This window comes from Nicotiana sylvestris, chromosome 12 (assembly GCF_000393655.2).
Source record: "Nicotiana sylvestris chromosome 12, ASM39365v2, whole genome shotgun sequence".
NCBI classification, from domain to species: domain Eukaryota; kingdom Viridiplantae; phylum Streptophyta; class Magnoliopsida; order Solanales; family Solanaceae; genus Nicotiana; species Nicotiana sylvestris.
The window spans coordinates 151,993,146-152,065,234 of record NC_091068.1 but is presented as its reverse complement, the minus strand read 5'-3'; the positions used below and the strand labels follow the sequence as shown (position 1 = coordinate 152,065,234).

The following is a 72,089-nucleotide window of genomic DNA, read 5'->3' as shown; positions in this document are numbered from 1 at the left end:
CTCCTTGTCACTGTCATTGATCACAATTACCCTTTCTTGAATCATTCTTTCTATTTCCCTTTTCAAAGAACGACAATCTTCAATGCTATGCCCTTGGACATTAGAGTGGTACATGCATCGTACAGTAGGATCAAAGCCTTTTGCATATGGGTCTGGAGTATAGCCGAGGAGCGGCTTAATCAAGCCAGAATGCTTTAACTTTTCAAACAAGCTTGTGTAGGACTCCCCAATTGGCGTGAAACTATTTCTTTGCCTTTGTTCCCCTCCCTGCCCTTGTTTTCTAGGGTCGTTGGGTGATCGAAAATGTTGTGAAGGCAATAATGCATTATGTGGTGCTGGTGCTCGCCATAGGGAGTGACCTGATGGTTGGACACATGACCGGACATTGTTCGGAGGATAATACTGAGGTGGATTATGTGGAGCTCGAGGACAGGTTTGGGTGTGATGGGCGGAAAAAAATGGCTCTGATGGTGGGTAGTAGGGTTGTGGAAGGCCATATGGCATGTGTGGGTAATTTGAGTGATGGGGTCTGGGCTGGTAGTGAGGGGGGGAACCTACGAATCTGGACCAAGTACCTGCCTCGACTGTTGCGACATCTTCTCTTTTTTTCTTTCCAAGCGCACCTGATGTGCCTCTTTGAATAGCCTGAGTTGTGGCCTCGATTTCCGAATAGCTCATTATCTTATTGGACCTGAGTCCCTCTTCAACCATACTGCCCATTTTTATTACTTCGTTGAAAGATTTACCAACTGACGTCACCAGGTGACCGAAGTAAGTTGGCTCCAAAGTTTGTAAGAAGTAGTCCACTATTTCACTTTCCCTCATTGGTGGATTGATTCTTGATGCTTGTTCTCTCCAACGGAATCCGAATTCCCTGAAGCTCTCTCCAGGATTTTTCTCAAGTTTCAATAGTTTGAGACGGTCAGGGACGATCTCAAGGTTATACTGGAAGTGACCTGCAAATGCTTGTACTAGATCGTCCCAGGTATACCACCTGCTAGGATCCTGCCTCGTGTACCATTCCAGTGCGGACCCACTTAAACTTTGACCAAAATAAGCTATCAGCAGCTCATCCTTTCCACCTGCCCCTCTCATCTTACTACAGAAACCTCGCAGATGTGCCATGGGATCACCATGTCCCTCATATAGATCGAACTTTGGCATCTTAAAACCTGCCGGCAATTGAACATCGGGGAATGGACACAGATCTTTGTAGGCCACACTGACTTGGTTTCCTAACCCATGGATATTCCTGAAGGATTGCTCCAGGCTTTTCACTTTACGAAGCACTTCGTCCTGCTCCGGACTCTTAGCCAGCCTCTCAGTTTCTACCGGGAGCTGAAGGTGAGGGTGTAAGTGTATGGCTCGGGTGCTTTGAAGGTGAGTTCAGGAGGATAGTATTGGTTGTCGTGAACCTGAAACACTGGTTCATCGGCTGATCTTTGCAGCGTGGCGGGTAGAGGTGCCATGAAAACAGGAACAATTAGTGGAGGAGGGTTTTGTTTGGGTGGTGGAGCTTGGGGATTATAGGAAGTTTCCCCCTGATAGTATTGGGAAATGAGGAAGCTTGTTGATGGACCAGTGGAAGGGTGTTCCGAAGTCCGAGCCGGTGAGAGGGTAGGAGTAGGGGGAAGTGTTGGTGATGTTTGTCCCCTAGCCCAGGCTAAGTGCATCCCAGCTATCTCTTGTCTCAGCCTGTCTACTTCCTCCTTCATCATTTGCATTTCCGTCTTTTCCTCCTCAATACTTTTGTCCGAACCAGACATACTATTCGGAATGGGCCCTTTAGATCTTGTATGGTAATGGTAATCTGCCAGAACGTTCTAACGAGCTAACTGTTTCGAAATCTCTGGTGTCACACCTCCTTTTTCCGGCACCCGCAGGGGCGCAGAGGGAGTTTTTTCCAATTAAAGGACAATCGAAACGGGATTTATTTATTTAATTCAGAGTCGCCACTTGGGAGATTTATGGTGTCCCAAGTCACCGGTTTAATCCTGAATCGAGGAAAAGAATGACTCTGTTAACAGTCTGCGAACCAGAAATCCAGATAAGGAATTCTGTTAACCTGGGAGAAGGTGTTAGGCATTCCCAAGTTCCGTGGTTCTAGCACGGTCGCTCAACTGTCATATTTGGCTTAAATATCTGATTTTTTGATACACTTATGAACTTATGTGCAAATTTTAACCCTTAGCCGCTTTTATTATTATTTATTTATTGTTATTATTTTACGGAGAATTGCAACATTGTGAAAACGTATTTCAGACCACGTCGCAATCAATGCACCCATGGTTATCGACACATTTCGACTCCGTTGAGATTTGGATTTGGGTTACATAAATGCACACCCATATTTAAGAAAATGATTTGTTAAAGACGCGCCTAGAACGACTAGCGTATTGTTGTTTTGGGAAAGGCCGTAAAATTTCTCTAGACGGCCAACTCCGATGTTCTAAGTATTTAATGCATACATTTGTGAGGGCCCCGCAATCTATACATTTTACTAGGCGAGGCTCATCTCATTTATTTTAAGTGGACAAATCCTAAAGCGACTACATTTTTCTATTAAAATTAGTCTCTAAAATAAAGAAAGAAAATCCTAATTAATTACGAGCTTAAAAATAATAACACATAACATACTAATTGCTAGATTAAGACAAATATTAATAGAAAGGAATTTTACTAAAAATAAATAAAAAAATTCGAAATTGTAAAAAATTTACGAAGTTCGACAATTAAAAATCAAAAGATCCTGATTATAGCTAACTTAAAGCTTACATTGTTATAAAAAAAACTATTGAAATTAGTTATTCAAAACCATTTAAAACTAGATTTAACCATAATTACTAAAGCTTATTAAAAAGTTTATTAAACGTAAACGTTGACTCATCTTGCTCAACTCGCACCTAATGGATTAATGCTCTTAGCCTTGCAACGTTGAATCACCCATTAAAACATCATTTCAGTTTTTTTTTCTTAAAAAATGAAAATATTTTGTAAAAAAAATATTTTTTTTTTATTTTTACAAATTTCTTTTTCAAGTTTTTTTTTTTCAATAAATGACGAAAAAAATAAAATAATAATAATAAAAAAACAAAAATATTTTGTAAGCCTGCAGATTCTACAAAATTATTGGCCTATTATGTTTGCCTAATATTTGCGGGCCTTTGTTATAAACAAAATTTAAAGATAGGAAAAAACTCAAATTGCTTCTATTTCAAAATTTGCAAATTCAAATCTAGAGTTTACTAATCTTCCCTCAAATTAAGTCGGTTTCCCGTATTGAGTATTTACTAACGATTTGAATGCGATTTTAAGCTAAAACAATTAACAAAATCGAAACTAATACTTATGGTGTTCATACTGACACCCATCCACTAGTCCCGCAGTTTAATACTTCACATAATAAATACTTCTACCATTTACATATATGAGGCACATAATGAATATTTAACTAAAATGCGAATATTCTATAATTAAAAAAAAACTTAAATCTTCCGGCCATTTCATTTCATCTTCAATACATATGTTGAATGATTCTGAGTAGTGTACTTGGTATTTGAATACAAAGAAAGGAAGAATAGGATCAACAGCAGTAGAAACAGCGCGGCCACAACAAACAATTAACAGTCAGAAAACCCAGTAGTAGACTTGAAAATCGAACAGAAATTCCAGCAACCACCCAATAAAGCAATAACAAAGGAGCAACAATTAACTCAAAAAACCAATTGAAAATCCCGGAAGCAAACAGTAGGCAGAAATCACACTCAGGAATATACGGAAAATAGTATTCAGATATTTTAGAAATCCTCTTCTTCAAGATTAAAAGTATGTTCTTATCTCCTCTTTAGTTCTGAATTTTTTTTTAACTCTCCCAAAAAATTCTCCCCTCTTTTAAGTGTCAAATGAGTCTTTTATATACCAAAGCAAGACCCAAATCTTCCACTATGTGCACTCTTTAACTTTTATAATTACCCACACTTTTACTTTAGTAAAAGTAGTCAATGTGGGCCCCCATGTGTTCCCTCTTTTTGAAAAGCAGTCAAAGTGGGCCCCATGTTCCCTCTTTTTGAAAAGAAGACATCATTACCCACCTTTTCCTTTTTGCTTTTATCATTATGTCTGGTCCCCACCATAATTAATTAATCTGTAATTGGTTAATTCCCATTTTACCCCTAAAACTACTGTTAGGCCCCGATTCAAAAATCTGTTCAACTTCAAAATTATCTAAGAACCTAAAATTAAATTACCAGCTATAACCAATCCTTAATCCGGTTCAATCAACAAATTCAAACTTAAACTATGAACAACAAATCAACAATCAGAATTATTTTGACTGAACGATATTTTCAACAACACATATATTTCACATTAAATCACCGGATTAAGAACGAACTTCAACCAAAAGATGAGCATGAATTTAATCTAAGCTACTCAAAAAAGACGAATGATTCAAGCGATTAAACTAACATATTTCTATATTCCAACTTAATTCTTTTAAACGAATAAAAATAAACCGAAGAAGAAATAATTGATTGAATTTCAACTTGAATCTAACCACATTAAAATTAAACTAACAATTTCTTTTACAAACTAAACTAAAATTAAACTAACAATTTCTTTTACATTAAACTTAAACTAACAATTTCAATTTGAATCAAACAATGTTAAAATTAAACTAATAATTTCTTTTATAAATTAAACTAAAATTAAGCTAACAATTTCTTTTACATACTAACAATTTCAATTTGAATCTAACAACATTAAAATTAAACTAACAATTTCTTTTACAAATTAAACTAAAATTAAGCTAACAAATTCTTTTACATACTAACAATTTCAACTTGAATTTAACAACATTAGACTTAAACTAACAATTTTCTTTTTGAATCTAACAACATTAAAATTAAACTAACGATTTTCTTTTGAATCCAACAACATTAAAATTAAACTAACAATTTCTTTTACCAATTAAAAGAAAATTAAGCTAACAAATTCTTTTACATACTAACAATTTCAACTTGAATTTAACAACATTAGAATTAAACTAACAATTTTCTTCTTGAATCTAACAACATTAAAATTAAACTAACAATTTCTTTTACAAAAATAAATAAAAGCACATGAAATAAACTGAAAAATTAATTAACCAAAATTCCATTTGAATCTGAAAATTAAATCAACAAAACATATGAACAAACTAAAAAATTAATTCAACGATGAACAAAACAAGAATCGAACATTTATCGATTTTAGATCCGAGAATATCAAAACAAAATACGGACAAAAAATAAAACTCAAAATCTACTAACCGGCTTGAAACGACGAACAACGACTAACCAACGACGAACTCGTATGGACTATTTTGACGACGCCAACCAAAACTCGAACAAACGACGACGAAGATGAATTTAAGAAGCAGCTGCAGCAGCGATGAAGCAGAAACAGAAGCAGCTGGGGTGTGTTTGGTTTGTTTGTACGAAGAAGATGAAAGCAGCCACAGCAGCGTGGCCTGCTTGGTTGACGACGAAGCAGCGATGACGGGGGGGGGGGGACTTCGAACCAGCTGCTCGACGGGCAGCAGCAGTAGAAGCTTCTGGTCACTGCTCGGGATGAAGAAAGGTCGATGATTGTTGAAGGGATGGATTTCCGGCGAAGAAGATGAAGCAGAAGGTAGAAGCAGCTGGGTCTTGAAATGCAGCAACATGAAGTGAGGAAGAAGAAGCAGCAACGTTGGTTAGAGCTCGACGAAGACGATGAAGCAAAGGCAACGATGGTGTTATGGTGGAACTGGGGGCAGCATGGTCGCAGCTGGGGACGACGCTAGGAGGAGGCTGGTACGCGCAGCCATGGGAGGGTCGTTACTTTGAGTAGAAGTGAAGAAGAAGAGAGGGGAGGGGGGCGGGTAGTTTTAGGTTTTTTAGGGTTTGGGTTTCTTTTGTTTTTCTTTTGTGTTTTTGTTTTGTAAAAATGAAAAATGAAAATGAAGAGGGGGAGTTGGGTTGTTGGTACTGGACTGGGTCGACCCGGTTTGGGATGGACCAGGTCGTAGGGAAGGTTGGGCCATTTTTTGGGCCTGTGGCTTGAAATTGAAGAAGTGGCCCAATCCGATTTTTCTTTGTATTTTTACCCTCTTTTCTTTCTTTATTTTTCTAAAACTAAATTATAAAAATACTTAAATTATTATTAAGAACTAAATTAAGTTATAAAAGCGCAAATTAACTCCCAATAACAATGAACACACAATTAGGTAATAATTGAGCATAAAATTGTACAATTGGACATTAAATGCTAAAAAATGCAAAAGATGCCTATTTTTTGTAATTTTTAATTTTTGTAAAACAAACTTAATTAATAACAATTGTATAATTAAATCCTACATGCAAAATGTGACATATTTTTGTATTTTTTATTAATTTAACAAATAAACATGCATAGACAAATACAAATAATTATCCAAAAATGTCACAAAATTCTCAAAATTGCACACCAAGGAAAATCATTTTATTTTGAATTTTTTGGGAGTAATTCTCATATAGGGCAAAAATCACGTGCTTACAGCTGCCCCTCTTTGCCCGAAGACACGAAGGGTTTTCGTGCAAAGATAAAGCGGAGCGATTTTTGCCCATCCGAGTACTCCGTGTGAAGCATTTTTTGAAAAAGATTTAACCGAACCTTTGCTTCAAAGGTTTCCTACATATCCTGGGCTAAACAGGAATCAGGTCAATGTAGTTCGGGAAGTTTTGGTAGCTGGAACTACCATGAGACCGCAAGGTTACTGCTGTTGCATGCTATTACCACTGCTTACCGATCTCCTTGTTACACCGTGCTTAAAAGAAAACAAGAAGCTAGGCTAGACTGCAACTTGTTCTTGTTGCCTTGCTTTTTTGTCGGCTTGTGTTTCCTCCGGTGCTTTTCTTCCGTGAATTTGGGGATGACACTGGCCCTTTGCTTTTCTGAATACCAGTTTTCATCCTTTCGTTTGGTCCGCTGGGGATATGGCTTTCTTCATTAAGCTTTTCGGCGGTTCCTCTGGGGGTGCGACCCTCTTTATCAGATTTGTTATGCTGGGCATGATTTAATGTTCACATGCCACTTCTTTCAAAATGCGTCTTTTCTTCCTTTTGACACATGCACTTGAGTTTGTGCTGGGACCTCTTGTTGCAACCTTCTGCTTCCCGGTGCTGGGGATTTTTATTGTTTCCTGCTGGGGATTCCTGTTGTAACCCTCTGTTTTACGGTGGGGTTACTGATTTTAAAATCTACAGTATAAGACTCAAAAGTATTCCTCTCGTTATACATGTGGCCGCCTGAGACATGAAATGTAAAGACTGAAAAGTATTCCTCTCGTTATACAGGTGGGTGCCTGAGTGAAAAATATGAAATGTATGCCCGCATTATACTGGTGGGCGCCTAGGACATGAAATGAAAAACTGAAAGGTATGCCCGCATTATACAGGTGGGCGCCTGAGACATGAAATGTAAAGACTGAAAAGTATTCCTCTCGTTATACAGGTGGGTGCCTGAGTGAAAAATATGAAATGTATGCCCGCATTATACTGGTGGGCGCCTAGACATGAAATGAAAAACTGAAAGGTATGCCCGCATTATACTGGTGGGCAACCGAGAACATGAAATGAAAAGACAGAAATGTATTCTCGCATTATACTGGTGGGCGCCTAGAACAGGAAATGAAAAACTGAAAGGTATGCCCACATTATACTGGTGGGTGACCGAGGACATGAAATGAAAAGACAGAAATGTATTCCCGCATTATACTGGTGGGCGCCTAGAACATGAAATGAAAAGACAGAAATGTATTCCCGCATTATACTGGTGGGCGCCTAGGACATGAAATGAAAAACTGAAAGGTATGCCCGCATTATACTGGTGGGCGACCGAGGACATGAAATGAAAAGACAGAAATGTATTCCCGCATTATACTGGTGGGCGCCTAGGACATGAAATGAAAAACTGAAATGTATGCCCGCATCATACTGGTGGGCGACCGAGGACATGAAATGAAAATACAGAAATGTATTCCCGCATTATACTGGTGGGCGCCTAGAACAGGAAATGAAAAACTGAAAGGTATGCCCGCATTATACTGGTGGGCGACCGAGGACATGAAATGAAAAGACAGAAATGTATTCCCGCATTATACTGGTGGGCGCCTAGAACAGGAAATGAAAAACTGAAAGGTATGCCCGCATTATACTGGTGGGCGACCGAGGACATGAAATGAAAAGACAGAAATATATTCCCGCATTATACTGGTGGGCGCCTAGAACAGGAAATGAAAAACTGAAAGATATGCCCGCATTATACTGGTGGGCGACCGAGGACATGAAATGAAAAGACAGAAATGTATTCCCACATTATACTGGTGGGCGCCTAGAACAGGAAATGAAAAACTGAATGGTATGCCCGCATTATACTGGTGGGCGACCGAGGACATGAAATGAAAAGACAGAAATGTATTCCCTTGTTATACAGGTGGGCGCCTAATGGTAAGTAATAACTTGAATTTGTTTCCTCGTGTCTCCGAGAAAATTTTCAACGGTGGCAGAAAATTTTCTGCCCCAGTTCTGGTGCTTTTCCTTGTGGCATGTTTTTCACCATTAATAAGACTTCCTTTTCCTGCTTCAAATCAAAAAAAATTTGTTAGTTTTAAAATATGGTGAGTGGTCGTGCCACTCCTGCTGGGGATGGTTCCTCCCTTATTCCTGTTTGGCATTCCCAAAACTTGTTGGGATGATGTTATTCACTGGGGATAACATTCTGCTGGGGATAGTTTTTCCATTTATCACTTCTCCGTTCTGTTTCTCGAAACTTGCTGGGGGTTATTTTGCTGAAAATGCATTTTCCTTTCCTCCCTTCCCGCTCTGCGTTGTCCGACTACCTCGGAACTTTGGTCGATAATCGGTCGGAGTTCTGCTGGGAATTCTCTTGGAACTTAGCCCACAATTTCTTCAACTTGTTGTTTTTCCGGTTCTTTCCCGTGCTTTCCTTGCCATTTTAGACCAATATTATTCGGCCTTGCAACCAACGTCTTTTGTCTTATTGCCTTGTCTCTGGCCTGTCCTCTTCTCATTTTGCATTATACCATTTTGGCAACTGGTAGTAAGCTTTGAAAGACCTTTCTAAAAAATAAATTTCTGGAGAAAGTCTTTTAAACAAAGAAATGAAAGGATAGAAAAAGAGAAAATCTTTCTGAACAAATGTTGGAGAAAAGAAAAGAAATGAACTTATCTGGGTGGTATAACCGATTCCAACGATCATGTCGTGCATTCCGGATTAATCAACCCAGTCTATTTGTGTCGATCAATCTTTCTGATGTCCTTACTTGCTAGGGATAAATAGGTGTCCCAATTCTTCGAAAATGCGGATTCCTTCCGCCAATCTATCTTGTCGCCTCATAGTGCCCTTTGAGGGGTTTTCACTGATAAGACTCTCTCAGTTCTCACAGCTCACGTCGCCTTATGGTGCCTGTGAAGGTTTTCACCGATAAGACTCTCTCATTTTGCTTCTCTCAGCCGGGGATTGGAGTATTGCCGGTAAGATTCTCTCTGCTGGGAATTCTTATGGCTATCAATTCTTTCAGCTCATGATTCTTATTCGGTCGGGGACCAACGTGTTATCCTCGACTTTAACTTGATTGTCTTGGCACCTCTCGGATACTGATCGGGAGGTCTTTTTTGGGATATCAGTATGGGTTTTATGTGGGACTTAAAAGAAAGGATATAAAAATTCAAAATAACTTTGATGGATGAAACATTACAACTCTTGGAATCAAAACCTTCTCTTTTTTTCAAAATTTTAAACATAACTTCTGCCCCAGTTTTTCTCGGGGAATTTTTGACTTTTGTTACATTACGACCGAGCCGTGAGGCACCTACGTATCCTCTTTGAGGAATCAGGCCGAACGTAGTTCATTTGGTTCCATTATTTTTTCTTTTGCGAACTTCCCTTTTTTTGTTATTATTTTCCTTCTTTTCTCTCTTTTTTCATTATTTTTCGTTTTTGTTAATGATTTCAAGAGAGGGGTATGAAAGAATAAGTAAGGCTCAAAGGGGTAAAGCAAGGGTAACAGTGTTTGGATAGAAGAAAGAATTGCCTCTGTCATTTCATTATCCGATAAACACCAAGTACAGACAAACAAATAAACAACAAAAGAGAATTACACGTAATATCTCTTGACTGCATCAGAATTAATAGCCATGTCGATGCATCTTCCTTCGACATCTGTCAGACATAAAGCGCCGTTGGATAATACTCTGGTCACGACATACGGCCCTTGCCAATTCGGGGTGAACTTGCCTTTTGCCTCAATCTGATGTGGGAGGATCCGTTTCAATACCGGCTGCCCTACTTCAAATTTCCTGGGGCGCACCTTCTTATTGTATGCTCTTGCCATTCTCTTCTGATATAATTGGCCATGGCATACTGCTGCCAATCTTTTATCATCAATTAAGCTCAACTGCTCTAGTCGGGCTTTGACCCATTCATCATCATTAATCCCGGCCTCAGCGACAATTCGAAGGGATGGAATTTCAACTTCTGCTGGTATTACTGCTTCAGTTCCGTATACCAACAAATAAGGAGTTGCACCTATTGAAGTACGAACAGTAGTGCGGTATCCCAACAATGCAAATGGTAGCTTTTCATGCCATTGTCTGGATCCTTCAACCATTTTCCTCAATATCTTCTTTATGTTTTTGTTGGCTGCCTCAACCGCTCCATTCGCCTTGGGCCGATACGGGGTGGAATTACGGTGTGTAATCTTAAACTGTTCACATACTTCTCTCATCAAGTTGCTGTTAAGATTAGCACCATTGTCCGTGATTATCACTTTCGGGATCCCAAATCTACAGATGATATGGGAATTGGACAAAATCCACCACTGCCTTCTTGGTTACTGACTTGAAAGTTTTGGCTTCAACCCACTTAGTGAAATAATCGATGGTTACCAGAATGAACCTGTGACCGTTCGAAGCTGCCGGCTCAATAGGCCCAATGACATCCATGCCCCATGCCACAAATGGCCATGGTGTTGACATTGTGTGCAATTCCGTTGGTGGAGAATGAATCAGATCTCCGTGGATTTGACACTGATGGCAGTTTCGCACGAAACTGATACAATCATGCTCCATAGTGAGCCAATAATATCTCGCTCGCAGAATCTTCTTTGCCAATACATATCCGCTCATATGGGGCCCACAACTCCAGCATGTACTTCTATCATCACTATCGTGGCTTGACCCGCATCAATACATCTCAGCAATCCCAGATCTGGGGTTCTTTTGTACAACATTCCTCCGCTGAGGAAAAATCCATTTGCCAGTCGTCGAATGGCTCTCTTTTGATCTCCGGTTGCCTGCTCCGGATATATCCCCATCCTGAGATATTCCTTGACATCATAAAACCATGGTTCGCCATCCATTTCTTCTTCTATCACGTTGCAGTAGGCATGCTGATCACGAACCTGAATATGCAATGGGTCAACATGGATTTTGTCTGGATGGTGCAACATCGATGCCAAAGGGGCTAAAGCATCGGCCACCTCATTGTGAACTCTCGGGATGTGTCTGAACTCCACTGATCGAAATTGCTTTCTCAGATCGTGCAAACATTGTCGATAAGGTATAAGCTTTAAATCACGTGTTTCCCATTCACCCTGAATCTGATGTACTAGGAGGTTCGAGTCTCCCAAGACCAAGACGTCCTGAACATCCATGTCTGCAGCCAATCGTAGGCCCAAAATGCATGCCTCATATTCAGCCATGTTGTTGGTACAATAGAAACGTAGCCGAGCTATAACAGGATAGTGATGTCCTGTTTCAGAAATAAGTACCGCTCCTATTCCAACTCCTTTCGCATTCGCAGCCCCATCAAAGTAAAGCTTCTATCCTGGTTCCTCAGTCAGTTCTAACTCCTCTATATGCATCACTTCTTCATCTGGAAAATACGTCCTTAAAGGCTCGTATTCTTCATCAATAGGATTCTCAGCCAAGTGATCAGCCAATGCTTGGGCTTTCATGGCCGTCCTCGTCACATAGACAATGTCGAACTCTGTGAGTAATATCTGCCATTTTGCCAATCTCCCTGTGGGCATAGGCTTCTGGAAAATATACTTCAATGGATCCAGGCGTGAAATAAGGTAAGTGGTGTACGACGACAGATAATGCTTGAACTTCTGTGCTACCCAAGTTAGGGCACAACATGTCTTCTCAAGCTGAGTGTACTTGACCTCATAGACTGTAAACTTCTTGCTGAGATAATAGATGGCTTGCTCTTTCCTTCCTGTGATGTCATGTTTCCCCAGTACGCACCCAAATGAATTCTCCAGTACCGTTAGATAGAGAATCAACGGTCTTCCTGGTTCAGGTGGAACCAACATAGGTGGGTTTGACAGATACCCCTTGATTTGGTCGAAGGCTTCCTGATATTCTGTCGTCCACTCTATTGCAGCATCTTTCCTCAGTAACCGAAAAATGGGTTCACAAGTCGCTGTGAGCTGAGCGATGAACCTGCTGATATAGTTCAACCTTCCCAACAGACTCATTACTTCTGTTTTATTCCTCGGGGGCGGCAATTCCTGGATGGATTTGATCTTTGACGGGTCCAACTCAATGCCTCGCCGACTGACGATGAATCCCAACAGCTTTCCAGATGGAACACCAAATACACATTTGGCTGGATTGAGCTTAATGTCGTACCTTCGAAGTCTTTGGAAAAACTTCCTAAGGTCTGCTACGTGGTCTTCCTGACGCTTGGATTTGATGATCACATCATCAACGTACACCTCAATCTCTTTGTGCATCATATCATGGAACACAATAGTCATTGCTCTCATGTACGTTGCCCCAGCATTCTTTAAACCGAATGGCATTACCCGATAGCAATAAGTCCCCCATAGCATAATGAAAGCTGTCTTCTCTACATCTTCTTCATCCATCAGAATCTGATGATATCCGGCATAGCAATCCACAAAAGATCCGATTTCTCGTCCGGCGTAATTATCGATCAAGATATGGATATTGGGTAATGGAAAGTTATCTTTTGGGCTGGCCCTGTTCAGATTGCGGTAGTCGACACATACCCTGATCTTCCCATCTTTCTTTGGTACTGGCACCACATTAGCTAACCAATCAGGATATCGAGTGACCCGAATAACCTTTGCTTGCAGCTGCTTGGTTACTTCTTCTTTAATCTTCACACTCATATTTGTCTTGAACTTCCTCAATTTCTGCTTGATGGGAGGGCATGCCGGGTCAGTGGGCAATTTGTGAACCACTAGATTGGTGCTTAAACCCGGCATGTCATCATATGACCACGCAAAAACATCTTTAAACTCTATGAGTGCTTTGATTAGATCTTCACTGATGCTAGGCTCAATGTGGATGCTGATTTTGGTTTCCCTGACATTGTCGACATTCCCCAAATTGACTGCTTCAGTGTCACTCAAATTTGGCTTAGGTTTCTCTTCGAACTGGCTCAACTCTCTATTTATCTCTTCGAAGGCATCATCCTCCTCGTATTCCGATTCATCATCGTAATCGATCTCTTGTGCGATTAATTCAGAATCAGATTAATTATTTAGACTGGGTTGAAGATCTGTTGTGCATGCCACATCGTTAGTACCAGTGCAAAGAGAACTGTATTTGAATAAAAGAAGAAGAAACAAAATTAAAACAAAATAGGAAAAGGAAACTTTCACTCTTTATTAAAATGCAGGATAACAAAGTTTCATACTTTTACTGAATAAAAATCAAAACTGGATTACAACTCTGGAATAATCCAGGAAACAAGAAAGAAAATCCAAAGCCTACTACCAAGACTCCCTCCGGGTAGGAAGAGGAGTAGCTGTCCAATTGTTGATCTTGGCCCTAGGCCCCACAAACTGTATATCCGCCCTACTGGAACCTTCTCCAGCTTCTACCATGTTGACATCGGCGAACAACCTTTCAAAGCCCTCATCTAAATCTCCATCTGGCCCAATCATTGGTCCGAGAACTTTCGGGACCGACAACTTTCTGGTACCTGCTCTAACAAAGGATCTGGACAGGCACGGGACTGGCTTGGGAAGAACCCAAACTTTCTTCTTCATCTTGTGGGCATGTCTGACATCTGCTGATGTGGGCTTGAATCCCAGCCCAAAGGTCTCTACATTCTTGGGTAAAGAGACAGGTTGGACAATACCTTGAAGTTCAGCCCCCAGACCTTTTCTGGCACGAACCCGTTACTCAGCATCTCTGACACTATCATGACGGTGGCAGAAGCTATTCTAGGGTGCTGAATGATTTCACCCTCGGGGATCTTGTTTGCCGACACTGCATCGAAAATCTGGTAGACCCAGGGACCTTTGTCATCATTGGTCTCTATGAAGGGTACAATGGCGCCTCCCATGGTGCACGCAATGTCCTCGCCGTGCAACATGACCTCTTGTCTATCCCACTCAAACTTGACCATCTGATGCAAGGTGGAGGCACTGCTTTGGCTGCATGGATCCACGGTCGTCCCAACAGAAGGTTATAAGATACCGCAGCATCTAATACCTGGAATTCCATGGTAAACTGGACTGGACCGATGGTCAACTCAAGTACAATATCCCCCACGGTGGCTGTTCCATTTCCATCAAATCCTCGGACGCAAATGCTATTCTTCTGGATTCTTCCGTGGTCGATCTTCAACTGGTTCAGGGTGGATAATGGACAAATATTGGCACTTGAGCCGTTATCCACCAATGCCCGAGTAACTGCCGAATCTTCACATTTGACAGTTAGGTAGAGAGCTTTATTATGCTCCGTGCCCTCCACTGGCAGATCATCATCTGAAAATGTTACCCTGTTCACCTCGAAAATTTTGTTGGCAATCGTTTCCAGGTGATTTACAGAAATCTCGTTGGGCACATGAGCTTCATTCAGTATCTTCATCAGGGCCCGACGATGTTCCTCCGAATGGATTAGTAATGATAGCAGCGAGATCTGGGCCGATGTTTTCTTCAACTGTTCGACCACGGAGTAATCCTGCACTTTCATCTTCTTTGAGAATTCCTCAGCTTCTTCTTCTGACACAGGTTTCTTTGTTGCAGCTGGGTTGGGTCTTCTCAACTCCGCCGGAGCAAAACACCGTCCTGATCGAGTCAGTCCCTGCGCCTCACAACTATCCTCCTCCACTTGTTGTCCCTTGTACATCACCACTGCCTTTTCATACTTCCAAGGCACGACCTTGCTATCAATCACTGACAATTGGACTACCGGCTTTATGATGACCGGTTCCCTACAGACCCTTTTCACAACAACCACGGGTGTAGATGATGCTCCCGTTATCACCAACTTTGCTGGTTCTGGTTTCCTTGTAGCGACAGATAGATTCTTCCCTAATATCACCACTAGTTTGACATCCTCCCCTTTTACTTGTACTCCTGCTTTCCCACCGGTCGATTCTTCTTTCAGAGTGGCACGGATCATCATCACTGTCTGTGAGGGCTTCTTTGGCTCCCCTCCTTCGTGCAGAAGCTCAATCATGTGGGCTTTGGGGTGCTTTGGCAATGGGTTCTGGTTAATGTTGGGTGCCTCCGGTGCCTGTACCTCGATCTTGTTGGTATCAATAAGATCTTGTATCACATGTTTCAGCCTCCAACATTTCTTAGTATCATGTCCGGGAGCTCCCGAACAATATTCACATCTTACCGAGTGATCCATATTTTGGGGTAAGGGATTTGGCAACCTAGGCTCAACGGGATTTAATAAACCCAGCTACCTCAATTTGTGGAATAAGGCAGTATAAGTTTCTCCCAACTCAGTAAAGGTTCTTTGCCTCTGCAGGCTTTCATTTCTAGAAGCCGGATTTCCCCTAAAACCCATCCCTGGGGGTTCCTGTAGGCTCTTGGCGGTGGATAGGTGTTTTGTGGTGGTGGGTAGGTATTATGTGGAGGTGGGTATGTATTGTGGTGAGCTGGAGCGCGCCATTGCGGGCGAGCCGGAGGTTGAGTATATGTCTGGGCTTGATGGACGGAAAAATGTTGTTCTTGCGGTGGGTAGTAGGGTTGTGGAGGGTAATTTGGAATGTGTGGGTAGTTTAGATGATGGGGTCTGGGTTGGTAATAAGGGGAATGACCTCTAGATCTGGACCAATTGCCGACTTCTGTTGTCGTGACCTCTTCTCTCCTTTTCTTTCTGAGCGCACCTTCTGTGCCGCTCTGAATGGCCTGAGTCGTCGCCTTAATTGCCGAGTAACTTAGGATCTTATTGGACTTAAGTCCCTCTTCTATCATGCTTCCCATTTTCACCACTTCATTGAAGGATTTGCCAACGGACGTAACCAAGTGACCGAAGTAAGTTGGCTCTAGAGTTTGTAGAAAGTAATCTACCATTTCCCCCTCTCTCATCGGAGGATCAACTCTGGCTGCCTGTTCCCTCCATCGGAAACCAAATTCCCGGAAGCTCTCCCCAGATTTCTTTTCGAGCTTTAACAATGTGAGACAGTCTGGGACTATCTCAAGGTTGTACTGGAAATATCCTGCGAAAGCCTGTGCCAAGTCATCCCAGGTGTACCACCTGCTCGGATCTTGTCTTGTGTACCACTCCAATGCCGACCCACTCAAACTCTGGCCAAAGTAAGCTATCAGTAGCTCATCTTTTCCCCCTGCTCCCCTCATTTTGCTGCAAAAACCCCGCAGATGTGCCATGGGATCGCCATGCCCTTCGTACAAATCGAACTTGGGCATCTTGAACCCTGCTGGTAATTGGACGTCAGGGAAAAGGCATAGATCCTTGTAGGCCATGCTGACCTGGTTGCCTAACCCGTGTATGTTCCTGAAGGACTGCTCCAGGCTTTTAAATTTCCGCATCACCTCATCCTGCTCTGGGCTCTTTGCCGACTTTTCAATCTCCGCCTGGACCTCAAAGTGGGGATTATATGTATGTGGCTCGGGTGCTTTGAATGTGAGTTCAGGAGGGTAATATTGTGTGTCGTGAGCCTGAAACATCGGCTTGCTAGATGATCTATGCAATGGGGCTGGGGGAGGTGCTACAAAGACGGGAACATTTGGTGGAGGAGGGTTTTGACTGGGTGGTGGGGCTTGGTGATCATAGGCCTCTCTTCCCTGATAGTAGTGATGGCTTGGGAAACTCGTTGAAGGGCCGGTGGAAAGGTATTCCGGCGTGTTTACTGGTTGGAGGGTAGGAGTAACGGGTAGTTCCTGCCCCTTATGGGCTCTAGCTAAGGCTATCTGCATTTCATTCATTTCTAGCCTCATTTTTTCCATTTTCTCCAAGGCTTCCTTCAGCATCTGATTGGCCGTCTTTTCTGACTCAACGCTGTTGTCTGACCCAGTCATGCTTTCTGGTATAGGACCTTTTGATCTTGTTTGATAATGGTACTGTGCTAGCACGTTCTAACAAACTAACTGGTATTTGATTGGAAAAACAACAAACTTGTCAGTGTTAGAGTCTTAACAGATATTGTAATTGCTCGTTGGGGGATGCAATGTTCTTAGGCAGTTAACCATTTCTAACATGCTTTTGCTCTGACCGCATGCATCATTCCGGCTTATTTTATGTATCTTTCGAGTGTTACCTCTCTTTTCTTCTTCTCTCTCTTTTTCCTTTATTAATTACGGGTCGAATCCTATAGAGATTGCCTACGTATCGTGACCCCGCACGAATCAGACCAAGCGTAGTTCATGCAGAAAGATTTTCAATTTTTCATTACTTAAAACAAACTATTACAAACTAAAATCCTTTTTGCAGAAAGAAAATAACAAATGCAAACTAAGGTCAGCTACAAGTTCCAATACTATGGAGACACTTTGATGCAAAATAATGGACAGACAAACCATAGGCTAAAAAAACAATATATAAAGAAATACAGACACAAACTACGCATACTCTAAAGCTTCAAATATGGGTGCCCGCGGGGCATCGTTCGGCCTCGCCACGGGCCTAGGTTCCAAGTCCCTTTTGAGTTGCTCTAATTCATTCATGGTCCGTTTCACATAGATCAACACTGCTGAGACAAAAGTAGCATGGGTCATGTCTTCACAAGCGCGACATCTTCTAAAAATGGCGCGGGCAATGGCTCTAATCCTGTCCCTTGCTTACTTCTTTTCTAGAATCAGGCGTTTTATCTGATCACTGCATGTTTTCAATGCTTGAGAATCCTGCATATGCAGATTTTTCAGTTGCCGCACTTCTACCTCCATTTGGGCAAACAAGTCGTAACAGTGTCCGCTTTCAATTTGGAAATCCTCAACCTGCTTAACTGCTTTACCCTCAAGTGTAGCCACCTTTCTCTTCATGTTGGCAAGAGCTTTCTCGTGGTCGCGTTTCAATTGATTCAAGTATCGGCGACACTTATCTGCTCTTGTACCCCACTGTGCTTTGAGTTTTGCCATGATGTTCTCAGATTTTTCTAAACCATCCCGCCATTCCCTGACTTCATTATTCAGCCCTTTTATCAACTGCTCATCTGATCGACTCCTTGGTTGTTTATCAGGAGCCATTCTCAATTTCTGGATTTGGGCCCTAAGTTCTTTATTTTCTTGGGCCAATCTATTCATTTCACCTCGATCCGCAGCAACTCGCACACTGTTATTGAATTTCAGACTTTGAACCTGTTGCTTCAACTCACCGATCTCCGCCTGATAACCCTTTTCCTTTGCTAACCAGTTCCATTGCTCCTGGGATGACTCAGCAAAATCTATGAGATGAGGTCTTTTAGCTGGTCTCCCGCAGAACGTGTCACCTCTGAACCAAGCGTGATACCCCGGGGAAACTTCTCCTTTAGCCGTATCCAACACGCAAGTATTTGCAGTCAAATGTTGACACTCACTCCAGATCTGGCGAACTTCTTTTTCGGGGAACCGACCGTCAGGACTGATTTCAACCACCTGGGTATTCAAGTCTTCATCTTTCGGAACTACTTGATACCTCCCAAGTTTCCTCAAAACCCGATACGGTGCATAGGGTTGGATGCTTTTGAGTCCCATCAACAGAAAGTGGGGCCCTGTTGCCGGCATGTATAGGATTTCCTCAACAAGCAACCATCTGAGCGTCCACTAGATTTGGTTGGCAGTGAGAGTTCGGAAGAATGACGTCCAAGCTGTGACTCCCTCAGGTAGACTAACCCCTTTGATTCTTGTGTAAAATTCTCCAATGCAAGTCTTCTCGGGCGAACTGTAACCCAAGAGCTGGGAGCGGTGGCATAAATGATCGGTCATCCACATTTGAAACAATAGGTTACATCCCTCGAAAAAGTTTCCCCCGGCTCGGCAAGCAGTGAGAGCCCGGAAGATGTCAGCCATAATCATAGGCGCCAAAGTGCTTTTATCTTGGGTGAGCAAGGTAGTGACGACCCTAGCTACTTTCAAATCAATGTTTCCGTCTTTCCTTGGGAATACTATAAGACCCAAAAAAGCTATCATAAAAGCTACCAGCCTGTGTTCATCCCACTTCTGTCGGTTATCTCTACTGCATAGTTTGGAGTCTGGCTTATTGAACCCGCCCACGTGGCCGTATCTAGCATATATGAGGCGGAGACTGCAGAAACCTTTTGCAAAATCTGGATGGTGAAATGTTCGGGGTATTTTTAGGGAATCCAAAAACCGGTGTACAGTGACGGCCCTGGGTGCAATCAAGTACTTGAACCTTAACGGAGCTTCATCATTTCCGATGTATCCCGCTATTTCTTCCAATGTTGGGGTGAGCTCAAAGTCCGAGAAATGGAATACATTATGTGCTGAATCCCAGCAAGTGACCAATGATCTGATAATATCACCCCGAGGCTGGATGTTTAGCAAATCCGGGAGATCATTCAGATACTTCTTTACTTTGTCTTGCCCTTCCTTGCCTAGGTCATTCCATCATAATTGCAAATCAAAAGGGATCTTGGTCATTATTAAAAAGGGTTCGTTTTGTATTGTGCTCATCCTGCACATTTATTAAGGTGATTATGCCAACGAAAAACTTTTATTTGACTCAAAATAAAACTATCTATATTCTTTTCCAATATTTGTTTTTTCAAAACGATGGGCTCGGTTTTCAAATGCGGCCTTTTAGCACTTCGAGAACGAAGCATTTAAGGCTGCGAGAGTCAACTGGTCAAAAATAAAAAATGATGACCAAAGATGGCCGTTTATGCAATGTCAGCCTTCCGACGTCCTGTTTAGGAACATTCGGCTATTTTTGCAAAAAACGGTATCATCCGACTTATTTATAACGAAAATTAAAATAGACTTTTTGGATATTTTTTACCAAAAGGGAGGTTGGACCGATGAGGGTTGCCTACGTATCTCACACCCAGTGAGAATCAAACCAGCGTAGTTCGGGCCGATAAACCAATTAATTTTGAAAACAAATATATTTTCCATTTTTTAGCAAAAGACACTATTTTTCCTTCCTGTTTTTTTTTTGAAAACAAAGCAAACTAAAATAAAGGATTCTTTCTTACACTGAATGCTTTTTATTTTTCTCTATTTTTTTTATTATGGGTAAAATAAAAAAAATTAAAAAGTAAAATATTTTTTAAAAAATTCGGCAGAGTTCTGATAGTACTTGGACACTCGGTTTTCTAAAAGAATCAATTAACTCCCTATTTGTTATTTCTCTCTTTTTCTCCTTTTTTTTTCGATTTTCCAACGTTCCCGAGATTAAAGCCGGTCAACATGCGGGTTCGGAACAAATAAATGCACAACACAAATAGGATGCATCAGGATGGTCTTTTCATTTCAGGTTGCTAGTCCTAGACGGACCCAACCCCTGTGTTGAGTCCCCTAAGTCAAATGCAACATGATGCAAATAATCGTTCCTACTAGGGATCCGGCATAAAGTTTTGTTATATTAAGTTTCAAACCTGGGTTTTTTGTTCTAGACCTGGCTTACCCGAGCGGACAACTCGAGTCGAGGAGGGGCAACTTTCCGGGAACCAAAAGGCCATCCGGCCTAGTAACTTGTCCGAGCCTCTTTTTATTTCAGGGTATGACACTAACAGAATAGGGAGTCTCAACCAGTAAGCACATCCCCAGAGGTGAGGAGAGAAGGGTTCGACACAGTTTATATATACAGTCAGATAATATCAAAGCGGTAACAAGACATCATTTTGCACATTAAGCATGTATCATATGAAAATATCAGATAATAAAGCAACATTATAACAGTTTATCACAGGCTCGAATTTCTAACCCTGAACCAGTGGTTCTGGGTATTTACCCAGCGGAGTCGCCAGAGCTGTCACACCTCCTTTTTCCGGCACCCGCAGGGGCGCAGAGAGAGTTTTTTCCAATTATAGGACAATCAAAACGGGATTTATTTATTTAATTCAGAGTCGCCACTTGGGAGATTTATGGTGTCCCAAGTCACCGGTTTAATCCTGAATCGAGGAAAAGAATGACTCTGTTAACAGTCTGCGAACCAGAAATCCAGATAAGGAATTCTGTTAACCTGGGAGAAGGTGTTAGGCATTCCCAAGTTCCGTGGTTCTAGCACGGTCGCTCAACTGTCATATTTGGCTTAAATATCTGATTTTTTGATACACTTATGAACTTATGTGCAAATTTTAACCCTTAGCCGCTTTTATTATTATTTATTTATTGTTATTATTTTACGGAGAATTGCAACATTGTGAAAACGTATTTCAGACCACGTCGCAATCAATGCACCCATGGTTATCGACACATTTCGACTCCGTTGAGATTTGGATTTGGGTTACATAAATGCACACCCATATTTAAGAAAATGATTTGTTAAAGACGCGCCTAGAACGACTAGCGTATTGTTGTTTTGGGAAAGGCCGTAAAATTTCTCTAGACGGCCAACTCCGATGTTCTAAGTATTTAATACATACATTTGTGAGGGCCCCTCAATCTATACATTTTACTAGGCGAGGCTCATCTCATTTATTTTAAGTGGACAAATCCTAAAGCGACTACATTTTTCTATTAAAATTAGTCTCTAAAATAAAGAAAGAAAATCCTAATTAATTACGAGCTTAAAAATAATAACACATAACATACTAATTGCTAGATTAAGACAAATATTAATAGAAAGGAATTTTACTAAAAATAAATAAAAAAATTCGAAATTGTATAAAATTTACGAAGTTCGATAATTAAAAATCAAAAGATCCTGATTATAGCTAACTTAAAGCTTACATTGTTATAAAAAAAACTATTGAAATTAGTTATTCAAAACCATTTAAAACTAGATTTAACCATAATTACTAAAGCTTATTAAAAAGTTTATTAAACGTAAACGTTGACTCATCTTGCTCAACTCGCACCTAATGGATTAATGCTCTTAGCCTTGCAACGTTGAATCACCCATTAAAACATCATTTCAGTTTGTTTTTCTTAAAAAATGAAAATATTTTGTAAAAAAAATATTATTTTTATTTTTATTTTTACAAATTTCTTTTTCAAGTTTTTTTTCTTCAATAAATGACGAAAAAAATAAAATAATAATAATAAAAAAACGAAAATATTTTGTAAGCCTGCAGATTCTACAAATTATTGGCCTATTATGTTTGCCTAATATTTGCGGGCCTTTGTTATTAACAAAATTTAAAGATAGAAAAAAACTCAAATTGCTTCTATTTCAAAATTTGCAAATTCAAATCTAGAGTTTACTAATCTTCCCTCAAATTAAGTCGGTTTCCCATATTGAATATTTACTAACGATTTGAATGCGATTTTAAGCTAAAAAATTAACAAAACCGAAACTAATACTTATGGTGTTCATACTGACACCCATCCACTAGTCCCGTAGATTAATACTTCACATAATAAATACTTCTACCATTTACATAACATGAGACACATAATGAATATTTAACTAAAATGCGAATATTCTATAATTAAAAAAAAACTTAAATCTTCCGGCCATTTCATTTCATCTTCAATACATATGTTGAATGATTCAGAGTAGTGTACCTGGTATTTGAATACAAAGAAAGGAAGAATAGGATCAGCAGCAGTAGCAACAGCGCGGCCACAACAAACAATCAACAGTCAGAAAACCCAGTAGTAGACTTGAAAACCGAACAGAAATTCCAGCAACCACCCAATAAAGCAATAACAAAGGACCAACAATTAACTCAAGAAACCAATTGAAAATCCCGGAAGCAAACAGTAGGCAGAAATCACACTCAGGAATATACGGAAAATAGTATTAAGATATTTTAGAAATCCTCTTCTTCAAGATTAAAAGTATGTTCTTATCTCCTCTTTAGTTCTGAATTTTTTTTTATCTCTCCCAAAAAATTCTCCCCTCTTTTAAGTGTCAAATGAGTCTCTTATATACCAAAGCAAGACCCAAATCTTCCACTATGTGCACTCTTTAACTTTTATAATTACCCACACTTTTACTTTATTAAAAGTAGTCAATGTGGGCCCCCCGTGTTCCCTATTTTTGAAAAGCAGTCAAAGTGGGCCCCATGTTAACTCTTTTTGAAAAGAAGACATCATTACCCACCTTTTCCTTTTTGCTTTTATCATTATGTCCGGTCCCCACCATAATTATTTAATATGTAATTGGTTAATTCCCGTTTTACCCCTAAAACTACTGTTAGGCCCCGGTTCAAAAATCTGTTCAACTTCAAAATTATCTAAGAACCTAAAATTAAATTACCAGCTATAACCAATCCTTAATCCGGTTCAATCAACAAATTCAAACTTAAACTATGAACAACAAATCAACAATCGGAACTATTTTGACTGAACGATATTTTTAACAACACATATATTTCACATTAAATCACCGGATTAAGAACGAACTTCAACCAAAAGATGAGCACGAATTTAATATAAGCTACTCAACAAAGACGGATGATTCAAGCGATTAAACTAACATATTTCTATATTCCAACTTAATTCTTTTAAACGAATAAAAATAAACCGAAGAAGAAATAATTGATTGAATTTTAACTTGAATCTAACCACATTAAAATTAAACTAACAATTTCTTTTACAAACTAAACTAAAATTAAACTAACAATTTCTTTTACATTAAACTTAAACTAACAATTTCAATTTGAATCTAACAATATTAAAATTAAACTAACAATTTCTTTTATAAATTAAACTAAAATTAAGCTAACAATTTCTTTTACATACTAACAATTTCAATTTGAATCTAACAACATTAAAATTAAACTAACAATTTCTTTTACAAATTAAACTAAAATTAAGCTAACAAATTCTTTTACATACTAACAATTTCAACTTGAATTTAACAACATTAGACTTAAACTAACAATTTTCTTTTTGAATCTAACAACATTAAAATTAAACTAACGATTTTCTTTTGAATCCAACAACATTAAAATTAAACTAACAATTTCTTTTACCAATTAAAATAAAATTAAGCTAACAAATTCTTTTACATACTAACAATTTCAACTTGAATTTAACAACATTAGAATTAAACTAACAATTTTTTTCTTGAATCTAACAACATTAAAATTAAACTAACAATTTCTTTTACAAAAATAAATAAAAGCACATGAAATAAACTGAAAAACTAATTAACCAAAGTTCCATTTGAATCTGAAAATTAAATCAACAAAACATATGAACAAACTAAAAAATTAATTCAACGATGAACAAAACAAGAATCGAACATTTATCGATTTTAGATACGAGAATATCAAAACAAAATACGGACAAAAAATAAAACTCAAAATCTACTAACCGGCTTGAAACGACGAACAACGACTAACCAACGACGAACTCGTATGGACTGTTTTGACGACGCCAACCAAAACTCGAACAAACGACGACGAAGATGAATTTAAGAAGCAGTTGCAGCAGCGATGAAGCAGAAACAGAAGCAGCTGGGGTGTGTTTGGTTTGTTTGTACGAAGAAGATGAAAGCAGCCACAACAGCGTGGCCTGCTTGGTTGACGACGAAGCAGCGGCGACGGGGTGGACGACGGGGGAGGGGGGCTTCGAACCAGCTGCTCGACGGGCAGCAGTAGTAGAAGCGTCTGGTCACTACTCGGGATGAAGAAAGGTCGATGATTGTTCAAGGGATGGATTTTCGGCGAAGAAGATGAAGCAGAAGGTAGAAGCAGCTGGGTCTTGAAACGCAGCAGCATGAAGTGAGGAAGAAGAAGCAGCAACGTTGGTTAGAGCTCGATGAAGACGATGAAGCAAAGGCAACGATGGTGTTATGGTGGAACTGGGGGCAGCATGGTCGCAGCTGGGGACGACGCTAGGAGGAGGATGGTACGGGCAGCCATGGGAGGGTCGTTACTTTGAGCAGAAGTGAAGAAGAAGAGAGGGGAGGGGGGCGGGTAGTTTTAGGATTTTTAGGGTTTGGGTTTCTTTTGTTTTTCTTTTGTTTTTCTTTTGTGTTTTTGTTTTGTAAAAATGAAAAATGAAAATGAAGAGGGGGAGTTGAGTTGTTGGTACTGGACTGGGTCGACCCGATTTTGGATGGACCGGGTCGTAGGGAAGGTTGGGCCATTTTCTGGGCCTGTGGCTTGAAATTGAAGAAGTGGCCCAATCCGATTTTTCTTTGTATTTTTGCCCTCTTTTCTTCCTTTATTTTTCTAAAACTAAATTATAAAAATACTTAAATTATTATTAAGAACTAAATTAAGTTATAAAAGCGCAAATTAACTCCCAATAATAATTAACACACAATTAGGTAATAATTGAGCATAAAATTGTACAATTGGACATTAAATGCTAAAAAATGCAAAAAATGCCTATTTTTTGTAATTTTTAATTTTTGTAAAACAAACTTAATTACTAACAATTGTATAATTAAATCCTACATGCAAAATGTGACATATTTTTGTATTTTTTATTAATTTAACAAATAAACATGCACAAACAAATACAAATAATTATCCAAAAATGTCACAAAATTCTCAAAATTGCACACCAAGGAAAATCATTTTATTTTGAATTTTTTGGGAGTAATTCTCATATAGGGCAAAAATCACGTGCTTACATCTGGTATCAACAACAAACTTGTTAGCGTTAGAGTTTAACACATATTGCAATTTCACGTTGGGGATGCAATGTTCCTAGGCACTTTAACCATTTCTAATATGTCTTTGCTTTGACCGCATGCGTCATTCCAACTTACTTTGTTTGTGCCTTGTTTAAGTGTTTCCGAAACTTTCTTTAACTTTTTTTTTTCTTTTTTTTTCTTTTCCCTTTTTTTTTTTTTCTTTTCTCTTTTCTTTTTAGTGGTGGTCGAATCTTATGTGGATTGCCTACGTATCATGTCCCCGCATGAATAAGACCGGGCGTAGTTCTACCACATAAAAGGTAAACAACAATAAAATATTTTTGGAATCACTTGAAGACGAACAACAGACTCGACAGTCAAACGGCCCAGATACTCTAATTAAAAGAAATACAAACTCAAGAAAAATAAAATGACAGATTCCTTCCCCTATATGCCGATTTTGACCAAACGACTGTTTTTGCAAACGTGGCCCCTTCCCAATTTCACATGAATTTTGAGGCCGGAAAGATTATTTTATGACACTTCACAAACTTGTCCGTTATTTTACGAAAATAGCCTTTTGACAACTGAAAGATACTCTAAGGCTATCTCGGCAAGAACGGTTTAGGACACCGCTGAAGCTGGCTCGGCTTATTTTGACTAAAAATCTAAACGGTATTCTTGACCGCTGACTCTTTTTCTTATCATTTTTCAAATTAAAATAAAAGACCGGGCTTTGCCAACGCGGCCTTTCAGCACCTCAGGGACGAAGATTTTAAGGTTGCGTTAGCTAACCGACCAAAATCCTAAAAACATGACCAAAGGTGGCCGTTTATGCAAAGTCAGCCTTCCGGCGTCCTTTTTGGGAACATTCGGCTATTTCTGACAAAAACAGCATCACCCAACTCTATGAAAAATTAAAATTTTTGACACATTGTTTTGGCTATTTTTGCAAAAGGGGAGGTTGGACCAGATGAGGGCTGCCTACGTATCTCACATCCTGTGAGAATCAAACCGGCGTAGTTCGGGCCGATAAAACAAACTCTTTTTTTTTTTTTTGAAAAACAGACTCTTTTCATTGGCAAATAAAACTATATATATTTTTTCTTTTTCTTTTTCTTTTTTTTTCTTCCACTTTCTCAAAAAAATCGGCAGAGTTTCGACACTATTTGGATATTGGCTTTTTTTTCTTTTTCTTTTTCCCTTTTTTAAAACAGGCGATTGACTCTCCTTAACCCTCATACTACTATTTCGCTTTCCTTAAAAAGTCGGTCAGCATGCAAGTCCGAAGCAAATGAATGCACAAGTAGAAGCAAGTAAGATGCATCAGGATGATCATTTTCATTTTTTGGTACACCTGTCCTAGACAGACCCAAACCCTGTGTTGAGCCTCCAAAGTCAAATGCACGTGAAGCGAACAAACGTTCCTACTAGGGATCCGACATGAAGCTGAGTTATTCTAGGTTCATAACCTGGGTATCTGTTCTAGACTGTGTACCCGAGCGGACAACTCGAGTCGAGGAGGGGGCTACGTACCGAGGACCCGCGGGATCGTCCAGCTTTGTAACTTGTCCGGCCTCTTTCTTATTTCAAGGTATTTCAAGCTCCTCCCCGGAGGTAAGAAGAGAAAGGTTTCGGCGCAGTTTATACGCAGTTCAGATAATATCAAAGCAGTAAAAGCAGCATTTAGCACATTAGGCCCAAACATGTAACAAAAATCAGATAAAGCCAAATATAACAATTTATCTAAGCTCGAATTCTGAACCCTGAACCAGAGATTCTGGGTTCGCTCCCCAGCGGAGTCGCCAGAGCTGTCACACCTCCTTTTTCACCCGCGCCACCGCAAAGGGGCGCATAGGGGAGTTTTTCCAATTAAAGGACAATCGAAACGAGATTTATTTATTTATTTCAGAGTCGCCACTTGGGAGATTTATGGTGTCCCAAGTCACCGGTTGAATCTCAAATCAAGGAAAAGAATGACTCTGTTTAACAGTCTGCGCACCAGAAATCCGGATAAGGAATTCTGTTAACCCGGGAGAAGGTGTTAGGCATTCCCGAGTTCCGTGGTTCTAGCAAGGTCGCTCAACTGTCATATTCGGCTTGATTATCTGATTTTATACAAATATGAACTTATGTGCAGATTTTAACTCTTTATCGCTTTTATTATTATTATTATTATTATTATTATTATTATTATTATTTTTCAGAGAATTGCAACGTTGTGAAAATGTATCTCGAACCACGTCACAACCAATGTACCCGTGATCGTCGACACACTTCGACTCCGTTGAGATTTGGATTTGGGTCACATCAATGTACACCCGCGTTTAAGAAAGTAAATTATTAAAGGCGCGCCTAAAGCGACTAGCGCATTATTATTTTTTGAGAAGGCCGTGAAATCTTGCTAAAACGGCCCGTCCGAAGTTCAATTAATTATTAACCATTTATTGAGGGCCCCGTAGCTTACGTTTTATTTGGCGAGGCTCGTCTCATTTATTTTTAAAGGGCAATCCTAAAGTGACTACATTTCTATTAAGTTTGTTTCTAAAATAAAGGGAGGAATCCTAGTTAATAATACTTCCTAACTCATGTTGCAATTAACCTTAACTAATTATCCACAATCATTCAAATATCCAATTATCAACTAAAAATGCAAGTCCAGAATCAATTTCCAAACTTATTTCCTTTAACAGAGTTAAACAACAAACTATTCTAGGCTAATTAGTGATAAGCAAATCCAACAGTCAAATTACACTTCCAGTTTTAAACTAACTCACAATTACCATTACTAAGTACAAAACAATATGACTCCAGGATTACACTGCCAATTATTAGGACGAGTGAGGACTGTGAATCACAAGATCGCTTTATGTTTTGAATAACTTCTGATTTTTAAAACTTAACTACACTAAATGAAATTAAATTACCACATGTCTTAGCAAACTATCACATGTCCCGAACAGTCCATGAGTTCAACAGTCCAAACCAATCTAAATCGTTGTAAAACAATTTTAATTACAGTCCAAACTACTACAATCAATTATGATAAAATACGACAAGAACTAAAGCTTTCAATGAAGTTATATTTCCATTTTTTTTATTTCATTCCAACTGGACAGCTACATGGTTTGAGATTCAGGACATGTACCTGGAAATGGCAATACAAGAAGAAGAGAAGGAGGAGTCAGCAACAGTAATAATATAGCAATGCAACAGCAACCCAACAACAACAATTCGAACCAAATTCGAGGCCCGAGAAAATTTGAAGAAAACCCAAACAAACTCAATAGAACAACCCCAAAAGTTTGTAAAAGACTAAACAACAACAACCAACATCACCACAAACAGACTCAACCACGCGTGTATTAAACCCAAAACTAAACTCGTCTCCTGCTTTGTTCTTGTTTCTCTTTTCAAACTCTCCAGCACTCTCTTAAGATTTTCAGAAGCTTCCTCCCCAGATTTCCAGAATCCCCCTCTTGGTCTTGAAATGACTCTATTTATAACAAAACTCTTGCCTTGAAAGACTTAAACTAATCCGAAATATTCACCCCACACTTGCATTCCTTGTTCCCCACTACTGCATGCTTTGTCTCCCACTATATTAAACAAATACATTAATTCCCACCACCATATGTCTTGTTCCCCACTATATTAAACAATGCATTATTGCCCACTACCATATGTCTTGTCCCCCACCATGTATTAATCAATGTATTAATTCCCACCATTATGTCTTGTCTCCCACTACGTATTATTTTAATATATTAGCGCTTAGTGGACAGAACACTCAAATTAATCAATTATTAAAACTTAAAATCCCGAAAATGCCCCTGAAACTGCTGAAATTACCATTCTACCCCTGAAAATACTGCAATTTACCATTCTACCCCATCCCTTTCAATCTGTACCAAAACCATATCAGCTATAACCAATTCACCTACTCAACGATCCAATTAACAAACAAACTTAACATGACAAACAAGTAGATTTAAATCACTAAACTCAACATCAGTTGAACTCAAACTAAATCAAACAACATCATAACCAAGATGAATGATTCATACTAAATCAAAAACTAAAAACCAACACATAAACACTCACATTAAATCACTTGATGAAAAACTAACGAACTTCAAACAAAATGAACACGAATTATCTTTAATACAAACAAAGACGTGGGTTCGAATTCAAACCAACCCATCAGAACACAAACACAATCATAGAAAGAAGAAAAAGAGCGGAAGATGAATTCACTGAACGGAAAACTAAAAGAAAAGAGAACGGAAACCTACTAGTTTGAAGTCCGGGTTCGAACGGAACCTCGACGTACCGCCTCGACGTATGACCGAGCATGGCCTCGAATGCATGACCTCGACGTACTGCCTGGAGATGGAGTTGGAAGCAGAATGATGGGGTCACTGGTTGTTGACGTTCGCGGATGAAGTTGGACGTTGGGTGGTCGTTCATGGCTGGACGTAGCAGAAACGATGATGGTCGTTGCTGGTTTTTCCGGCGATGAAGGCGACGATGATGGCAAAGCTCAGAGACGACGGGGAAATAGCAGTTGGCTGTTGGTGGCTGGTCGTGGCAGAATGACGGACTGAAGGACGTGAGAGAGGTTGTTGGACACTGATGGGTGGTTCGATGTTACTGGAGTGAGGTCGAAGGGTTTGGCGATGGAGTTTGGTAGTGTGACGGGCTGTTTCAGGTGGAACGAGGAAGAATATGATCGAAGCTGGCTCGAACGGCTGGACTAGAATGGTGCTGGTTGGGCGACGCTGAAGGGGTCGTTTGGAGGGTGGTCGCCGGAGGTGAGGTGAAGCAGATGCAGAAGGGAAGCCATGGGAGTCGGTTGGTTTCGAGAGGGACATGGTCATGGGCTGCTGGACGTGGAGGAGCTGGCTGCTCCGACGAAGACGAAGGCGAAGCAGAAAAGGCAGCCATGGGAGTTTGAGGTGGAGGGGTCATTTGGAGAAGGAGAGGAGAGGGGGCGGGCAGCTCTTTTTTTAGGGTTTTGGGGTTGGGAAAAATGAAAAATGAAAATGGGGGGTTGGGATTCATTTGGGTTTTAGGGCGGACTGGGTCGGGTTGACCCGGTGGGGTTATTTGGTTTGGGCCTGGTTGATTTAATTTAAAAGGTGGCTCAATCCGATTTTCTTCTTATTTCCAATGTTTCTTTTTTTTTTCTTCTTTTATTTTTTCTTAAACTAAAACTAAATTCTAAAAATCCTAAATTATCCTATAGAACTAAATTAATTTATAAAGTGCAAATTAACTCTTAATAACAATTAACACATAATTAAATAGCAGTTACGATAAAATCACATAATTTGGACATTACATGCTAAAAATGCAACGTACATATTTTTTTATGATTTTTTTGTTCTTGTAAAACCAACTTAATTGCTCCTTATTATAGAATTCAATTCTAAATGCAAATGCGACATATTTTTGTATTTTTTTTTATCAATTTAACAAATAAACATGCACGAAAAATTACAAATAATTATCCAAAAAATGCCACGAAAATTCTCAAAATTGCACACAGAGAAAAATTATTTTATTTTGAATTTTTGGGAGTATTTCTCACAAAGGGCAAAAATCACGTGCTTACAGCTATCTACAGTCTTTGGTTTTATGTCCATGGGTACCATGGTATTTGCATATTTGATTAGGGTTCCTTTGAGCTGGATCGGTCTGTAAGAGTCTGGGCCATCTAGTATTCTTGATCTGTCCAATGGCTGATACAATACCTGAGGCATCGATGCTAAAGTTGTATTCTAATAGTTGTGGTGCTTCTGTGGGATCGGCATGTTTATCGAAGCCACTTTTACTCATGAGCCCTCGGGAGCTCTATCCTTGATCATTTCGAACGGGATTACGTCCTGGGCTGCTGTTTTTACGATCCGCGTTGTATGGTTGGTAACGATCTCTGTTTGATCGGGGTTCTCTATTAATGTCCCTTTGAATTCTGCCGATGGGCCTATTTGTATAAATGGAACCAGAAGGGGTTCCCAATTTATCATCCTCGGCCCTGATCTTCGACTGATATCGATTATGTACATCGGCCCAGGTCACAACTGGATATTCAATTAAATTCTGCTTTAGTTGTTGTGATGTATCGAGCTTCGCTTGTTCAAACCTTGAGTGAAGGCTTGAACAACCCAATCATCTATGACCGGGGGTAGATCCATGAGTTCCATCTGGAACCGACATACGAACTTCCTTAATATTTCATTGTCTTTTTATCTCAATTTGCAGAGGTCCGGCTTCCTAGTTGCAACCTTTATTGCTCCGGCGTGTGCCTTTACGAACGAATTTGCAAGCATGGCGAAGGAACGATGGAATTGGGCGGCAAATTGTGCTACCATATCATCAGCCCTTTCGATAAAGTCTTTACAAACTTTTTCAATAGAACAGATTCAATCTCATTGTCTTCTAAGTCATTCCCCTTTATTGCGCATGTGTAAGAAGTAACATACTCATTAGGGCCAGTGGTCCCATTGTATTTTGGAATTTCTGGTATACGGAATTTCTTTGGGATGGGCTTCGGAGCCGCACTTGGAGGGAAAGGCTTATGCACGAACTTCTTCGAATCCAAACCCTTCAGAATCGGGGGTGCTCCCGGTATTTGGTCAACCCATGAGTTGTACATTTATACCTTTTTGTCATTAGCCCCGATTTTCTTTTTACCTGATTCGATCCATTTGGTGAGCACCTCGAGCATCTTTATAATGGCGGGGTCAGTCCCCGTTTCATTGGTGTTCGATTTCTCTGGTATAGGTTCGACTCTATGAACAACTTCTTGTGATGTTTCGAGCTCAATTCTGCTTGGTGCTCGATTCTGATTTAAGAGTTGTGCTATCGCAGCTTGTTGAGTCTGCAATATTTTGAATATCATTCGAAGGCTAATTTCGCCTTCTTCACCGCTCTGTGCATTCTGATCGGGCATCTCTGCGGACACTATTTTCAGGGTCAACACCCAAATTTCCATTAATGGCAATATGAGAGCTGACATCGACTGGGTCTACGGTCGGTGCTCCATCAGAGTTGACTGGAGGTACTCTATTTCCTGGGGCGACTATGTTCTCGTTCTCGCCATGATGACCATGGCCGTTATCTGTGTGAGTAGGTGCTACTTGAGAGTTTGACATGTTGATTCCTAAAATCAAAGACACTTACGAGAACAAGCTAAAAGCAGTGTATGTTACGAGAAGTAATATTAGGAAATTACTATTATTCTTAGCTGCACGGTGGGCGCCAAATTGTTTACCAAAAAAATTGAATAACAAATAAATTTATAATGTGATCTTAAGGACACATGATTTCACCTAATATCAATTGATGAATATGAAGATTAGTAATAGAAATTAAAAATAAGATAAGGCAAACCAGTGTTTGAACAGAATTCAGCCCTCGAGTTTGAATACCCTCGGACTGATTGATGCAAGAACAGTTAAAAATATGACAATCTAATGAATGAGAATATAAGCCAGAAAGTATTGATATGTGTGAATATAAGGTAGTTAGAAAATGATTAGGACCCTCTTTATATAGTAGAGGAATCCTATCTATGGTGCAATTCTAATTATGAAAGTAAATCCCATGATTAGCTAAACAATCGCCCTTGATTTGATCTGTTCCGAGATTTATGCGATGATCTTCGACCAGCCATGGATTTCTCGCCTTTCTGTTATTGTGTTTTGCTCGATGTCTGTCTCATTTGGTCTCGACCGCTTCTGGCCTCGATCTCGACAGGTACCTCGGTCTCGAACTCGGTACCTTATCCTCATGTTTTGGTCTGATCTACTGGGGGGCCGATCTTTGATGCAATTCCCTGGCCTCGATCATATAGTAAAATCGGGTAGGCTCGGTTTTAACTATGTACGCAAGTATTAATAATTGAGTTCTAAATTTCATATGTGTACATATTTAATAAATTTCTTAATATAAATTCACTGTTTGCACAAAAATTACTGAATTTTTCCGAACCTGTAGCGGGCTACAAACTCCGTCCTTGCACACCTGTCTCGGTAGAGGATACGATCTCTTAGAATTGAGGTTTATTAGTTCTTAAGAACTAATGTAACTCAAAAAGAATTCTCTTGCTATTCTGAGGAAGCATTGTCCGATTAATGATATGGAAATTTAACAAAATTATATGCTCTCTCTATTTATTTGCCTCTACTGTCTGTCATTTCAATTACATTAATTTATTTTTACTATATTTATGTACTGCTTGTACCCTACTAATTACGAACGACCGTAGATCGAGAATTCTCCCTCTACACTATGATGGATTTGTGCTTGAAGATTAGCTCATAAGCCATAGTATGGTTTATGCACCTCTCAATCCTCAATGTAATTTATCAAAGAATTGTAACTAATATATCTAAGATTTTTCTTGCACTATCAGATTATTTTTACATGTGGTAATAGGTAACATGTATATAAATCACACTTTTTATGTTGTGGGTAACGTGCTCGATATATATTATTAAACTCTTTATCAGTTTTTAATATTACTATCCAGACCCCCCATTTGTAGGAATATACTGGATATGTTGTTGTTTATCAATTTCCAATATTACTATCCTATTTCTACTATCCTATATCTAAGACTGTCAACTCAAGTTAGTGTAAGCACTTAGTAATGTTACCTGGCTGATTGAGTGAATAATTTCCGACCATCAATGAATAAAAGTTATGTAAAAAGAAAAAATATTTCAAAAAACAGAGAGAACAGAGAGAAGAGATTAAGAGACACTAACTAAATAAGATAGATGTCTAAATATCAAGATTGGATTATAATACAACCATCCACCAAAGTTTCATACAAGACTCGATTATTACTCGAAAAGACAGAAAAAAGAAGAGATAACAGACACAAAATAGAAATGGATCCATAAGCTGGATCAAATAACTCGATATCCATATTCTTATTATATTCTGCTCCTGATCATGATTGCACTACTGCCAAAGAGTGCGGTGAAAATCTGATCTTTCATCAAACTTACTGGACCCTGCATCGCCAAATTAAACCAGCAAATTAATCAAGGAACTATAAGCCAATAATATCCAGAAAAAATATATAGCGAGTATTGTATATATATATATATATATGTAGCTTCTAATTTATCAACATTGGTGTATGTTATAACTCTATTTTTTTTTTTTAACTTTGACAAACTGATAGCAAGGGAGGACACATCCTTTTGTAACATGTGAGAGAGGCGATCATAAATATTGTTTAAGTATCCCCCAGTGCTTGCTTATAAATGAATGGAATGTTGTTTTCTTATCTAGGTAAATACAATTATCATCTCATTAGCAAAATTTAGGGTTTGAATTTAGGCTCTATTAGGTTCATTTTCATCGCATGAAATCAGAGACAGTCCCATACCATTCTTAGTGTATTCATTGTTATTAGGTCCCACGTTATATCTTCCAGCACCAAATATCTAATAGTCCTGAACATGGTGGGGTGTTAATTGTCCCATATTGATTGAGGGAACGAAATATTGTTCCTAGCTTATAAAGTAATAGACAATCTTCACCTCATGAGTTATACTAGTTTTTAAGGCCGAATTAGACCCAATATTCTTTTTTTTAACAAGTATGCAGGTCAATTCAGTTGTAACAAAATAAGTATGTACCCCATTTTCAAGTGACTAATTAATAGTGCAAGAACTTAGAGTGAAGAAGATGATAACCATACTTAGAGCAGTCTGTGGAGGGGCTGATCTTGTAAGGAATGTTGACACCACAAGCACCAGGGAGACCAGCGGCTTTGCCCATATCAATACCCTTAATAGCATTAGCAGCCGATTTCAGGCAAGTGCATGCAGTCTTCCGGTCAGATGGGGACTTGGCTGCACCCAACAGACCTTTAACACCACCACAACAGCTCCCCAAAGGGCCGCGGCCCTGCAAATAAGGGAGACAAGGAGCCAAGCCGGACTGAACTTGGCCGCAGCTCAGTGCCTCTGCATGGGGTGCAACCACCACCATGCACAAAACCACAAAGCATGCAATCTTACCTACCATTTCCATTCTTAAAAAATTGGGGGAAGATAAAACAATAGAGTGTAGTGTCAGGATTCGAAGTAGTGAAGGGTATAATACTACAAATATTTTTGCTCGAGTGTTGGGTACATAAGCTAGTGAGAACTTTGGTTATTTATAGAGAGAAAATTGGAAATAAATTAATGGCCGGACAATGGAGGATTGAGAGAATTAGTTGGTAGTTGAGTTGTATTCAACGAGGGTAATAATTAGGGAAGTGCCGCTGCCTATAAAGTCAGGTTTAATTCTTACGTGTTTGACTTTTAATGAACCAGCTGTCATTTAGGCACTCTAAAAATCGACACCCTTAAAGACCGTGGTCCCAATCCTAGCATTCCTTATTTTTGATTTTGAGTTAATAAAGAATACTTACATTGTTAATTGTTCCTTCTGTCTCAAAATAAATCGACACCCTTAAAGACCGTGGTCCCAATCCTAGCATTCCTTATTTTTGATTTATGTGATAATATATTTTTTTTGAGATTTGAACTTTTTAAGTTTGACCTTGTATTTGATCAAAATAAATTTTAAGTTTTTCAAAATAAAATTTAAATATTTGAAAATTACGTAAAAAAATACTATAAGTCACAATAATTAGTAATTCAAAATATTTTAAAAAATAATTCGTTTGTCTCTCAAATTCCAAACACTTTCACATAAACTACATTGTGGCAGAGGGAGTAGTTATTTTTACATGTTATATCACTTGTCTTATTTTTTAGATTATAAATTTCAATTTTTATAGATAATTACTTGTAAATATATATTTTGAGTGACTTGATAGTGGAACTAAGTGTCTATAAGTCAAAATCTCTTCTTCCTAACCTTGTCAAATAAATTTTTGGTAACCTACACAATAGAATATGACTTGATAAATACTAATTGATGAAATCCGTTGTATATATATATATATATATATATATATATATATATATATATATATATATATATATATATTGTAACATAAAAATACTAGTACTATTCTTGTGAAGTTACTCTTATTCTAACAGTGATAAAAAAAAAGTTCCTCTTGGTACGCATATATACTGATAAGATTTGGCCCAAACTAAGCCTGAAAATCAATTACGCCTAACAAGGTACCAGAATTTAAGAGAGGCAATTCAAATACTCACCTTCGGTGTGGAAACGTTATTTCCAGAAGACATCAGGCTAACATCATAGACTAGGCCTCAGAAGATTTCCTATTGTTTGACTGGTGATTGGAGGTAACAGGCATTCAGAATAGTCAAGATGCACACAATCTGAACAAGACATCACCAATCAGTGGCGAAGCCACATGGTCGTCAGGACCTTCGTCGAATAATTGCACTGTATACATAGGTAAAATATTATATTTTACAGGTATATAACATATATTGAACAACCTTTGTCGAAAGTTTTTTTCACTTCTTTTAAATTTGAACACCCTTGGAGAAATTTTTAGTTTCGTCGTTGTCACCAATTAAAAGGAAAAAAACATAAATAATTCTCAGAAATTCAAACTACACCAAAGATGAAACGAAAAAAAAAAAAAAAAGAAAGAAATAAAGTTGGAGTCGTCGTATTTCTCTTCTTTAACGTACATTGTCGTTTGTTTTCTTTCTAAACAATGCTTTATATGTGGAAAATACACGAACCAGTTTCAAATTAAAGCGAACAATTCATCTTTGTTTTTTTGTTGAAGAATTAACCTAAATAGGCGCCTGCCCAATCACTTAAATTAAAAATAGCCAGCAAATATATAATATATGTATGATATACATATAATCATGTATAGTTAGTGCATAATCTATGTATACCGGCTATTTGTTTGTTTGCCATGATATATATTAGCTCCAGTGCCCATATCGACCTTGTACGTCGTCGACCCTTAACTTTTATGCATCGAATACATATCCCAATTCCAGTTTCACGTGAATTTATCAAAACCATTTTGAGATATGCGTTTGACAATAGTTCACCGAACATATCTGCATGCATGAATTTTGATCTACACTGTGTTTGCATACATTTTTTGAACCGAGAGTCTATCGGAAATAGCCTCTGTACCCGCACAAGATAAGGGTAACATTTGCGTGCACACTACCTTTTTCAAATTTCTCTTGTGAGATTTTACTGGGTATATTATTGTTGTTATTGTACTGTGTTTGGTCCTTCTCTGGAAACGAAATTAAACTGTTACTAGTACTACAAATTTTTCTTTTCGATGCCTTGTTCACATTTCAATTTAATTTCTTCACTTGGTTAAGAAGGTAGTAGGCGTGTCAATGGTTCGGTTCGGACGGTTATTTCATAAAATTTGTACCATACCATTTTTTCGGTTATTCTATTATGTATAACCAAAATTAGACTTTTCGAAACCGTCCCAATCATGTAGGTTTCTCTTCGGTATTGGTACGGTTCGGTTAATTTTTGATATTTTTTTAAATATCATGTAAAATTCACTAGTAGAAGTAGAATGCAATAACATACGTTTTTATAAGATTTAGCAAAATTCTCTAGACATTTTTACTGTTTAAAGGGTGATGAATTAAAAAAAAAAGTTGGCTAGAATATAGATCCATCAACTATTCTACAACAACGTAAAAGAAATCAAACAAAGGCAAAAAAAATATAAATCACCCGAGTTGAAAGATATACCAAGATGAGACTCAAGAATAAAGTCTATAGAAGATAAAATATTCAAAAAGATAAATCTAAATTATATGAAAGGAAACATATTCAATACATTGTAGTTTGCTACTCATAATCGATAAAATACTTTGTGTCTTGCTAATAAAGATACTTAAATAATTTAGTTTAAGTAGAAGTAGTATAGTAGGTTTTAGGAATTAGTATTTTGAGTTTAATTACTTGTTGGCTCGTAATAGTTTTCATAATTCCAAGGCCGAAAGAAAATTTAGTGCATTATTATTTTTAAACTTACCAAATAAATATATTTTCCACATGTAAAATTTATTCGGTACGGTTCAGTATTTTTTCGGTTTATTTTTATAAAATAAAAAACCTACCCTAATTATCGGTGCGGTTATAGATTTATATAAAAACCTACGGTTTCTTAAAAGGAAACCTAAAAATCGGTTCGGTGCGGTACGGTTCGGTCAGTTTAGTCGGTTTTCGAATATCCATTTACACCTCTAGAAGGTAGAATACTTGGAGTCATCCCAAGACTCAAGAGAGGTAGTTTCTATAAGAAGTAATTTGTTATTTTTGTGGGGGAATGTGGGACTTTTCCACATCGTTGGCCTAAAGCTACTTTGTGGGCCTTTTAAGTTCTAGTCCATTTTATATGTTTTGCTTAATTACACACTATTAAGTGTACTAGTCTTAGAGTACCTTATCTCAATAAGAATTAAATTTTTTTAAAAAGTCAAATAAATATTATTTTAAGAATTATGTTTGAGTTATATAATAAAGTTAAAAGAAGAAAGTGTAAAATTATGAAAATAATGATTAATGTCCATCCTATTTAATTAATTCAATAAAGAAAGAAGTTGTACCTCATGGAAGTCCTTAAAATCAATGTTAGTTCTACTAAAAATAAATTATTAATTATAATTACGAATTTTATTCAACATGAACTGCACTTGTGAAGGATAAAAGTTGATCAAAATTTCATGTTAATATTTCATATTTTTATGATATATTGTGTCAATATATATAGATAGATTAGACTCATCTATCGAAAAGTATTTAGTGCGAACATTGATTCTTAAATCATGTTCCATCAAAATTAAGGTGAAATTTAATTAGCTAGATTCAAAATTTTATATATTACATAAAATTTTAAATGTTACTATAATTTATTAACATATAATTATTTGTTGAGGGAATAGTTTAGTTTTTAAAGCTACAAATGTGAATATGTCGACCAACTTCAACTCTGTGACAACTAGCTTCATATAAATTATTCTACAAAGTTTTAGATTGTTAGGTGCCTTAAATATTTTATTTTTAGTTACTATTATTTTCAAAACTTTATATTTACCTTATATTTTAAGGTTATTTATTTTTAAAATTAAGATATAAAACATAACTATGTAGGTAAGTTTTCAAAATTAATTCCTGGAAACTACGCTAATTAATACTTCAAAATCTAAAATCCACGTTGTTTTCAATCAATAATTTTTTTTCTTTTGGCTTTGTTTGTACTTTTAAGCTTTATAAATGTTTAGGTAAACATACTCATAATTATAATAAAATAACGAGAAATTTTCAGTAACCACTATGTTTTAGTGATTATTAACTCGCTATAGCTATCATTTACTAAATTACTTCCTATAGCTATGTTTTAACTTGTTATAGAGTTTATTCGATGTATTTAAGCTAATGTATTCATGAATACAATAAAAAGAGTTGGCGGAAAAAATGGAATTACAGCTAACGTATAGACTGTATTCATATGTATTCGCGAGCTGTATTCGTGAATACAGTAACAGAATTTGCGGAAAAAAAGTGTTCAGCTGTTTAAAAACAGTAAGTGAATCAATTAACGCGATAGACTCCTAATATAACTCAACAAACTTAATTATAATACACAAAATTTGTATTTCCAGTTATAGAAAAGATTCTCAACCGAAGAACACTCCAAAAATAGAGCACTCAGAGATTCAATCCATCCTTTCTTTTTTTAGTGGTATCTTTACAAATAGATTTATATATTAAAATTACATAATTACATTGAATACAATTAAATACATAAAAATACATTGAATACATGAAGTATATCGGGTCATCAATAGTGTACAAACATATGAATACATACTGCAGATACATTTATATATATATATATATATATATATATATATATATATATATATATATATATATATATATATATATATAGAGAGAGAGAGAGAGAGACATCTGAATACATAAATTATATTAATTAAAAAAACATATGAATACATTCTCCAATACATTGAATACATACTGCTGAATATATATTGTTGGACAAAACAATGAAACAAAGTGAAGTTTTGAAATTATATAATTACATTGAATATATTGAAAAAGTAGAAAAAACTAAAGATAGTGAATGCAATGAAATACATGGAATCCAGCGAGATACATTGAAATACAATGAAAAAAAAAGTAACAATCCAGCTAAATCAGATTTTGAAAATTCAAAACTCTTGAAGCTTCAAAATTCAATGGCATCAGCGGACACCGACGTGCCTCTGGTTCCCGCCGGCAAGGGTTCGACCGGCGTTGGATCGTCCACTAAAAAGCCCAAGCGATTTGAAATCAAAAAGTGGAATGCTGTTGCTCTCTGGGCTTGGGAGTCAATTTCTAACCTTAACTAATTTCCTTTGTCTTTCATTTACCATTTTTTGGGTAAAAATTGCACGGGGAGCCCTATTTGGTCGCCCCATTTGATCTATACTCATTTTTTTTAAAAACTTTTAAGTTGTACCCATTTTTTATTTTTTAAACAACTTCAGCTTCCTAAAGTTGCACTGCTATGTCTGAGGTTTGTAATACTGCGAGGGAACTTCAGAGCCGAGTGTCTGAAGTTAATACTACTGGAAAATAAGCTTCAGATACGAGGGTCTGAAGTTTGCTTCGTCTAAGCACCATTCAAGTAGCCTACTGCCAGAGCTATAAAAGTAATGTCGTTGATGCTCTCTTTGTTTGTTGCACGTGAATCTGTTCGATTACCTGAGTTTTATATGAATACATGGTTCTGTTGCTTCCGAAAGATTTATTAATTGATCTTCTTTCTCTCATATTGTGTTTAGCCTTTTTATAAGTAGTTTTTTCTATTGATTCATTCATAATTCCAACATTGATGGCTATTACTGTTATAGCTCCTACAGCAGATTAATTTGAGTCAAAGATATGTGTTTATACAGCTTCGTCGCTTCTCTCATAAAACTAGCTCTCACACATAGACAATCCATTCTCAGGGTTTGACAATTTGCTTGTTGCAATTCTAACTTCAGACCTCGTAAACTTCAGTTCATGGGTCCGAAGTATGAACTGATACAAATGAACTGCAGACTAACGGGTCTGAAGTTTGTTGCCATGTCTTTGTGTCGAATCTGTCATGAAGAAGTGAAAGTTGTAAAAGGTAACTTCAGCTCTAGAGCTGAAGCTTACAAACAAAAACTTTAGCTCTAGAGCTGAAGTTCGATAGTTAAAAAACAAAATCTTCAGCTCTAGAGCTGAAGCTTACAAACAAAAACTTAAGCTCTAGAGCTGAAATTCGATAGTTAAAAAATAAAAATTTCAGCTCTAGAGCTGAAGCTTACAAACAAAAACATCACCAGTTACAAACAAAAACTTCAGCTCTAGAGCTGAAGTTCGGCAGTTACTAGAATGCTGAAGTTTTGCGCGATTGTCTTTGGTACTTCAGCCCCGTATGCTGAAGTTATGTGAAAAAGCGGGTACGTTTGCAATTTTTTTTGCAAAGCGGGCACAAGTTAAAACGTGACACAAAAAGCGGGTATAGATGCAAATGCCCCTTTTTTGGTGTGTAAATTTGATGATTTTATGCTGATTTTTGAGAGAAAAAAAAAGAAAGAAGGAGAGAGAAAAATAATATACAGCGTATTTAATGGCTTAAAGATAGGAAGTGACCATATATAGATATTTTGCTATAAAAATTAAAAGGTGGCTATAGGAGATACTCTCTCCGTTCCAATTTATGTGAACATGTTTGACTTGACACAGAGTTTAAGAAAAAAATGAAGACTTTTGGAATTTGTGGTCCTAAACAAGTCAAAAAGGGGCGAGAGCATTTGTGTGGTTATAAAAGCTTCTGATTAAGGGTAGAATTGTAAATTTAAGTTAAATTGTTACCAAATTTAGAAAAGGGGTCATTCTTTTTGGAACAGACCAAAAAGGAAATAGGTTCACATAAACTAGAACAGAAGGAGTAATTTTTAAAAATGATATTTATTCATAATAAATAAGGTATCAACCTTTGCTATAGGAGGTAAAATTTCCTAAATAAATTATATGTCTACCTAACATGAGAGGGTTCATATTTTTGGAGTTAAAGAATAGTTATTTTAACCAATTCAAATAAGGAATATATATATATATATATATATATATATATATATATATATATATATATATATTTTGATTTTAAATTCCTAAATATTAGGAATTTATACGTAGTTCAAATAAGGAAAAACTTAATAGTTAAAATTTTATTTATTTTAAAATTCTAAACATTAGATAATAGTTAAATGACGATATTGTCTAGTGTAAAATTATTTTCTAAAGGGTAAAAAAGGCGACCGACATTTCGCTAAAGGCCTTCGTACTTTTAATATAGTATAGATATAGATATGCAAATAACAAAAATCAATTTTATTTGAATTTAAAATTCAAATAAATAGACACATATGTTAATGAAATAAAGTGACTTTTCGGAAAGGCCTGACTTTTGCTTTATAAATAAACGTGAGATTCCCTACAATGAAATTCCGAAAATTCTGCAAGGATCAAATAGTGGCTTGTTGTATCCTGAAGAAGATTATCTGTATTTTCCCCAAAATATATATACGGGCAATAACTTCTATAAGGAAAGTAGTTCTCACGCCTCAAGCCTTCTCAATATCGTTTTTTCAATTACTATTTTTCTAACAGTTTCAAGTATTTTGGATCTTTAATACAAGGTAACATAGAGATTGATGAAGATGTCACGCAATCGTATCGGAACATGATGGATGAAGTGGAGGCTCGCTTCCGGTGTCTTGTGTGATAAGAATGTGTCGTTGAGACTTAAAGGTAAGTTCTGCAAGATTGTAGTTAAGCCGACTATGTTGTTTGGATCAAAGTATTGGACGGTTAAGAACTCTCATACCTAGAAGCTAAAAGTAGCAGAGATGTGGATGTTGAGGTGGATGTGTGGGCATACTCGGTTGGATAAAATTAGGAATGAAGTTATTTGGGAGTGGACCCTAGGATGATAAGATGCGGGAGGCGAGGTTGAGATGGTTCAAGCATGTTAAGAGGAGAAGTATAGAAGCCCCAGTTAGAAGGTGCGAGCGACTAGCCTCGGTGGGTAGCAAGAGGGGTAGAGGTAGGCCTAAGAAGTATTGGGGAGAGGCTATTAGGTGGGACATGGCGCAGTTGGAGCTGACTGAGGACATGGACCTAGACAGGAGGGTGTGGAGGTCAAAGATTAGGGTAGAAGGTTCGTAGGTAGTTGAGCGTTCTATTTATCGTACTCAGTTCGCTAGAATTAGTGTTAGTATGATATTTTTTATCCATAGATAGCTGTTATTACCTAGAGTTTGACTGCATTCTTGAATTCGATCTTATTTCATCTTGTTGGTATTCTTAGCTACTTGTTGCAATTATATTTTCTCTTTCAGTCGTTCTCTAGCCGAGGATCTATCTGAAACAGTCTTTCTGCCCTTCCAAGGGTAGGGATAAGGTTGCGTATATCTTACTTTTCCCAGGCCCTACTTGTGGGAAACTACTGGTTTTTATTATTGTTGTTGTTGGATAAGAAGGGAGAAGGATCTAAGAATTCTTAAGTCCCCCTTCTTGCTTTTCTCTCCGATAAAGGAAGGAACATGATTTTAATTGCTTTTATGGTACTGTAATTCCACTTTACTGTCTTCTAAGTTTCAACAATGTCTTTCTTAGTTTCCGGAGACGTAATTTATCTACTTATGGATTAAGTACTCTTGAGATGAAAATAATTATATCTCTTCTTTCGCATCATGGTCTAGACATTTTTTCTTTCTTTCTAACGAGACTTGTAAAATCACCTACAAACATTTAGAACTCAATTTGTAAGCCCTAGGAGCTCCTCATACGAACGAAGGAGAGAGCACACGATTTGCTTACTTACAAGGACATACAAATTTCATCTCTTTTTAGAAACTGTACTACATCTCGAACCTATAAACTAAATGGAAATATTGCGAAATTCACACTGGACAAAAAGAAGTGAGTCAGACAAAAAGAAAAGTAACTTAGACAAGAAAAGAAATGGCTTGGACAAAAAGAAATGAAGTAGCTTACAAATCTTTTTTGTCAGATAACCTCGAACCAGCTTCACTTTGAAATTTGAATTGAATAGGAAATTAAAATTCTTTTTTCATAGAGCATAAATAAAGTAATAAAAGAGAAGAAAGAAATTATAGATATCTCCACACGTGTCTAGGTAGATATGATTTCTTGCAGAGGCGAATCCATGATTTAAATTCTATGCTTCAACATTGAACCTATTATATTTTTAAAGTTATGAATTTATATTTATTATTTTTTAATTTTAATAAATTTTTACACATAAATTTTTACTCTGCGTCGAAAGTTATAGATCAATTGAACCCGTAATTACCATACTGCATCCGCTGCTGATTTCTTGGAAGTGAGGTTTATTAGTTTTTAGTAAATACCTAGCTCAACAAGAAACTTCCTTCCTATATTGTCTTTTAAACATAGGCCTTTTAGAATCCTATTGCTATTCTGAGGAAGCATTGTTTTACTATATTGATGTACTGCTGGTACCCTAACTAATTAGGAACGATCGAGAACTTCCTTCTCCACTACGATGGATTGTGCTTTAAGATTAGCTCATAAGGTATAGTATGGTTTATGCACCCCTCACTCCTTAAAAATATCGTCTACACATAATGGTTGCGTTTTGAATGGTTATTGGCCATTACCAACTTATTTTGGTCAGTTTTTTTGGATAATTTTGCTCGAATTTCTAGTAGTAAAAGCATTTTAAGTAATATCTAATGATGGTGTAATCTTTTTCTTATGCTGTCAGATTATTTTTACCTATTATAGTAAGTACTAACATTTATAAATCATACTTTTCATAATTTGGGTAACTTGTTCGATATAAATATTGAACTCCATCCATTTCCAATGTTACCATCCTATTTCTTTAGACTATCAACTCAAGGTAGTGTAAGTAATTAGTTGTATTTAGCGTGGCTGCTTGAGTGAATAAATTTATACCATCAATGACTAAAAATTAAGTGAAAAGAAAGAAAAAAAACCCCAGAAAGAACATAGAGAAGGGAGTTAAATCTGCGGGGAAGAGACATTAACTAATTGTATTGGTCAAAATCTGACTGTCACGGCCGAACTGACCAACGTCCCGCCTAAGTGACCGGGCAGTGGAAGATAACATACTCTAGATCCCTTTTCCGACACCTGTCGAGTCGAAAAGAGCAATGCCTAAAAGGACGACCAAGACACACTGGAGGCTACAGAGCGTCAGACCAAGTAAATGACAAGGGTGCCATGACTATATATAGTAGGGGAAAACCTTCAATTAAAGGAGGCTCCTCCCCCCTTTTTGCTCTCTCCTAAGCTCTCTTCTTGTAATCTTGATAGGAAAGAAGTAATCTGCAGAAGAACATGTAAAGCTATCTCCCCCATCGATCGATGGGAGCCACAATGTTGAATTTCAATAAGATCGTTTATATCTTTTTCATCCTATATACAATCCATACTATTAGCTCTTTGATCTGGAATTTATTATGTCTGACTAAGATTTACTCCTTCATCTTCTTTGATTGATTGTTCAAAAAGGTTTCGATATCTTTTGAGTCAAACAATTTGGCGCCGTTTGTGGGGATTTCTTAGTGAAATTTCCTAGTCTCTCCCAGATCAAAGACAAGAAATATGATCACCCACCCAAAAGGGCACAAAGGAAAAACCCAACCCACGCGAGACAAAAGCACATCACGGTAGGGGGAAGAGAGCCGAGTAGAATCACTAAATTTAGAAATCTTCGGCCCATCAACCATCGAAATGCCAAACGAGAGGAACAATGTTACCAACCTATTCTCCCCCATTGGACCACCGGGTAGGGGCAAGGAAAGTATCATTTTAACTCACCTTCTGCTCTTTGCTCAAGAAGGAACATAAAAGCCACGCGGACGAGCGAGTAAAGAAACATCTCAAATAAAGAAAGAAAAACTACTGCAAAACAACCGAACACCGCCCGCCGGTGACACCTCCAAGCCGAAAGGCAGAAGTCAGACAAGAAAACTACAATATGTGCGCAGAACGAACCTAAGCGAAATAGCAACGTTTCGTATTCTCTAATGTTGCACCCCTGATGCAAGCAATGTCAAACGAACTGGGACTCTCCCAGAAAATGTCTGGCTCTCCAAAAACTGGGGCTGACAATGGGTTACTATTTCGATAAGTTCAAAATAACACCCTTTAAGGACAAGGGCCTTCGCCAAAAAAAGAAGAGTTCGACCTCGATCGAACGACGACAGGTTACTATTTCGATAAGTTCGAAATAAAACCCTTTAAGGCCAAGGGCCTTCGCCAAAAAAAAGAGTTCAACCTCCATCGAACAACGACGGGGTACTATTTCGATAAGTTCAAAATAATACCCTTTAAGGCCAAGGGCCTCCGCCAAAAAAGAAGAGTTCGATCACGATCGAACGACGACGGGTTACTATTTCGATAAGTTCGAAATAACACCCTTTAAAGCCAAGGTCCTTTGCCAAAAAAGAAGAGTTCAACCACGATCGATAGACGACAAGTTACTATTTTGATAAGTTCGAAATAACACCCTTTAAGGCCAAGGGACTTCACCAAAAAAGAAGAGTTCGACCATGATCGAACGATGACGGGTTACTATTTCGATAAATTCGAAATAACACCCTTTAAGGCCAAGGGCCTTCGCCAAAAAAGAAGAGTTTGACCACGATCGAACGTCGACAGGTTACTATTTCGATAAATTCGAAATAACACCCTTTAAGGCCAAGGGCCTTCGCTAAAAAAGAAGGGTTCAACCTCGATCGAACAACGGCAGGTTACTATTTAAATAAGTTCAAAATAACACCCCTTAAGGCCAAGGGCCTTCGCCAAAAAAAGGGTTCGACCTCGATCGAACGATGATGGGTTACTAATTCGATAAGTTCGAAATAACACCCCTTAAGGCCAAGGGCCTTCGCCAAAAAAGAAGAGTTCGACTATGATCGAACGACGATGGGTTACTATCTCCCTTGTCCTTAAAGGGTGTTATTTCGAAAAGTTCGAAATAACACCCTTTAAGGCCAAGGGACTTTGCCAAAAAAGAAGGGTTCGACCTCGATCGAACGACGACGGGTTACTGTTTCGATAAGTTCGAAATAACACCCTTTAAGGCCAAGGGCCTTCGCCAAAAAAGAAGAGTTCAACCTCGATCGAACAACGACGGGTTAATATTTCGATAAGTTCGAAAAAATACCCTTTAAGGCCAAGGGCCTTTGCCAAAAAAGAAGAGTTCGACCTCGATTGAACGACAACGGGTTACTATTTCGATAAGTTCGAAATAACACCCTTTAAGGCCAAGGGCCTTTGCCAGAAAATAAGAGTTCAATCTCGATCGAATGACGACGGGTTACTATTTCGATAAGTTCGAAATAACACCCTTTAAGGCCAAGGGCCTTCGCCAAAAAAGAAGAGTTCGACCTCGATCGAACGAAGACGGGTTACTATTCCGGCAAACATCCTTTAAGGCCATAAGCCATCGCCAATGAAAAAGTGCAAAATATTCCTAAGGCCAAGGATCATCAGAAAGTGCAAAAGACCGGGACTCGCCGTGTGGGAATCTGTCTCGCACCGAAATCATGCGAAACGAAAACAAGGGTAGAATACAAGGCAAATAACAACGAAAAATTCTCCTTTATACAAAGTCTACGTGCAAATAGTCGCAGATTACATAAGACCTAAGTCAATAGTATAAAAAAAGCAATAACAAAAAAAGGAAGAAAGGAACAATGACAATCGACTACGAACAAAAAATTGGGAAGAAAACGACAAACGGAAAACAAATCAATATCACTATCCCTCTACTCTGCATCATTGCCACCCTCTCCACTGCCATCTCCGGGAAGTTCTCCTTTGGCGTCCGCGCCCCCATTGGCTTCCGGCGTCACGACATCATACCCGCAATTGACGCAATCCTCCTGCACTTTCACTCGCGCCTCTTCATATGCAGCCTTAGTCACAATACCCACCTTTTACAAACTCTTGTATATATCCCGCTGGGCTTCGACGTAAACCCAAAGCTCGTGCATGTGGCGGGAAACGTCAGTGGAAGAAGATTCAATATGAGCCAACAGTCGCCCATTTTCTGCCTCCAGTGCTGCGACCCGATCTGCCAGAACCGATGCCTTTTGGTCAATCTCGCTAATGCGCTCCTCAAGCCTTGCCTCCATAAGGGTAGCCGTCGCTCTCTCTGACTCCTGCTCGGACTGGAGGACGCGGATGGTGTTCTCCAGGGACACCGCCCTCGCCGAAGCCGCGGACCAAGCACTCTCGATGCTCTCCAACCCAGCAACCTTGTTCTCGAGCTCAGTCAATTTCTCCATCTACTCCGCGCTCAGCGCCTCGACCTTGATCAAGTTCTGATCCATCTCCGACTGCATTGACCTCAATTTATCCTGCAGTTGCTTGCACTCTGTGGCAACTCCCTTGCCCAACTCGAGCTCCTCGTCCTTTATTCAAAGTTTCTCCTCAAGCACACTCTTGCTGCGGGTAGCCTGCATTTATTCCTGGTCCCGTTTCTCCAACTTCTTGCCAAGAGCCCGACTACCGGGATTTGCCTTCAGCCGCTCATGCATCTCGCGACACTTATCGCGGTAACGACGATATTTCTCCAACATCTTCAAGAAAATCTTGGCCCGAATGTTGGCCCTGCGAATGCTCTCCATTTCCACCATATACATCTGAAAAATGAAAAGACAGGTTAGAATCCTATCATCAAGAAAGACGTGGGAAAAGCGAAAGTAAGCGTAACATACCCTTAATCCCATAATGGCCACCTCGTCCATCAAGTCAGCATAGGGAACGGTCCAAAGGGTCGTATTCTCGGCTGTGGAGCATAGCATGCTGAACTGCGGCACCAGGTCCTCTGTATCCCCCAAGAGATTGACATCCGAAGGGATTTCAAGAATACGAGCCGAGCCTCCCGTATGAACCACTGAGTGAGTAAGACCCTCCTCAAACATCCTAACATCATCAGGGTCGAGGTCCGATTCAGATTCATAGTCGTCGACCACCATAGCTTTTCCTCTTTTAGCAGCCGAAGAGGAAGAATGACCAACTACGGAGGACGAAGGTACGTCCGAAACTACAACGGCGACCCCGAAAATCTGACCTTCCGCCACGATAGGTTGTTGGCTACCAACAACGGTGGGAATCTCTAATTGAGCTGAGGCAATGACCGGTTCCGTCCTTACGGGGGGAGCTGCAACAACCCCCTCTCCAAATCCTGTCAAAGCAGAGTCGTCTAGATGAATCACTGTTGGAGGCGCTGTCTCGAACTCCACACGCCGTCTTTTTGATGGCCCCTCTTCTTCCCAGTAGGCGGAGATTCACCCGTCAGGCGAACGGCACAGGTCGGAACATCGGCCTGAGAAACGTCCCTCGCAGGAGTAATTATGGCCGCTGACTCAACTAAAGCAGCCCTCGACGAAGGTCGGGTAGTGGGTACCGCGATAGGGCGAGCAGATGAGGCTGGCTGCCAGAAAGCTAACGGAGGAGCTCTCACTCTCCGCACCCTCCCTGACATCGATGAACAACACGTGAGGAGTTAAATACACAAAGGGAAAAGAGAAAAACGACGAATAGAAACGATATCTTACTAGAAAGAGGCATACGCCCATACTTGTCATAGAAAGCCGCCCACGTGCGGACCCCCGCCATATGAGGGAGAATAGAACTCACCCACTCACGATATTTTTGACGGGTGGAAGGGGCAATTTCTCAGCTGCAAAAACATAACAGGGTTTAGTGCTGTAACGAAAAATGGTCGGATATATCCCCGACTAAAAACATGAGACTTACGTACAAAGTTCCATTTCTCAAGGAACCCTGTCGGATCCGCCACAATGTATTCAATCCGCACATAGAAGTAATTCTCATAAAAATGACGGGTAGTCATGTCATCCATTTTCACCACCAGACTCTTCGACCCCCGAGGACGCATGTGAAGCATCGTGCCGCGGATAAGCTGGGGGGCGAAAATACTGAGTAGGTTATCCAAGGTGATCTCACGACCGGCGAGTTCCGCAAGCTTGAGCAACATGAGGAACAACTTGTACAGGTACGATAATAGGACAATCTTCACCTCATGAGTTATACTAGTTTTCAAGGCCGAGTTAGACTCAATATTCTTTTTTTTAACAAGTATGCAGGTCAATTCAGTTGTAACAAAATAAGTATGTTACCCAATTTTCAAGTGACTAATTAATAGTGCAGGGATAGCAAGAGCTTAGAGTGAAGAAGATGAAAAACGTACTTAGAGCAGTCAGTGGAGGGGCTGATCTTGTAGGGGATGTTGACGCCGCAAGCACCGGGGAGTCCAGCGGCTTTGCCAATATCAATGCCCTTAATAGCATTAGCAGCCGATTTCAGGCAAGTGCATGCAGTCTTGCGGTCAGCTGGGGACTTGGCTGCACCCAACAGACCTTTAACACCACCACAACAGCTCCCCAAAGGGCCGCGGCCCTGCAAATAAGGGAGACAAGGAGCCAAGCCGGACTGAACTTGGCCGCAGCTCAGTGCCTCTGCATGGGGTGCAACCACCACCATGCACAAAACCACAAAGCATGCAATCTTACCTACCATTTCCATTTTTTGAAAATAATAACAGAACAATAAAGAGTAGTTTGGAGGAAGCAGGGGGAGATACTACAAATGTTATTGCCTTGAGTGTTTTGTACAAAAAGCTAGTGAAACCTTTCGGTTTATATAGAGTGAAAAGTGGACATAAGAAATTTGCTTTTAATTACTCTCACTCTCTTATAAGCATCGTTCAAATTAAATATCATATGATGAGCCTAATATGTAATCCCACATTTGGGAAACACCCATTTGAGCGCACCTAATTAATTAATAGGTACCTACCTCTCGACTCCCACTAGAAATGAAACAAGAGGAAATGTCTTTGAGGTATTCCTTGAGGGGTCGTTTGGTACATGAATAAAGATAATAATTCCGAGGTAGAATTTGAGATTATACTTAATTCCATATTTGGTTATAGTTATTGACTAATCACGAGATAAAATTTATGCTAAAATGCTAGAATTAGGTATCCATATAGAAGGTGGGACAACAAGGGGGGAATTTATAGAGGATATTATGGAGCACATGAACCTATCGTCTCTCCATAAAATTAAATATTTTATGTACTATATTTTTTAAAATTAGTAAAATATTAATTGTTGACGGACATATTCTAAGAAGGTTGAATAGTGCACTTGGTTGAAGGTTGAGTTATTTACCAAGATGAAAAAGAATCATTTCCCTCTTAGTATACTTTTTTCTCCTTTTTTTTTAATAAGGAAATCATGTATTAGAAATACTAGATCTGCTTATAAGGATAGCTAATTCTACGAGATATCCTACCACATGAAAATATTTCCAAAAAAAAGTGAATATTTGAATTGCCTCTTTTGACATTCTAGTACAAAATCTCACATATCCAAGGGCGGAGCTATAGCACTCAGTAGGCGTTTGGACATGAATTCTAAAAACAAATTTCAAATTTGGAATTTCACTAAAATTTGAATTGAAGATGAAGTTGTGTTTGGTTATAATATTTGCAAAATATTTGGATGTCTTTTTTTCAAAATCATGAAACATGATTTATACCTCACAACTTGTAAAAAATATCAAAACCACCCCAATTTGATTATCCTACTTGAAATAAACAATCAAACATGTTATTGTTTAACTGTTATCACATTTTGCTTTACTGCATTGCACAAAAGATGTAAAACCAATATCACATTTTCTAACATAGTCCGCTTCCCACTGCTATTACCACTGTTATCAAACATGTCGGTTAATAATTGATGGGGTCATTTTATAAATTTTAAAACTATAGGGCAAATTTGTAAAATTAAAAACTAGCAAATTCTCATTTTCAAGTGAAATTGAAAAAATTGGGAAGATTTTGATAACCAAACATTGTTTTCAAAAACAATTTGGAAAAAAGGAAATTTTTAATGTCCAAACAGGCTCTTAGTAACGAGTTTGGCGGAATCCAATAGTTTTGATCCAAATTAAATATTTGTTTCAAGAAATCCGTTGAATATGTATAATTTAATAATTTAAAATTCAGTAATTTAAAAGAACTAAAATGATAAACTTTAAAACTTGGTTCCGTCTCTGCACATTCAAACTCCAACCAAAGAAGAAGAAACAAAAAGAAATAAAAGTTGGAGTCGTAGTATTTCTACTCTTTAACGTACAATGTCGTTCTTTCCTGATCAATGTTTCACAATTAGATGTGGAAAATACATGAACCAATTTCAAACTAAAGCAAACGATTAATCTTTGTTTGTTTGTCGTGATATTAGCCCCATTATGTTTCTTCTGCAATGTTCAGGAGGGAGCACTGACTGCCCATGTCGACCTCGCCCTTTAATTTTTATGCACTGAATACATCCCAATTCCACAGTCTCCATATGAATATCCAAAGACCTTTTCGAGATGTGCGTTTGAAATTATTAGTCCACTGACCATATCTGCTTCCATATATTTGATCTCACTGTGTTAGGACGGTGGACACTCTTGAAACTTTGCACAAAACGACAACATGAAATAGGACACGTACTGCCATTAGAATATTCAACTTAAATCAAATATATATTAATTGTGAAGGCAACCATAGATACGCCATCCATGGCGGGTCTTAGGAAATATAGGGGTAGGTGTAAGAAGTACTGGGTTAAGGTGATTAGGTGGGACATATTATTGCTTCAGTTTATTGAGGACTTACAGAGAACATGATCCTCGATAGACATGGAAGACGAGCATTAGAGTTGAAGATTGACAGATTAGTCGCGAGTCTCTCCTAGGCTTGTTAGTAAAACTAGCCTATTGTTGTATTTGCTTATTCTTGGTTCGTTATTAGTATATGTTGTGTTATTCACTTTCATTACCCTATTATCTTGTTGTTGCTATTGTTTGTTGATTTAGTTCGTTATTCCTGGAGTCGAGAGTCTACCGGAAACAACATTTCTATCTTCATAAGGTAAGGATAAGATTTGCGTACACATTATTTCTCCCTAAATCCCACTCGTGAAGATTTATTATTTTTGTTGTAACCATAGATATGCCCTGCTCACAAGTCTCAAACACCCACCAAACTTCATTTAATGTTTTGGGGTCCAAGTATTTGTTGTACGTTTACAATGTGAACATCAAGCTCAAGCGCTTGAGAGTATACTTTTGAATTTTTAGGACAGTGGGAGCCAAGGAGTGTCATAAAGAGTTGATCATTCGATAAACTGAATAAGTTAGGTATGTACTTTTGTTACAGAGAGCTGCCTCTAAAGTTTCTTAGAGTGAGAAACTCTCACTTCTCACTTGTTGGCCCATCAGCTTTTTTTTTTTGATCCTTGAGTAGCATTTTCTTTCACCGAGGAATGGGCGGATGCTTTAACATAGACAAATGTGGGATACAAAAAGAATAGATTCAGGTGCTCCTGAGTCAAGATTTTTTCTCCCTAAGTAGCATTATTGATCGAGGAACTCGGGAATGGAGCAAAAGAAAGACGAGTTAAAGAACGGATGTAAGTCAATTCTAACCCTGCTAGGGAAAGGAAGCAAACTCTTGCTCGACATAGGGTAGTGAAGGTTTGTTTTGAAGATTAACCCAGGAAGCTCAGACATGAACCAGGTCCTTCCTCTGTGTGCATCGAAACGGGCAGATTCGAGCATATGGGATGCACATGAAGGAGATAAGCTTAACTTGGTATAATTTATATCTCCTGATCGAAAAGGTTGCATAATTGATGACGAAAAGGACCCCTTACTCAAAGAGAACACTACCCAAGATAGGAAAGGAGTTAGAAGTTGAGATCAACTAGAACTCTTTCACCAAGGAAGAGTAGCATTAGAACTCTAGTTATTTCTTCATTTACTAACTCTATAAATTGCAGGATGTTCTCACTTTACAGGTTACGCACAAACGCGGAAGTTAAACGTGAATTGAGAGCAAAATAGCAAGGCTTTTTGCAAGCAGTTCGTGTGTGATTCAAGTGTTCAAACCTGAAGCTACATGAACCAGATAGAAGAACCAACTCTAAGTGTCTGTCTTTTATTCTAGTTCAATTGTAGTAGGTGTTTTCATTGTACCTTTCAGCTTTATCTAGAGGCAATTGTAATAGGTACTCAGAGTATTCAAGTTAGAGTTAACTTGAAGTTGTCGCAACAGTTAGAGGCTGTTTTCCACAACTGGATTAGAGTTAATCCTAGGTTTACAGTTTTGTAAATGCGGTTTTTGGCTCATTGATTTAGTGAAAAGTTTGGGGAAATCCTATTGAGAAGTAGGTCGTGGTTTTTTTACCTTTTGAGCCAGGTGTTTTCCACGTAAAACACTTGTGTTTTTTTACTTTTCGTAGTTAGTATTTCAGCAATAGTAGGTTAAGGAACACTTAGAAGAACCAGATCCTTCCATAATCAATTTAAGCAAAAAATTGGACACCACAAAAATCACACCCGCCACGTGTGGTATTGAAGTTAAAACATCAATTGGTATCAGAGCAGGTTATCCTTGAAGAGGCTAATATCTTAGAAATAGATCAAGATGAGCGCACCACCTGGAAACTGGGAAGAGCAATCCACTGCTAGGCCACCACTCTTTAATGGCTAGTACTACTCTTGATGGAAAAATAGTATGAAAGATCACATCATCGGAGAAGACTATGAGCTATGGGACATTGTCACTAATGGTCCCCTGGCTATCTTGAAGAAGAATACTGAAGGAGTAGATGTGCCGAAGACAAGAGCTGACTGCGCTGCTGAGGACTTGAGGAAATGGGAGAAGAATGCTAAGGCCAAGAAATGGCTTGTGTGTGGACTTGGTCCAGACGAGTACATCAGAATTCAAAGTTATACCACTGCTAAGGAAATTTAGGACACTTTGCAAGTGGCTCATGAAGGAACACCTCAAGTGAAGAGGTCCAAAGGAACACTACTGTATTCTCAATATGAGAATTTCACCATGAAGGAAGGGGAAACCATCCAGCAGATATATACAAGGTTCACCACACTGACAAATGAACTTAAGTCTCTTGGAAAGATAATCCCTAAAGAAGATAGAGTTGAGAAGATTTTGACAAGGGTTCTACCAGTCACTTGGGAGAGCAAAATCACTGCCATTCAGGAATCAAACAACATTACCGCTCTCAAGTTGGATGAGCTAATTGGAAATCTCACTACTTATGAACTTAGAAGGCAAACCACGAAGATGTATGTACCCGACAAGGAAATGAGCCTGGCACTCAGAATTACTAAAGGTTCTGAATTAAAAGATGATGAAATGGCCATGATCACAAAGGGCTTCAAGAAGTACCTAATGAGAGGAAATGGTCATTCAAGAAGTGGAAACTAAGCAAACTAAGGGTTTCTGAAAAACAAACTAATGAGGGGTGTTACAAGTGTGGCAAGATTGATCACCACATCAAAAACTGCTCTCAATGGGAAATTGAATGGAAGAAGGAAAGAGTTGAACGAAGAAACACGAAGAAGGAACAGGTTCAATCCAAGAAGAACAAAGGATCAACAAAGGCTATGGTTGCTTCTTGGGGAGAAAGCTCAGATGATGAAGATGGAGATGAACAAGCACTTATGACCATTGGATAATATAAGGAGGAATCTGAGGTAAGGGTAATTCATTTCAAAGACAAAATTAAATTTTTGTCTAAAGAAAGGGTATCTGAGTTACTTCTGGATTTCATTGATGAATCTGAGGATCTAAACAATGAAAAAGAATAGATGTCTAAGGAGTGTGTGATTTTGAAAGCTAAGTGCAAAAATCTGGAACTTAGGGCTAGTGAAAGTGATAGTAAAAATGCTAAGTTAAAGAACTAGGTTCATAAACTTGACACCACTGTCCTAGAGCTTAGATTTGAAAATCTAAAACTGAAATTAGGAACAGGTAAAAGGAAAGCTGATCACACACAACTCACTTTAGAAGAAAACCTAGGAAAAATAAAAGATGAGTTGTACAAAAGAGATGAGCAGATAAGAGTCCTAAAGGAGGATCTAAGCAAGGTCAAGCACGAGCTAGACCGAACCTGTAAATGGAATAGGTTCTCCGATGCACTTTCATAGCTACATGAATACCATAGTAGCAATAAGAGAGGACTTGGATACGAGACCCCTGCACCTAAGTGGGATCCCAAAAGCAAGTACCTCACACTTCCTGAGAATAAAATCTGTACACACTGTGGTAAGACTAGTCACTACAAAAGTGATGTACTGCAAAAGAAAAGGCTAGTCAAAAGAATAAAATATTTGTTCAAGGGAAAAATAGGCTACCAAGATGGGCCAAAAAGATTCTGATTCACCCTTTTGCCTATAGAACGGGACCCAAACTAGTTTGGGTTCCTAAGACTAAACCCTGATTTCCTTTTGCAGGTCCAAGTGAAGGGGAGCAGCCAAATATGGTACATGGATAGTGGTTGTTCAAATCACATGACAGGAAACAAAAACCAGTTCCTTTCACTTGAGGACCTCAAAAGAGGAAATGTCTCCTTTGGAAATGGGAAGAAAGGTGAGATCATTGGGGTTGGAAAAGTAGGTAAGACTGATTCTCACTCTATTGAGAATGTCTACTTGATAGATGGCCTAAAATACAGTCTAATTAGTGTATCACAATTGTATGATAAAGGTAACTTAGTAGCTTTCACCTCTACAAAATGTTTTGTGATTAATCTTACCACTAACAAGATTGTTTTGCAGGAAAAATAGTAAACAATATATACATTGTAGATCTTTCCACACTTTCAGAAAATGATCTCACTTGCTTAAGTGTATTGGACAATGATCCCCTCCTTTGGCACCAGAGACTTGGACATGTAAGTCTGAGTTAACTCAACAAATTAGTCTCCAAGGACCTGGTGATAGGGTTGCCTAACATCAAGTTCAAGGAAGACAAAGTTTGTGAGGCTTGTGTAAGAGGGAAGCAGGTAAGATCCTCTTTTAAATGCAAGAAAGTGGTAAGTACCACCAGAACGATGGAACTGGTCCATATGGATATCTATGGTCCAATAAGAACATTAAGCAAATGTGGTAAAAGATATGTGATGATGCTTGTTGATGATTACTCTAGATTTACCTAGACATTATTCTTAACATCTAAAGATGAATCATTTGACATGTTTACTTCCTTTGTTAGAAAAACTAAGAAACAACTAGGTAATCAACTTGCATCAATTAGGTCTGATCATGGAACTAAATTTGAAAATGCTAAGTTTGTTAAATTTTGTGATAGGCATGGCATAGATCATAATTTTTCTGCTCCTAGGACTCCACAATAAAATGGAGTATTTGAAAGAAAGAATAGGACACTTGAAGATATAGCTAGGACTATGCTTCTTTTTAGTAAACTGCCCCATAGCTTCTGGGCAGAAACTATAAATACTGTATGCTACTTCATCAATAGGCGCATGACTAGACTTGTAGAGAAGACTCCCTATGGGTAACTTAAAGGGAGAAAACCAAATATATCCCATCTTAGGGTATTTGGATGCAAGTGCTTTGTGCACAACAATGACAAAGACTCCGTAGGTAATTTTGATCCCAGAAGCGATGAGGGAGTATTTTTGGGATATTCTCACATAGTAAGGCTTATAAGGTATACAAAAAAAGAATTATGTGTGTAGAAGAAAGTGTACATGTGATTTTTGATGAAACTAACATTTTTTTTGAGAGACAGTAACATGAAGATAAAGCAATTGAGCTGGTAAGAAATTTAAATGAAATCACAGCCCAGGCTGAAGCTGCACCCGAAGAAGGAATGGGTGATGGAATAAGTTCTTCTATTCAGGGCAACCTGATAGGGGGGACTGAAAAAAGAGGAATTGAATCTCATACCTCGATGGAACCTGTCCATGAACTAGTTCCTCAGCAGCAAAACATTGGAGAAACATCAAGAGGAAACTAGTTGGTTGTGAAACCTTACAAGTACCAAAGTTCTCATCCTATTGAGAACATAATTACTGATCCAACCTCTGGAATTAAAAGCCGATCTTCATTAAAGAATCTTTGTGCTTTTGATGCTTTTTTATCTCTTATTTAACCTAAAATGTTGCAGAGGCTTTGCAGGATGCAGACTGGGTAAATGCAATGCACGATGAACTCAACCTGTTTGAAAGGAGTCAAGTTTGGCATATGGTTCCAAGGCCAAAGGATAGATCAGTAATTGGCACAAAATGGATTTTCAAAAACAAACTTGATAAAGATGGAACAGTTACAAAGAACAAGGCAACATTGGTGGTTCAAGAATATAGACAAGAGGAGGGCATAGACTATGATGAAACCTTTGCTCCAGTTGTAAGGTTGGAAGCAATAAGACTCCTCATAGCCTTTGCTGCTTACATGGAATTCACTCTTCACCAGATGGACATCAAGAGTGCCTTCCTCAATGGCTATTTAAAGGAAGAAGTGTTTGTCAAGCAACCTCCATGGTTTGAAAGAAAAGAGTGTCCTAATCATGTGTACAAACTTGACAAGGCATTCTATAGTCTCAAGCAGTCTCCTAGAGGATGGTATAAAAAATTATCAAAATTCCTACTTGGACATGGGTACAAGGGAGATAAAATTGATAACACTTTCTTCTTGAAGGAAAAAGGTAAAAACCTTCTAGTAGTGCAGATATACGTTGATGATATAGTCTTTGGAGCAACTACTGATAAACTAAGTAAAGAATTTGCTACACTAATGGGGAGTGAATTTGAAATGAGTATGATGTGTGAGCTTATTTCTTTTTAGGCTTACAAATTAAACAAAAATCAAATGGAACTATGATCCATCAACATAAATATGTGAAATAGTTGCTTAAAAGGTTAAAATGGAAGAATCATAAGAAATCGATACTCCTATAGCAACAACTACAAAATTGGATATAGATGAACCTGGTTCATCTGTTGATCAGAAGTTGTATAGGAAAATGATTGGTTCTCTTTTATATCTCACTGCTAGCAGACCAGACATTGTTTTTAGTGTAGGTCTTTGTGCTCAATTTCAGGCAAATCCAAAAGAGTCTCACTTGACTGCTGTCAAGAGAATATTGAGATACTTGAAAGGCATCACTGACCTTTGTCTTTGGTATCCAAAAGGTAGTATTTTTAACCTAGTGGGATATGCTAACGCTGATTATGCAGGTTTCCTTGTAGATAGGAAGAGCACCTCAGGTATGACACACTTTCTTGGTTCATATCTTGGGTCATGGGCTACCAAAAAGTAAAATTCAGTGGCCTTATCTACTGCTGAAGCCGAGTATGTTGTTGCTGCTTCATGTTGTGCTCAATTGTTGTGGATCAAACAATAATTATTGGACTTTGGAATTGATGTTGGTTGCATCCCTATATTTTGTGATAACAGTAGTGCCATTAGTATGACAAAGAACCTGGTTCATCATAAGTGAACTAAGCACATAGATGTTAGGCACCATTTTTTGAGGGATAACTATAAGAAAAGCTTGATTACTATGGAGTTTTGTGCTACTGACAAGCAAATTGCTGAAATCTTCACAAAAGCCTTAAGTAGAGATCACTTTGATAGGAACATGTTGGAATTATGGATGATTAAGATCACCTAAAAGGTCCAGTTCACAGTTAAACAAAAAAAATTTAAAAATAAAATAAAAAAATGAATAAAAAAATTTGCTAGAAAATCTATGAAATCTTGTAAATAAATAGATTAAATCTTGCTCAGTTTCATACTTTTGATAGTATACTCCTATTCCATGTGCTACAATGACTCATTAATCTCTAATGATATTTTCTCTGTTTTGGCAAATTTAGACTTACGAGAGAATTTTCAGTGAAAAACCTGGTTCATCAAGATAAATAGGTATGTCTTCTACACTCTGCATAATCTGAAATAATTATATTTGGATCATGAGAAGATTCCTACCGAATTCCAAACTCTTTTGGACTTATCCATTACAAGTAAACCAGTTCCGTTCAAAAGAGTCCCAACCGAATTGAAGTACCTAGATTCTAGGGATACATTCCAACTGTGACGACCTGGCCAGTCGTCTCATGAGTTACCGCTTTGTTTTTCCCCATTTCTGCTTCTTTATGCTTTTTTATCCGAATTGGTAAGCTCTATCTCTCTCATAAAAATCAGTGAAATTTACTCTCATTGTCATCCCATTTGCAGTTTCAGCTCTTTTAATTTTTTAAACCCATTTTTGGTTTATAAGCTTTGTGGCGCTGAGATTAAACCGGTGTTTTGGTTTCCGCATTTAAGAAACTGTTACTACAAATTCTTAAAGTCCTTGCATTTCTGAAGTTTTAGTTCCGTCAATTTTAATCGGAGATTTTCGTTTAATTTTTGAGAAATGGGTTTCTTCACTATTTGTTCATCCTAGTATAAGGTAAGTGTATTCCATTTTTATTTACTGTTTCTTCATTTTCTAAGGTAGATTTAAGTTCAGATTCGTTAGGGTTTTGGGAGATGCTCTTTTATTTACTATTTCTAAGGTAGATTTCAGTTCATTTTCTAAATTTGAGGATTCCCTTCCTGCTCTTAGCCAAAATAAATAAAACAAGAGGATTCCCTTATATTCTCGTTTTCTTCTTCTGCTTTCCTGGTACATTTTATATTGTTGGGGCTATACCAGTGGTAGCGGTGATAGCTCCTTCTGGTTTTTGGGTCGTGGTATTTTTTGTGTTTTCAGGAATTCTCGGAGTATTGGAGACAAGTTGGGCGCAAGAGCACTGTCAAAGGAGAGCAACCTGGGCGAGTGTCAGCAAAGGGCGGTAGGAAGTGGTGCATGAGCGTACAACTACATCGAGTACAACAAATCAGCCACAGGTTTTGTTATCGGGAGTTGGTACCTCCTATTTTATCGTTTCCCTTTTGGTGTTAGCTAAATTACTGTTACTTTACTCTGCAATATTAAACCTTTCAACTAGGATACTAGTTACCACTTGTTTCCTTCTAGTTTGATTTGTGTACGTTGTGCACTAACGAGTCTTCTCTAGATTGTTGTAGGTGTAGTGGCTGCAGTCTGGGATGATAGGAGAAGGGCATGTCCTCGGGTGGGGCAGAGTGTGGGGCTGGGGTCAGGGGGTGGGTCGGGTAGCAAGGGAGGTAGAGGGGGCAAGGGAGCCTATAGGTTGAGAGTCGGGTCATGGAACATAGGTTTACTAACGAGTAAATCCATAGAGTTGGCGAAACTCCTGCAGAAGAGGAAGATTAATATAGCGTGTGTCCAGGAGACTAGGTGGGTCAGATCGAGGGCGAAAAATGTGGATGGGTATAAGTTGTGGTACTCTGGTGTCCTGAGGGGTAAGAATGGAGTGGGTATCCTGGTAGATAGCTATCTTAGAGAGTCTGTGGTAGAGGTCAAACGGGTGAATGATAGACTAATGACTATTAAGTTGGTGGTGAGTGAGGGTACTTTAAATGTCGTTAGCGTGTACGCACCGCAAGCAGGCTTGGATGAGGATATTAAGAGGCGCTTTTGGGAGGGGTTGGATGAGATTGTTCATAGTATACCGCCTTCTGAGAGGTTATTCATAGGAAGAGATTTCAATGGTCATATTGGGTCATCTGCAGGTGGGGGTACAATGAGGTGCATAGCGGCTTTGGTTTCGGGGAGCGGAACAGAGGGGGAATTTTGCTGTTGGACATTGCCAAGGCTTTCGATCTAGTCATTGCGAACTCAAGTTTTACGAAGCGGGATGAACATTTGGTTACTTACCAAAGTTCGGTGGCGAAGACTCAGATTGACTATCTCTTCCTCAGGAGATGCGACAGGAGGTTGTGCGAGGACTGCAAGGTTATCCCAGGTGAGACCCTCTCAACGCAACATAGGCTTTTGGTGATGGACATTTGTATTAGGATAAGGAGGAAGAAGAGGTCAGTACAAGGACGCCCCAGGATTAGGTGGGGCGCCTTAACTAAGGATAAAGCTAAGGAGTTGGAAGGAAGGTTATCGGCAATGGGAGATTGGAGAAGTAGTGTGGACGCAAACACAATGTGGTCGACGACGGCGGACTGTATAAGAAAGGCGGCGAGAGAGGTGTTAGGGATATCTACGGGCCACAATGGTGGCCACAAAGGGGATTGGTGGTGGAATGCAGTTGTCCAAGGTAAAGTGGAAGCAAAGAAGGCGGCTTACCTGCGGTTAGTAGGGAGCACTGACGAGGAAGAGAAGAGAGAGAATAGTCAAAGGTATAAGGTAGCTAGGAAGGAGGCGAAGATGGCAGTGACGGAGGCTAAGACGACAGCTTTTGCTCGTCTGTATGAGGAACTAAGGAACAAAGGTGGGGAGAAGAAGTTATTCCGACTCGCTAAGGCGAGAGAGAGGACAACTCGGGATCTGGACCAAGTGAGGTGCATAAAAGATGATGACGGCAAAGTTTTGATGGGAGATGACCAGATTAAGAGGAGGTGGCAGACCTACTTTCATAAACTTCTAAGTGAAGAAGGGGATCAGGATATTATACTTGGGGAATCGAGGAATGCCGACAGTCACCATGAAGTAAGTAATTGTAGGGACATTGAGATCGATGAAGTCATGGAGGCAATGCGTAAGATGAGAAGGGGCAGAGCTACCGGGCCAGACGAAATTCCGGTTGAACTGTGGAGGTGTGTGGGTAGAGCAGGCTTGGAATGGCTTACTGCATTGTTTAGTGTTATATTCAAGACTAATAGGATGCCTGAAGAGTGGAGGTGGAGTACAATGGTCCCGTTGTATAAGAACAAAGGTGATGTCCAGAGCTGTAACAACTATAGGGGCATCAAATTACTAAGTCATACCATGAAAGTTTGGGAGAGAGTGGTAGAAATGAGAGTGCGAAGGACGGTGTCTATTTCAGACAACCAGTTCGGGTTCATGCCGGGACGATCTACCACAGAAGCTATCCACCTTATTAGGAGGATGGTGGAACAGTACAGAGATAAGAAGAAGGATCTCCACATGGTGTTTATTGATCTGGAGAAAGCGTACGATAAGGTTCCTAGGAAGGTCTTATGGAGCTGCTTAGAGGATAAAGGGGTCCCGAGTAACTATATTAGGGTGATTAAAGACATGTATGATGGAGCTAAGACTCGGGTTAGGACAGTAGGAGGCGACTCTGAACACTTTCCAGTTATTACGGGGTTGCACCAAGGGTCTGCGCTCAGCCCATTCCTATTTGCCCTGGTGATGGATGCACTGACTCATCATATTCAAGGGGAGGTGCCATGGTGCATGCTATTTGCTGATGACATTATTCTAATTGACGAGACACGAGGCGGCGTCAACGAGAGGCTAGAGATTTGGAGACATGCTCTTGAGTCTAAAGGTTTCAAGTTGAGCAGGACGAAGACGGAATACCTCGAGTGCAAATTTGGAGTTGAGCCGACGGAAGCGGGAGTTGAAGTGAGGCTTGACTCTCAAGTCATTCCCAAGAGGGGTAGTTTCAAGTACCTTGGATCGGTTATTCAGGGGATCGGGGAGATTGACGAGGATGTCACACACCGTATAGGGGTGGGGTGGATGAAGTGGAGGTTAGCGTCGGGAGTCTTGTGTGACAAGAAAGTGCCACCGTTACTAAAAGGTAAGTTTTATAGAGCAGTGGTTAGGCCTGCCATGTTATATGGAACTGAATGTTGGCCGGTAAAGAACTCACACATCCAGAAGATGAAAGTAGCAGAGATGAGGATGTTGAGGTGGATGTGCGGGCATACAAGGATGGATAAGATTAGGAATGAAGATATTCGAGAGAAGGTGGGCGTGGCCCCCATGGAGGACAAGATGCGGGAAGTAAGACTCAGATGGTTCGGGCACATTCAGAGGAGGAGCACTGATGCACCGGTGAGGAGGTGTGAGCGACTGGCTGTAGTGGGCACGCGGAGAGGTAGAGGGCGACCTAAGAAGTATTGGGGAGAGGTGATCAGACAGGACATGGCGCGACTTAGGATTACTGAGGACATGGCCCTTGACAGGGAATTATGGAGGTCGAGCATTAAGGTTGTAGGTTAGGGGAAAGTTGTGAATATTTCTACAGTACAATAGAGTGAGACTAGCCAGTTAGGAGTTAGACTAATAATGTCATGGGTCGTCTATTGATGCAGGGCTTTACCTGCTAGTTTTTACTATACCAGCCATCTATTTCGTATTTCGTATTCTGTATTTCATATCTCTTATATTGCTGTTATTTTATTATACATTTTTATGGTACTAATATATCGACTCTTGTTGCTTTTTTGAGCCGAGGGTCTCCTGGAAACAACCTCTCTATCCTTCAGGGTAGGGGTAAGGTCTGCGTACATATTACCCTCCCCAGACCCCACTTGTGGGATTATACTGGGTCGTTGTTGTTGTTGTTGTTGTATCCATTTTTTGTGGTATCGGGTTGGTCAGATCAAACCCGGAATGATTTTGGTAAGGTTTGAGACACTTAGTCTCTTTTAAGGAAGCTTAAGTTGGAAAAGTCAACCAGATGTTGACTTATGTGTTAGAGGGCTCGGATATAAGTTCCGATGGTTCAGTTAGTTTCAGGAGGTGATTTCTGACTTAGGAGCGTGATCGGAATGAGTTTTGGAGGTTTGGAGTAGATTTAGGCTTGAATTAGCGAAGTTGATATTTTGGCGATTTCCGGTTGGTAGGTGAGATTTTGATATAGGGGTCGGAATGGAATTTCGAGAGTTTCAGTAGTTCCGTGGTGTCATTTGGGATGCATGTGAAAATTTTAGGTCATTCAGACGTTGTTTGGTTGGGGTTTTGATCAAAAGCAGAATTTAGAAGATTTTAGAAAGTTTGGCTTGAATCCGAGGTGTTTTGGATGATTTGATGTTGTTTGAGGTGTTTTGAAGATTGGACCAAGTTTGAATAAGGTATTAGGATATGTTTGCACTTTTGGTTGAGGTCCCGGGGGCCTCGGGGTGATTTCAGATGGTTGAAGGGGAGTTTAAGGAATCTTTGCAGCTGCTGAACTTTTGCTGCTTCTGGTATTTCTGAACCTGCGGATTGGGGACTGCAGGTGCGACGCCGCACGTGCAGGAGATCGGCCGTAGGAGCAAAAAAGGGTTTGAGGAGCAGGAACCATAGAAACGGCTAATAGGACCGCATCTGCGACTTGTCGTAGGAGAAAAAAAGGGCTTGAGGAGCAGGAACCGTAGAAACGGCTAATAGGACCGCATCTGTGAAGTCGCAGATGCGGATAATGGATCGCAGAAGTGGAAATGCCTGGAAAGGCAGTGACCGCAGATGTGGTTGATTGACCGCACCTACAATGGCGCAGGTGCAGATGGTTGATCATAGAAGTGGTTTTGGTCCGTTAAGTGATGTTCGCAGAAGCAGAAGAAGAACCGCAAATGCGGTACAACAGAAGCTGTTAACGGACCGCAGATGCGAAAATGACTAGGCAGAAGGTATAAATTGTAGCCTTCGCAAAATTTGAGCTATTTCACCATTTTTGACTTCGGCCTTGGACCTTTTTGGATGATTTAAAAGAGGAATTTCAAGGGAACTTCATTAAGGTAAGGAATTTGGACCTAAAACTCGTTCCTATGCTATTATTTCATGGATTAGAGCTAGAAATTATGGAAATTAAGGGTGAAAATTGGGAAAACTAGGGCTTGGAAATTTAGGCCTTTGATTGAAGATTTGGTGGACCATTTGAGGTCGGATTTCAGAAATTTTGATATGTATGAACTCGTGGGGAGATAAGGAATCTATTGATGTAAAAAAATTATCGAATTCCAAGACGTGGGTCCGAGGGTCGGGTTTTGGTAATTTCGAGATTTTTTAGTATAATTTGATTATTTTTGTTTGGGCTTCGTTCCCTTAGCATATATTGATGTCGTCATTATGATTTTAGATAGATTCGATGCGAGTGGAGGCTGATTCGAAGGGCAAAGGTATCACGAGCTTGAGATTTGACCGATTCGAGGTGAGTAATGATTGTAAATGACGTTATGAAGGTTAGAAACCCCGGATTGCACATCATAGTGCTATATTGAGGTGAGGCACACGCTTGATGACGAGCGTGGGGTCGCGCACTATTGGGGATTGTGACTTGGTCCATCCCGATTGATGATTTTATCGCGTATTTGACTGAAATCTATTTGCTATCATCATTATTTGGGCTTCGTGCCAACTATTTGAACCCTTCGGGGATTTTTACTGGTATTTCCTTACTATTTTGACTTTATACTTGAACTCAGTCATGTTTTATTTCACTGTTTTCGTACTCAGCCATGTTTATTCTGTTTTAAACACTTACATGATCTTTTAAATGATATTTTTAGGCTGAGAAACATGTTTTACTATTGTCCGAATGACTTGTGAGGAAACATTTGATACCGATTATGAGTCCAAGGGCCTGAGATACGTACGCCATGAGGTGGCTTGAATGATATGAGACCGAGGGCCTAGTGATGATGCCACGAGGTGGCTTGATATTGCACTTGGGCCGTAAGGGGCCCCTCCAAGAGTCTATACACCCCAGTGAGCGCGGGTACCCATTTTGATGTGAGATTGAGCCTGAGGGGCTAGTATTGTTCTGAGATGTTGCTCGAGGGGCACATACTATTTTGAGATGTTTCCCGAGGGGCAGATTTGTTGATACTGTGCCCGAGGGGCGAACCTTTATGTGTTTAATTTTCTTAAGTGACTTCAATTACCTGCTTAATTACTAAAAAAGGCTTTTCATGAAACTATAATTGAGCTAAAGAATTTTACCTATCTTTCACTGATTTACTATTTTAAATGGTTTTACTTCTTCATTATAGAATGCTTTGTATTTTACGTGATTTCTTGCTTTCAGTCTTTATTTACATTTGTTACTCATTGAGTTGGAGTACTCACTTTACTCTCTGCATCCCGTGTGCAGATTCAAGCGTGGCTGATCCTGCCAGTGCGAGTTGAGGGCTCCCGGCAGACATTCGGAGTTCACGAGGTAGCTGCTTGGCATCCGCAGTCCCGTGTTTCTCCCCCTTTGTCATTTCTATCTCTTTTCAGACATTTGTAGTAGTTATAGACTTATCAGACTTGTAGTAGGATTTATAGATGCTCATGACTAGTGACACCCTTATTTCGGGCTGTGTTAGGTTATTTTCTGCAAATTATGTTTTTAACTTCTTAAACCTTGGTTTAATTGATTATGCTTATTACTTTTTCTTAATATTTAACTGCTTAAAGATTGAATTGGAAGTAGTTGGCTGGCCTTGTCTTCACGAGAGACACCATCACGACTGGGTCCGGGTTTGGGTCGTGACACTAACATTTCTTCAAAACTGAATTTCAGTTTGATTAGACTTCTAAGAGTCTGGAAAGCTGCTGTTACACCATTAATTACTCCTCTTTAAACTGATCAACTTTAGTGTATTCCTTACTTCATATCTCTCAAGCCGTCAAAAACTCTCATTCTTTTTCATCTTCCAAACACAATCTGATTCTCTTCTCTTCTAGAACCAAGCACAGAAATCTCCAACACTTCTGAAAACCCTTTATCACCACCACATAAAACCACTTCCTCACCCATCATCACTTCTTCCAAAGCCCCAACCTCTAATAAAAGAGTAAAACAGATCGCTCGCAATCTCGTTGCTGGTGGAGAGCAAATTAAGAAAATTAACGAACAACTGAAGGCGAGTAGGGAGGAGGAATCCTAGAAATTTGAAGATTCATTTAAGTCTGCTACTGAGGGGGAAGAAAGTGGTTCTTCCGAAAATTAACAAGTCTAAAGTCACTGCAAATTTGGAGAATAGATTTTTACTGGTAGGTTCTATAACAGGTGTTGAGACTATAGAATCTGGAGAAGTTGGTGGTAAAAATAAAATTAAAAAGAAAAAGAGAGCAAGGGTGCTAGGAGTGCTGTGAGGGGAAAGGGTAAAAAGTGGTTGATTCTTCACCCACTCCTGTTGGTCTAACAAAAGAAACTGGTGCAATGGTTATTTGGGGAGATGAATTTACTGAAATAGAAGAGAGTGTGAGAAAAACAGGGGGAAGTGGGTCTGGCGAAGTTGCTGAGGGGTTGGTTCAACTTGGGAAAAATATAGATGAATATGTTCCATCTGAACAGGAAACCCTCGTGGACCTACTGATAGGGTTATAAATGGATCCAAGACTTATGCCATTCCCTATGGACTTATTCTCACATATAGCTGTGCTTGCACATTTCAAGGTTTCATCTGAATAAGGGTGGCAAACGATCCGGGCCTGGTCCTAAACGGGCCTTGCGGGCCGGGCGTAAATAGTTAGGTTCTAAGTAGGTCTGGGCTTCGTGGGCTGGGCTTAAACGGTCCCGAACTTTGTGGGCGTTTGGGTGTAACCAGACCAGGACCACGAACTAATGATCCCGGGCTATGTGGGTTGGGCCCGATCTTAAACGAGCCTTGGCTATTTTTTTAAAATTTTTTATCTAAGGCAATTTCATGTAAATTATATAGCTTATATATATTATATATACTATATCTATATCTATAATATACTTATATACTATACAGATTGCTTATATATTCTATAAATTATATGTGTGTATATATATATATATATATATATATATATATATATATATATATATATAAAGATGAACTAGGTATCAAAATTGCAATTTAAAGTTTACATTTAATACTTCAAATTAATCTAACAAACTAAAACATTAAGCATAATACGTCTAATAATTTTAAAATAACACAAATTATCCCAAATCAACTTAAAATCTTAAATACAAATGTCTAGAGAACGCGCAAGACAACTCTGTATATGCCTCCTTAAATAGCGTGTGCCCTTCAACTTTGGAGGATGAGTGTAGACTCGACTACAATTCTTGCACTTTATTATGTAAACTTCTTCATTTTCTTCTACCACACTAAAGTGTTCCAAAACAAATGGGTGCAATCTAGAATCACCAGGCATGATTTAACTTGAATTAAGAATTTGAGTTTGTGAAATGATAGATGAGTGAAGACTTGAATACTTCAATTTGAGTTTGAAAAATGAGAGAGATTGATGATTTTGTTAGAAAAATGAAAGAATGAGGGGGTATTTATAGTTGAAAATAGGGAAAAAGTATAATTATAAAAAGTTTGGGGTTAAATGGCTATTTTAGAAAGCCCAAACGACTATTTTTGCAGGCCAACAACCATTTTTTAAATGTTGCAACGACCAAAATTATTTTTTTTGGATTTTTTTGTTAAAAAGTAGTCGTTGGGCCCATTTGAGCCCATTTAGGACTGGTTGAACTGGGCCACTTAGGACCCGGTCCCTGGCCTAAACGGTCCTAGTCCTAACAGGCTTCTTCAATGAACCGGCCCTATTGGACCTCAAGCCCCCGGTCCCGGGCTTAAACGGGTAGGCCCGTTTAGGCCCACTACCCATATGGGCTCGCGGGCCTAGGCCTAACCGGCCCACTTTCCACCCTTACATCTTAACAAACAAGTATCATTTTGGGGTTAACACTATGCTTGCTTGCAATTATGAGGTCAATGACACTCCTAAAGAACCAGGTTCATCCAAAAATATACCAGTGAATAGAAAGGTCAGAGCCTTGGTGCAAGAAAGTGGGGTTAATGATGCTGAGATTGAAAGGCTAAAGAAGAGGTTGGTAGAGGTGGAGATTGAGAGAGATGCTCTCAGAATTGAGCTGGAAAGAGAAAAGGAGAAGAATGATGGCATTCTTCAGGATATGCTGAAACTCCTCCAAGACAAAAATCAAGCACCTAGTTCTTCCCAGCCTTAAGCCTCATAGCCTAGTGTAGATAAACAGTGACCCAGTTTGGGACGTTTTATTTCTTTTGCTCATGTTTCTAGTATTTTTATTTCTTCTTTTGCTTTGTGGTAGAATCTTATCAATCATCAATGAAATTCACTGTTTTTGCTCTAACTGTTTGTTTATATTTCTTTGATAGTTAATTCTTAGCTTGATCTATGATGATTAATCCATGTTTGCATTTGAAGTAGCCCCAGTGACTCTGGTTATCTCACATTTTTTATGCAACTTTTCGATGATGCCAAAAGGGGAAAAAAGGTTCTGCTTTACACGTTGAACAATGATGTTTATAACCTAATGTACCTGGTCCTTGATGATATGTGATAAAAAGAAAAAATGTTTTTAACATTGTGTTGATATTGAGCTAAGTCGTAACATGGCCTAAGCTTATGAAAAGCACAGAGTTTGTCATCATCAAAAAGGGGGAATTTGTTGGCCGAAGTGAATGTTTGTTTTGAAGATTGACAAAGAACGCTTAGGCATGAACCAGGTCCATCCTATGTGTGCATAGAAACGGGCAGATTCGAGCATATAGGATGCACGTGAATGAGATAAGCTTAACTTGGTATAACTGATATCTCCTGATCGAAAAGGTTACATAATTGATAAGTAGAAGGACTCCTTACTCAAAGAGAACACTGTCCAAGTCAGAGAAGGAGTTAGAAGTTGAGATCAACTAGAACTCTTCCACCAAGGAAGAGTAGCATTAGAACTCTAGTTATTTCTTCATCTACTAACTCTATAAATTGTGTTGATGATAAGTGATAAAAAGAAAAAAATGTTTCTAACATTGTGTTGATGTTGAGCTAAGTTGTAATAGGGCCTAAGCTTATGAAAAGCACAGAGTTTGTCATCATCAAAAAAGGAGAATTTGTTGGCCCAAGTGAAGGTTTGTTTTGAAGATTGACAAAGGAAGCTCAGGCATGAACCAAGTCCATCCTCTATGTGCATAAAAACGGGAAGATTCGAGCATATGGTATGCACGTGAAGGAGATAAGCTTACCTTAGTACAATTGATATCTCCTGATCGAAAAGGTTGCATAATTGATAAGGAGAAGGACTCCTTACTCAAAGAAAACACTACCCAAGATAGGGAAGGAGTTAGAAGTTGAGATCAACTAGAACTCTTCTACCAAGGAAGAGTAGCATTAGAACTCTAGTTATTTCTTCATCTACTAGCTCTATAAATTATAGGATGTTCTCACTTTACATGTTATGCATAAACGCAGAAGTTAAACATGAATTGAGAGAAAAATAGCAAGGCTTTTTGAAAGCAGTTCATGTGTGATTCAAGTGTGCAAACCTGAAGCTACATGCACCAGATAGAAGAACCAACTCCAAGTGTCTGTCTTTTATTCTAGTTCAGTTATAGTAGGTGTTTTAATATTGTACC

The 72,089-nt window shown here is 38.8% G+C and overlaps 2 protein-coding genes across 2 annotated transcripts; both read right to left on the bottom strand.

The window, feature by feature from the left end:
• Positions 1 to 35,636: 35,636 nt before the first annotated feature.
• On the bottom strand, positions 35,637 to 36,014 carry LOC104210660 (non-specific lipid-transfer protein 2). Its single transcript, XM_009759609.2, has one exon. The coding sequence runs from the start codon at positions 36,012 to 36,014 to the stop codon at positions 35,637 to 35,639; it is 378 nt and encodes a 125-aa protein (XP_009757911.2).
• A 14,712-nt stretch (positions 36,015 to 50,726) lies between these two features.
• On the bottom strand, positions 50,727 to 51,596 carry LOC104210662 (non-specific lipid-transfer protein 2-like). The gene is made up of 2 exons (XM_070164674.1): positions 51,262 to 51,596; positions 50,727 to 50,730 (listed from the first exon to the last, which is right to left on the bottom strand). The coding sequence occupies exons 1-2, from the start codon at positions 51,594 to 51,596 to the stop codon at positions 50,727 to 50,729; spliced, it is 339 nt and encodes a 112-aa protein (XP_070020775.1).
• Positions 51,597 to 72,089: the final 20,493 nt, after the last annotated feature.

Bases quoted from the DNA above. Each gene is read 5' to 3' on its own strand.
- LOC104210660 (XM_009759609.2), bottom strand. From the start codon at position 36,014: ATGGAAATGGTAGGTAAGATTGCATGCTTTGTGGTTTTGTGCATGGTG.
- LOC104210662 (XM_070164674.1), bottom strand. From the start codon at position 51,596: ATGGAAATGGTAGGTAAGATTGCATGCTTTGTGGTTTTGTGCATGGTG.